At 42.4% G+C, this 72,089-nt stretch overlaps 1 protein-coding gene across 2 annotated transcripts; it reads left to right on the top strand.

The window, feature by feature from the left end:
• The first annotated feature begins 620 nt into the window (after positions 1 to 620).
• Positions 621 to 28,275, top strand: Anxa5 (annexin A5). Of its 2 annotated transcripts, XM_051185802.1 has the most exons (13): positions 621 to 713; positions 829 to 865; positions 11,628 to 11,712; positions 12,832 to 12,926; positions 14,894 to 15,007; positions 16,335 to 16,425; positions 19,115 to 19,194; positions 19,621 to 19,677; positions 23,492 to 23,585; positions 24,669 to 24,764; positions 26,455 to 26,513; positions 26,711 to 26,833; positions 27,732 to 28,275. In XM_051185802.1, exons 2-13 carry the CDS (start codon positions 857 to 859, stop codon positions 27,792 to 27,794), a joined length of 966 nt encoding a protein of 321 aa, XP_051041759.1. In that variant the 5' UTR covers positions 621 to 713; positions 829 to 856; the 3' UTR covers positions 27,795 to 28,275. The 2 variants fall into 2 exon arrangements, with proteins under 2 accessions (XP_051041759.1, XP_051041758.1); XM_051185801.1 differs by lacking the exons at positions 621 to 713; positions 829 to 865 and adding an exon at positions 919 to 1,068.
• Positions 28,276 to 72,089: the final 43,814 nt, after the last annotated feature.

Below are 72,089 nucleotides of genomic sequence, written 5' to 3' on the forward strand. Positions count from 1 at the left end.
GCTTTTCTGGCTTCACTTTACTCACAGTGCTCCTCACAAGTCTCTTGCAAGTTATCGGCAGGGTTTGAAAATGAAACTGTTTCCAGAGACTTTTACATAGCCACGTATACTACACAAAACTACAACTGCAATGCGGCCACCAAGAAACAATCAGAAGCTATTAAACACTTGAAAACAATCTGGGTGGGAAAGGCCCTCACTGCCCGACTCTCAGCGTGCTGTAGAAGACGCTGTGGGCTGCGCTAAGACAGTCCCTGGCTCCCCAGCCCCACCCAGGCCGATGGGTCCAGCACAGCGCGTCTAGCATAGCGGAGAGTGGACGTGGACCAGCCGCGCCCCACGCAGACGCAGGAGCAGAGGCCAGGACGTGGCAGGGCGTGGCCTGATAGAGGGCGTGGCCTGGCCTGAGAGGGATGTGGCCGTGGTGGGGGTGTGGCCTTGTCTGAGGACCCGGTCCCGAAAGGGAAGTATGGTAGCTAGGGGTGTGGCCAGTGCCTGGGTCAAGGTGGAGCTTGCAGTGTAGCATGGCTGGGGCGGAGCCTTGGTGGGTGTGCCTCTTTGGCAGGGGCGTGGCGTGGTGTGGCGGGGCAGGGTCGGGCTGGGCTGGGCTGGCTAGGGCGTTTCCGTTGCACCGAGCCGCTGAGATTGCTGCCCTGTCTCTTGGCGTGCGCGTCTGTCCGGTTTTCGCCCGTAGCGTGCGCTCTACGGTCTCGGTGAGTGGCCGTGGTCCCGGGAGCGGATCTTCCATGAAGGGCGTGGGGTGGTGCGGGGTCTTTTGGGGGAAGGGGACCGGGACTCTTGTGACCATCTTTCTCTCTCCGTTCGCAGCCCCGGCTCGCTTCTGACCAACAGCGTCATGGCCCAGGTAAGTCGTGCGCCCGTGACCAGGGCGATGGTGACATTTTGGTCGCGGCAGAGCTGGGGGCGATGGAGCTGCTTTCGGAGTCTCAGTCTCCGCTTTCCCCGTCCACTTCCAGCTCTATGACCTCTCCGTGTCCTCTTGGTGTCCCCCTCCGTGTCCGCTCTTCTGTTTTCTCCCTGCCCCGGAGTGTCCGGGTGCTTCTCCAGGTATTTGTAAACCGGCCGCTCCAAATCCAGAGTTGCCAAAATTAGAACCCGAGCCGGAACAGCTCTCTTGGTCATGTGAGGAGAACGTCCTTTTGGCTTCCCTTATTTTTTATTTTTCCCGCAGTTTCCTGTGTTTGAATACTGGGTGTGCGCGGGCGGTTTCCATGGTGCTTCAGGGGAGCCTTTTCCAGCATTCAGCGCAGTTTATTTAAAAGGAACCAACTGTTCATAAGACCTGCTACCCCACTCCCTTCTTTCGCTAAAGGCACTGAACCAAAATAATGAACTCGCGAAACGAGTTCAGAATTGAATTTGCCTTGGGAATCAGTCTTTCAGAAATTGATTACCTATAGGCTTTTGTTGTTATTATTATTTTTTAAATCTCTTAATATTTGTCAAGAGTGTACCAAAGAAAAACTAGTAATAGGAATTTGTTTGTTTTGTCGTTTTTCAAGACAGGAATTCTACTTCTTGGGAGGTGGAGGCGGGGAGATCAGGAGTGAAAGGTCATCTTTGGTCATCAAGGACCCTGGCTATAGGAGATTGTCTCAAAAACCAAAAGAACAAAAAATTTCCAAGCCTAAACTAATTCCACACATCTTGCCAAGCTAACTGGCTTGTCAAAGTCCAGTCTTTAGCCTAGTCAAACAATGCGCCTGCTCCCCTTCCATTAGGTTAGTAGTCAGGTTGCTTTAGTACAATCAGATCCGATTTCCTGGCCTTTCCTAGGCAAAGTGGAGGGATAAGATGATTTTGGAACTTTGCTCACTTTCCACAGCGCCACTCTTTTTGCATTTGCACTTAGGTATTCTCTTCATGTTACTTCAAGGGAACCATGAACTTAGGTTCCTCAGCATAAAGTGTGTTTCTGTGGGATTAGCGACACTTCGGAGTCTCTCATATCTTCATATGCTGGTTTGGTGATAGACATGGTGATTAGCCAGCCTCTCAGAGCTAGTTCCCTCTGTCCTTGCCTATTTGGTTTATTCTCCAGTCTCCTGTAAAATTCCCAGGGATGTCTAAAGGGTTTTTGTTTTGACAAGGTCCCCATGTGTAGCCCAGGCTGGACGGGAGCTTGCCTGTACTCTTAGGGTGGGCTTCCTCTTTCTCTGAGTTCACCTTGCCTCACCCTCGTTAGCCTGGAGATGACAAATATGTGCTACCTCAGCCAGCTAGCAGTTTCTCAATCACTTCTTTTCCATTGTATCCACTCTTTATCCAGGATAGTATTGGAAACATGTTGCACTTTCTGTAGCTTTGTCAGGAATCTGTGGACCACAGAAATACAACACTTTGTTAAAACATTTCAGATTAGAATAGTGTTTTGTATCTTACTTTGCACTTGGTGATGAGCAGAATGTACACATTATATAACTGCTACCCTCCTCTCCCTAGTGGTTTTGGGGACCAGGTCTCAAAGAGTTCACTCTGACCTTGAACTTACTGTGTGGCCGAGGATGTCTTTGAACTCCTGATTCCCCAGCCTCTACCTCCCAAGTGCTGGGATTCCCGGTGTGCGCCACTGTGACTGGCTCTAACTGTGCTTTGATGTCTAAATCCTTTGGATTCTCTGTCCTTGGAGGACATCTGGAGCTTCATGGTAGGTTTCTGAGAGTTTCTGTGGAAAGACTTTTGTTGACCTAAGGGGATAGAAACCAGAGATTTCCATTCCATGACAGCTGGAGGGTAATGGTATCAGATTTCTGTCTTAGAGGTATGTGCTTCAGCAATTAAAAATTCATTATTTAAACATTAATGTCTCTTGCCTATTGAGAACTTGAAATGTAGCTTCCCACTACAGTAATTCTTCATATTTATGAATTTGGAATATGTATTTATATTTACATATATTTACAATTTCCTTTTATTTGGTTTGGGACTGCACCATTTATAAAAGTGGAGAATCCAGATCATCTTGCTAAGAATTAACTACAAAGAACTGGTTGATCTCTGGTGGTACCTTGGACTTCCATCCCTCCCCTTCATTCCCATCCCCCTCCCCTCACCCACTCTTTCCTCTTTGTCCCTTATATACATATTGTTGATTTTTCAGCTACCAGCTGTATTTTATTATTAATTAAAATTTTTGACAATTTCATGAATGTAAATGGTGCATTCTGATGACTCTTACCTCTCTTTTATCTCCCTCCCAACCCCTCCGCCTCTCTACAGATTCTTTTCTCACACTCGTGTCTTTTTGTCTTGTTTTGTGACCCAGTGAGTTAAACCAGGGCTGTCTCTGTGGTCACGAGTTTGTAACAACCCGTGGAGCCTGGTGGGCTCACCAGTGTAATTTTCTTTTTCAATTAAATTTTACTTCAATCCTATCAGAATAGGGAATAAAAGTGAGGCAGAAAGTCATACTGAAAACGTGTAATTTGTATTATCATGTCCAGCAGACACACTCAGAAATGGAAGGGTCCATAGGGTAGCACCATGTGATCTCCTCTTCCATTGGTCCTGCTCCTGGTCCCGTAGCATCAATAGATTGGCTGTTTGATAGAGGAAGTAGTTCAATGATGGCTTTCTCAGTCTTCCTCAAAGAAAATGTAGTGGTTATGTACCTATAAACAGTGAGTGACACCAGTTACTTTTTAAAATGTATGCTTGGAAGTATTCATTTGAATGAGTTATATGATTTTAAACCATAACACCTCTGTTATTTTAACATAACAATGCTGCTATGTGAGTCACAAATTTCTACAATTTTTGGATTAGTAGTAACACTTTCTACTATAGTAAATTTGAATGCAAACTAACTCAAATTATTAATTAAGAATTAACAAAGCTGTAACAGTTACCTGAATTATCTCTAATAGTAAAATATATATGAATCATTTTATTTTTTTCTTTCTATATCCAACTTTTTACAAAAAAATGTAATTTTCTTTACATCTTAGTGTTTCTTCAGTTAGACTTACCATATATTGGGTTAGAGTTTAAAGACTGGGTTCCAAAGCTCTTCTTTTTCTGGAATTTTATGCTATGTCTTAGGGTTACTATTACTGTGATGAAACTCCATGGCCAAAAACAACTTGGGGAGGAAAGGGTTTATTTCACTCACAGTTCCATACAACAGTTCATCATTAAAAGCAGTCAGGACAGGAACTCACACAGGGCAGGAGCCTGGAGGCTGGAGCTGATGCAGAGGGCATGGAGCTTGTTCTTCATGCTTGCTCAGCCTGATTTTTTTAAAATAGAACCTAGGACTGTCAGTGCAGGGATGAAACCACCCACATCAATCACTAATTAAGAAAGTTTGCTACAAGCTTGTCTGTAGCTTGATGTTTTGGAGGGCTTTTTTCAATTGAGGTTCCCTCCTCTGCAATGACCCTAGTTTGGGTAAGTTGACATAAAACTAGCCAGCACAGATGCCCCCTTGTCAACTTTACACACAAGCACATCACAGTTAAGGCACACTCTTTCCTTTCTTGTTCATCCCAAAGATCACACACGAATATTAACATTACAATATGAACATTCCAAATTAAAAAAAATCTCAGTCTATAAAAATTCAAATGAATTAATCCTCTTTAAAAATACTCAGTCTTTGTGGGGTGGTGGTGGTGCATGCCTTTAATTCCAGCACTCAGGAGGCAGAGGCAGGTGGATCTCTGTGAGTTTGAGAGTGAGTTCCAGGACAGCCAAGCATACACAGAGAAGCCCTGTCTCAAACCCTCCAAAATGCCACCCCCCCAAAAAAAAGAAACCAACCAACCAACCAACCAGACAAACAAAAAACCCAACTCTGTCTTTTTAAAAAGTCAAAGTCTGTAAAATTGAAAACTCTCTTTAAAAGTTCAAAATATTTGAACTGTGGGATCGTCTAAAAATCAAAAACAAGTTAAATACTGTCATACTTCAAGAATGAAGTACCAGGGAACAGATGATTTGAACAAAGTAAAACCAAACTCCAAAAGTGCAAATAACTCAAGTCCAATGTCTGGGGTCCACTCGGGATCTTCTGGGCTCCTCCAAACACCTCGGGTCTCTTTTGCAGCACACACAGCTTGTCTTCTAGGCTCTGGGTGGCTCCACTCCACTTCCTCTGTTGTTGTCTGTTGGTACTGGCATCTCCAAAAAACGATGGGGTCCCCCCTGCAGCTGGGCTAAACTTTCACCAATAGCCTTTCCTGGGCTCTCTGCACGACTCCAGCCCTGCCACACAGTGTCAAGCCTCAGCTGCTCTCCATGACCCCTTAATGCCTTCAAAACCAGTACCACTCGGGTGACTCTTACACTTCCAAGTTCAGCTGCCAGCTTAAGATACAACCTTGGCCACCTCTGGACCACAGCTTCTGTGTGCTGACCCTTCAGAAACACTTCTAGAACAGTGTGATGCCTGTCTCTTCTCAATCATAGCTGATTCTTCAGCCCCAGCTGACCAGCATCCATTGTCTCTGCAAAGCAAAGATTTTATTTCAGTAGTGTGGCCCCTTGTTAGTTACAGCCAGTTCTTCAGCCCCAGCTGACCAGACCTACACACTCCACTTTCTGCCCAGTAGAGTATTTTTTTCTTTTTTCCCCAGTAGAGTTTTTACTTCCCTCTGAAATGTCACAAGCCAGGCCTCCGTCATCTGCATTGCTCGAAACATTCTTATCTTCCAAGCTCACCAAACTTTGAACATTTATTGGCTTTTCTAGTCCAACAGTCCTTCCACAGTCCTCATCATGTCTGTCACAGCCATACGGCACCATCCTGGTACCAACTTGTCTTAGTTAGGGTACAGCTGCTGCCATGAAACGCCATGACCATAAGCAACTTGGGGAGGAAAGGGTTAATCTTACTCATTGTTCCATGTAACAGCACAGCTAGTATTTCATTTCACTGTCTAGCTACAGCCAAGTTAGTAGGTATTTTAATTTTCTTTAAATACTTAAAAGTTCATGGGCTTGTTTTCTTTAGCTTGGAGAGAGTTGTCAATATTTCATAGACAAATGAACCATTTCATGATTTAATTCCATTTAAGGCTGTCATTTTCACATAACCAAATTTTAAGAATTTAATTTTGGGGCAATATGAACTTAATTATATTAGTTTTTCTCTTCTCAAAGAGTTAATATGTTCACAGCAGCAGGAATGTTGTGAAGACCAAAGTGGCTTGCATAAATGTTTAGTAGAAACTTTAAGATTATCAGTTATCTCAGTGGTATATATTTAAACTATATAAGGTTTGGTTTGAAAATTTGGGGGTTGGTTTAGAATTGTGGGCTCATCACCATAATTTACAAAGGCCCTTTGCAGGGCGGGCAGGATCAGGGTAAACAAGTACCTTTCCCACAAGACTCAGGACATTGGCTTGCACCTCAGGTCAGTTACCTCTAGAGCTGATCTCCAGATCCTGGATCGAGGCTGCTCGTTCCCCATGGCCTCTGCTGCCCTGGCTCAGCGTGTTGCAGTTCCTGATCCTTTTGACTCTGAGATCTGGATTCTGAGAAAGCCACTTGGCTGCTTTGCAAGCCACCGTTCCCTTTATTGGCAGCAGCAAGCCTTGCTTTTCTTATCGCTTTTCTGAGCTCCTTGGAAGACCCGTCCCGGTGCTTAAGTGACTTGGTGACGTATAGTCTGTGATTTTCTTCCTATAATGACATCAGCGTTCCACATCAGAGATCCATTTCTGAAAGACACTCTAGTTGTATAACTGTTCTAAAACTGCACAAATGCTTTAGTGGAATTAGAATTAGTGCTTTTAAGATCTTTGCTTTAAATATGTTTTGGATCCATTCTTTCTGTCTGGTGGTTTATATAGTATGTAAACATATAAGCCTTTAATTAGTTGGAAGGAGCATGTAGGTGGCTTTATTTCTTTGGGCACTTGTCTCTGTGTCTTTCCATTTGTGTGTGCATCCTGGAAGTATGAATATTTGCTTTCCCACTCTGTCCTGGGTCTTGTAAGACATGGCAAATAAAATGGGAGTTGTGGCTAACATTTGTCACTAGAATAGATGCATTGCCAAACCCTTTGCATGCATTATCTAGTATTTGGGATACATTTTGGAAATATGTACTATTTGAGGTTGTTTTGCTGGCATAATTTGTGTGCGATAAATCCTATGTAGCCATTACAAGAACAAATGTGGATGTTTAGGGCATGGCCAAAACTGGCAGGCTGAACCGTGGGTAGTACCATCAGAGTGACTGTGGTAAGGGAGATGAGTGTTTTTCTGACTTGGGAAGGGATCCCAGGTGAATAGGCAGAGCCAGACATAGGTAATAGGAATTGTTTTCTTGATGATGGTGAGCCCTTCAAAGGGTTGTTAAAGGTGAGCATTCCTAGACAAGATTTGTGTTTAAGGGAGAGTATCCTGGTACTGCCATGGTGGCTACATCTCTGGGGCTTGTAGAAGAGGGGTTGCTGTGTTGGAGTTGCGAGGGAAACTGGATCACTTAGGAACCTGCTCCAATAATCCCAGGGAGTGCTCCACCACCACTAAGGGAGTAAACTATCCAGGTTTGCTTTCTAGTACCCACATTGCTTAAAACCATCTGTAACTAACTCCAGTTCTTGGGGATCTAATGCCCTGTCTGGCATCTGTGGGCACTAGGCACTTGTGTGGTGCACACACACACACACACACACACACACACACACACACACACACACACACACACACGGAAGCACTCATTTACATAACTTTAAAAAAAGGTGTGTAGGCTGAATTTCCTATTAAACAGCAAGTCCTCTCACTTCTGTGATTTTTATATTGTTTATCTCTCTCTGTAACTAAGCAGCACTTGAAACTCTTTTCTACCTTAGCATAGTCTAAGTCAGTCATTAGATTTGTACTTATCAAATACAAGAGGAAATGAAGCTTCATTCTGCTGATTCTTCTACAAACCTGATTGCTTTCTGATTGCCTTGCAAATGAATTGGTTGGCTGTTACTGCTTTCCAAGTGTTGTTCACAGAAGCCCTGCTGAATAGTTAGGTGAAACAGCAGATTGTCCCCTGCCTGCCTCAGGAGCTCATGGGAGCTGAAGCTCAGAGGAGGCACCACCCTTAGTGCCTAAGAGTGCTCAGTGTTATTTTCATTACTAATGTTTGCCAATGGAAGACATTCTTCACAGGCAGGGAAATTTAAAAACAAAACACATAACATCAAAGAAATACATACCAAAGGTTTTCCTTTTTAAAAACTGGTACCCGGACAGAACTCAGGGCCTCGCATATACCAGGCAAATGCTTTACTATGGCGCTGTCTCCCAGCCCTCTTTATTTTTATTTTGAGACATAGTCTCATTAATTTGCCTGGGCTGGCCTCGAAGTCGATGTGTTGTTGCCTTAAACTTTTGTTCTTCCCGTCTCAGACTCCTGAGCAGCTGGGGTTATAGGAATGGCCCACAAAGCCTATTCAGCTAGCAGAATTTTAAGTCATGTTTACAAACCCTTATTTTGTCATTGGAACTTTTCTATCATTGTGAAAATAACTTAAATAACTTACTTTACAGTGATACTTTTGTTCCTGGCCATAAGAAAGAGGTCAAAAGTAGCTGACCAACTGAAACGGAGCAAAAAGGAGGAAGGCGTGAGAAAGGGAATGGAAGACTTGAGAGCAGTAAACCAAGTGTGATGCAAGGGACCAGGGCAAGGGTTGGGATCATATGTCTGACCTGGGTATACCCCTTGGTCCTGCTACAAGTTCTGACTTTTTCCTTGAGTTTATTTCATTTTGCAATGCACTATCATGTCAGGCTGACCTTTCCATCGTTTTTTGATCATGCAATTATTCAGTGGTTAAGATTTTTTTCCTTATCATTTGGTTGCAAAGGGAATATTAGGGGCCGTTAGTTTGTTTACCCAATCGGATCTTTCTGCTTCACTGCAAGGGGGTGCAGAACTCTGTCTTCCTGCCTCTACCTTTCCAGGAGATAAAATTATCAAGCTAAAGAATGGATATTTTTAAAGATGAGAGTTAAAATGTGATTCCTATGTTTTGAACAGGTATTGTCTAAGCACGCGGAGTAATTCCTTTTTGGGGAGCTGGTGATGAGAGAGGAAGAGAAATGAGGATAAGTTGAGGGTGAAGTTTACTCTGCTGCTCTATGGGGATTTCTGGAAGTGGGGGCCTCCTGGATGAGTCACTCAGAATCACATTGCATTTTGCGTGGGTAGCAAGGGGTAGGCACAACCCTAACCAGGGCTCTGTCCTCATTACTCATAAGTATGACTCACGTCTGGTCTCCTAGTGCTGCCACGTGGCCTTGCTAGCCCTTTATAGAATATAGCAAAATTGTATCACAGTTTCTAGAAAGCTCTTAAGTATGTGGTGGGACGTTACTTCTTCTAGCTAATAGCTGAAATCTTTAAGGATATTTTTCTTCCTTATACCGCTCAAGAAGTTTCCTTCTGTCCTTAGGGTCAGGTGTGTGTGTGTGTGTGTGTGTGTGTGTGTGTGTGTGTGTGTGTGTATGACTTCTATCTCTTTGTTCAAACAAAGTGACTGTTTATCTCTGTCTCCTTGCAGTTTCTTCATAACTTACAAAGCAGATCAGTATTTCTTCTTTTCAAACTTTGTGAGATGTGGTTTCCCTGAGGCAATCCACCTCACTGTCTTGTAGCATATTTTGTCTACCACAGGGGCACATCTGACACACCTCCTGTCCCCTTCCTCTGGGCAGCCTTTTTTGACTGTCCTCTCCTCTTCTTTGTTCTTGTCTGGTGGATAGTTTTATGTTAACTTGATACAAGCTAAAGTCATCTGAGAGGAGGGGACCACAGTTGAGAAAGTGCCTCCATAGGATGGGGTTGCAGTCAAGCCTGTAGGGCTTTTCTTAATTAGTGATTGGTAGGAGAGGGCCCATCCCATCATGGCCCATGCCATCCCTAAGCTGGTGGTCCTGTAAGAATGCAGCTTGGGAAAGCCTCGAGGAGCAATCCAGTAAACAGCATTCCTCCATGGCCTCTGCTCTGCATCAGCTCCTGCTTCTAGGAGTTGACCTTTTTGCGTTTCTGTCCTGACTTCCTTCAGTAATGAACAGGGTTGTGGAAATGCAAGCCGAATAAATAAATCCTCTCCTCAAGTTGCTTTAATCATGATGTTTCATCACACCCTGACTAGGACATTCTGGGAGCCTCTGTCCCCTCCATCATTTTGCCTTGGGAAGCAGCTCAACATCCCATGATTATGGAACCAAAACCCATGGCTTGAGTCAAGTCCTAACTGCTATGTACTTTTGTGATGGTCCTGAGTGATTGGCTAAGCTGGAGTCATCTTTAGAGTTGAGTCTCACTGAGACTATCTACAGGCTCCCAGCACAACTCCTGGTCATTGTTGCCTTCAGCAGATAGCTGTTGCCACTCTGACCCGAATCTTTCTTTTACCCACGTCTTCCCACCTTGTTATTGTGGTTTGTTGGCTCCCTCCAATAGCTTAGCCACCATCTGTGTGGCTTTGTCACTCACAGCCTGCCCTTTCCCCGTGTGCCTGCTGTGGACAGATGCAAGGTTGGCTGTCCAGGTCTGAATTTCAAACCAACATGGAGACTGGGACTCTGTTCCTGCTCGTTCCCCTTTCCATGTTACTACCAGTTAGTTTGTTCAGTTCCTTCTGACCTCTTGCGTTACGCTCTGGCGGTCTTGGCTGCACTCTTGCATAGTCTATTCCTTTGTCCCCACCGTTGCCACAGTGCTAAGCAGAGCTTTGTTCCTGGCTCCATTGCCAGCGTTGTTCCTTGCTGGCTGCAGGATCAGCTCTGTGCTTTTTGTGTGGCATTTGTAGACCTTTCCCCTGTTGACTCTTCTATACAACCTGATGCCTTTCCCAGTCCGTTGTAGCACTTAACCCTTTACTGGAATGCATGCTGACAGCTAGCCCCTGCAGTTGTCATTTTTAATGGTGTTGGTGACTTTACAGGCAGCCTTTAAGTCTGTCTTGGGTTGTCTCCCCCCCCCCCCCAGCTAAGTTTCTTCTCTTCCCCCTTCTGTGCTTTCTTTCTCAAGTTTGTGCTCATGAGTGACCCTGATCAGCCTCTGCACTGTTTGCTCCGTGCACTTGGGTACTTTGTGCCTGTCACTTCCCTGCTTTAGGAATCGTGAGAGATTAGTAGAAACACTTCATATGGTAATATGAAACAGGGGGCTTATAAAGAAAAGTATCCTGCATGGCACTTGTCTGGCACACAAATTACCAAGGATTATCTCAAGATTCCCAGCTCTACAGGACCGGGACTCAGTGTGAAGGCTATGTAAACCAGGAGCTGTGTTTTCAACTGAGTGTTTAGAGCGGGCATCACATTTTAGTATTTTAGTGCAGGCTCAGTGGGAGAGACTTCACGGGAAGGAAGCGGGCAGGCAGGGCTCTGTGAAGTAGGAGGCCTTGGCCGGGCATGATCACAGTGGTGGAGATGGGGGAGCTGCCCTCCGATGTTACTGTCAGTGGCTCGGGTGTCTCCTGCCCTGGACTGGCCTTGTCACTTACTTCCCCTTTCGAGTGGGTCACAAATCTTACAGATGATAAATTTACTTAGAGGTCAAACCCAACATTGAGCAAAGGGAGATTGTTACTAGCTTTTTGACGTGGGTCACAGTGTCAATAATACTGTCCTTCTGTCTGTCTCAGGTTCTCAGAGGCACCGTGACTGATTTCCCTGGATTTGATAGCAGGGCTGATGCAGAAACTCTTCGGAAGGCCATGAAAGGCTTGGGTAAGATACACCTTTTCATTTTAAAAGACCAAAGACTGGGGTGGGAGGCAGATACAAATGTGTTCAGATAATGAACTGATACCTTAGACCATCCTGAAGATGCATTCTCTAGAATTCAATAGGCAAGTGACATCAGCTCTGTGCTCTGGGGCCACGAGTCCAGCTTACACACAGTGTGAGGCAAACTGGTGTAACTCAGTGGCCCTGCCCATCACATGTCCACTTCTTGCAGTGTCTGTCTAAGCAGTTGCTAACCTCGTGAGGGTTTTTGTGTGTAATTGGCAGATTTGCTCTCAGCCTCCAACAGCAGATCTCTCACTCTCCTTACCTTGAGAGGTTGCCCGTGGCAACCCCAGCCCCTTTCAGACTCATCTCCCATTACTGTTTGATATCTCAGATCCAGCCAGGCCTGGCTGTCTGCTATGCATGCCTGTCCCACATTTTTCTATTCTGTGAGCTTTCCCCTTATCCTAAGCCTGCCCTTATATGACTGCCTTTCAGAACCCTTCATCTTTTAAGACATTGTTTGGTACCTCCTCCCCTCATTCTCCCTTCTACTCTTGTTAGCCAGGAGACCTGCCTTTGCATCTCATGTAACACTTGGGTCTCCCTAAGGTACTTGCCATTCTGCTGTAGCTTTAGTTATCTGTAGGTTTTTAAGTTTTCCATCCTAAATTATCTGTAACTTGAAGCGGACACTATGTTTTCTTTTTTCTCTTTATCTCTTGTGATAACTAACACGTTATGCTTTGTGAATAACTAATACTGGAGTAACTATTTATTTATGCATAAAAGGTGGGCACACCAGGATTTTGTCTATCTTCTTTAAGGCCAATTGAGAATAGGAGTTTATTTATTTATTACTGTGTGATATATATATATATATATATATATGTGTGTGTGTGTGTGTGTGTGTGTGTGTGTGTATGTGTGTGTGTATGTATGTCAATCACACATAATAGTTTAACTATTCTCAATTTTGTATTTTCTTCTGTGTAAGCTGTGTTTTATGTGTTTGTAGAGGGTGTTAAGAGCACAGAGTGACTGGTCAGCTAATTGGAAAGGTTGCTTAGGAAGGGGGTGTGGGAGGCAAGCTTTTATGTTAATCATCAATTCCAGGCACCGATGAGGAGAGCATCCTGACCCTGCTCACATCTCGAAGCAATGCTCAGCGCCAGGAAATTGCTGAGGAGTTTAAGACACTGTTTGGCAAGGTAAGACCACAGCCCAGCCAAGGTGGGAGTGAGGCCAGCTGTGAGTTTTAGAAGAGTTTGAAAAGTAAAACAATCACCCTGTGTTTGTAGGGAATTTTGTCAGGACCTCTCTGCCCCACCTGAGGGATACGAGAACCTTTAGATGCTCACATCCTCAAGAATGGCAAGGTGCTCTCCTGTAACTTGCTGAGCTTCTTCTGATGAGGTCAAACTGTTCCCAGATGGTTAGAAGATCAGTAGACACTAATAGAATATATGCACTGTACCAACAAATTGTCATACCATGTCGCTTAGAAGATAATGAAAAGCAGCCTCACACAATTATTTTTCCTTGCTTGACACTTTTGGGGTGTAAAGGAGTCAGTGACCCCATGTTGGTGACTGCCCTCTTCCTTTCTGCTTCCATTATCTTTTTTTTTTGTATATGCCTGTATTGCAATAATAATAGGTGTATGCCGGCATTAATTTTAATAAATTTTAAAGTAAAAATTGAAATCTTACTGAACAAGAGAATGTGTGAAATACTATAATGTAGACCTGTAATACTGACAATTTACATTTGTCCTTTCACTGAGAAACAAAGGCAGTGCAGAACCAGAAGGTGTCCTTCTGTATTGCTGGGGATGGACCTCAGGACCTCTCCACGGAGCTGTAGTGTAGCCCGTTGTTAGAAGATGTCTAATCCCAATCCTGCTGCCCAGTGTGCTGGGGAAACACTGTGTTGCTCTTCATAACTGATTGCACGCGTTCTCACACTAAAGGTGCCTCTCTCCAGTATATGCCTCTCAAAGCATAACAATGCTCATCAACTCCATATTGGACCGTTAATATTATGTATTATAATTGCATAGTAACAAAAAAGAAAAGATGTTGTTGTTTGGATTTTTAGGCTAAATTTTGCCATTAAAATATATATTTGTGAGTTCTGAGAAAATTTCTTTTGCTTTTTTTTTTTTTTTTCTGTCTTTTTCTTTCTGGTGCTGGAGGTCCAACCCAAAACCCTGTACATATGACACAGTGCTCTGCTACTGAGATATATTCTAGCCCTTTGGGGGAGCTTTTATAAAAACATTTCTCAGAGGACACAGGAAAAATATGTATGCTGAATATATGCTTTACATGGCCCAAGTGCTCTGCCACGGAGTGACATCGATTGTTAAGCTTTTGTGTGGGTTGTGGGTAGGGACAGTGGGACAGGAAGCTTGGAATTTTGAGGAAGAATCTTATTATATAAGTCCAGGTGTAGTGTTGTAGGCCTGTAAATCTAGATACTTCAGAGGTTGAGATGGGACCACAAATTCAAATTCTACCTGTCACCAGGCAGTAGTGGCACACATCTTTAATCCTAGCACTTGGGAAGTGGAGGCAGGTGAATCTCTGTGATTTTGAGGCCAGTCTGGTCTACAGAGTGAGTTCCAGGATGGTCAGGGCTGTTATACAGAGAAACCCTGTCTAAAAAAAAAAAAAAAAAAAAAAAAAAAAAAAAAAAAAAAAAGAAAAGAAAAAGAAAAGAAAAAGAAGAAATAATAATACAATAATAACCCTACAGAGTTACAACCAGTCTATACAGTTGCCTCACAATTTATAAAAGGCTGAGAGTGTAGACTGGCTGTAGGGTGTTTTCTTGGCACAAGGAGACCCTGGGTTTTATTCTAGTATCAAAATCAGAGAAGCACGTTTCCAGGCAGGCTTCCTCCCACAGCTACTACACATACTAGCTCGTTCTATAAAGGTACTCCATATTATTTTAATGCTTGAAGTTAAGGAACACATCTTTAAACACCTTAGCAGGTAAGTACTGTTGAGGTTTGGGTCAAATGTCAAAGGTACACACCTTAGGGCGTTGTTTAGCATGAATATCTTCTGTAATACTTGAAGAAGTATAGGGAATTGACTAGAGCAAAGGGCTGTCCTTTCTATTTGGGAAGACTGTGGCCACCACGTTTGTTTGTGTTTTCTGAGGGTAGGACCTTCTGGATGACCTGAAGTCAGAACTGACTGGAAAGTTTGAGAAGTTAATTGTGGCCCTGATGAAGCCTTCACGGCTCTATGATGCCTACGAACTCAAGCATGCTCTGAAGGTAAAAGGGGGTATGCATAGGGTGTTCCTGCCATGCACAGTGCTGTGTTTTTTTGGTTATTAGCCTGTGTTTTATTTGACTCATTTCAGCAAAGGGTACTCAGAAGACAAAACTGTGGGATTCAATAAGAAGTAAAGGGGAACAAACCTAACACAGGCGTCATTCAGTCTTCTTGTATAGTTAAACTAAAAAAATGCTGTCTAAAATTATAGTGTACTGGGGTTCTGTACTTTCATTTTCTCTTTGGGCTTTGGAAATGTTACACATTAGATATTTTAACCTTTGAAATAGAACACTGGAAGTTTACTGTGTTGAAACACTTGCTTGGACAGTGACAGGAGTGACTTGTCCTTAGTGAGTTCTGAATCATTAGAAAAAACTAGCAGCTCAGGGATTCTGCTTGCACAGAAGAATGGGAACCACCCAGCCAGGATACTGCATTTGCTGAGTGTCTGGGCTACTCTGCAATTACAGCTTTGAAGTAAACGAGACCATAGGACCTTGGGAAGAGAGCTTTTTAACAGAGTACATCACAAGCACAGGTTTTCCCATAGGATGGACTTAGGTGTTTTAGTGTGTGAATTTTTGCAGAGAAGCAGAAATAGAAACTATGCTTTCTTAAACAGACAAACCTAAGTTTAGCCATATTGCTGCTTATATGTTCTGACATAGCAGGGTAGGTATGAGTTTTATAAGTACAGAAAGGGAAATCAGCTAAAATTATTTTTCAGAAACAGAAAGTGAGTGCCAGCATGTGATCCCCACTGTTAGCCATCTTTCCATTCTGCTTACCTGAGATGATCTATTTAATCACTAAGGCTTTATTTTGGCTCATGTCCATAAATAACTGGCCCCAAGGCTTTTGGCCGGTAGCCAGGCAGAAGCCAGAGAAGAGAAGAGACAACTGTGGCCCCATCATCCCCTTTAAAGATATTCCCCCAATGACCTAAAAGCCTCTTAAGAGTTTGGTTAGTAGCCCCTAGTGCCACTCTGGGCACCAACTGTTGAACGTTTAGGCTTTTTAAGAGGACGGCATTAACTATCTCACCTGTAAGGATATAGTTGATGGACATAGAAAAGTAAACTTTAGTTTTCACTGGGCAAAATAAAAAGTAAAATAGAATCACATTGACTCTAGAAAGAAAATTAGTGTAGAATCTTAAGTCTGTAGTAATAGAACACGTATTCAAAGAAATCCACGTTTTGTTGGATATTTTTGTAATCATGTAATTCGGATAACATCCAAAGAAATAGCTTTCCTTTTTTTTTTTTTTTTTTTTAAATCTTACTGACATGTTTTCGTCATTAAAAATAAATCTTCCAACAGGGAGCTGGGACCAATGAAAAAGTACTGACAGAAATTATTGCTTCAAGGACACCTGATGAACTAAAGGCCATAAAGCAAGTTTATGAAGAAGGTAAGCTGTTGGAGTTCATTGCCGTCCCTTTCTCTCACACGGACGTAGTCCTGTGTAGCTATGGGCATCAGGGAGTACATGATTGTTGAGTGAATGAACTGTAAATAAGGCAGGCTATTCTTCTTCCTCAATAAAAAACAGACAGCAAGCAAAATAATAAAGGGCCAAACTTGACAGCACCTGTAAGGTGTTGCAGTTTAGTTTTGCAAAGGCCTTGCAGACACTACAGGAGTAGACTGGCTTTTTCTTCTGTATTAAATTTCTTCAAATAAATTAAATTTTATGCTGGATGTTAAGAGCTATGTAGAAGACATTTTGGGGGATGGGGAGAAAGACTGAAACCTCTTTCCAGACTGGAGTTGAGAAAACATTGATTAAAGGTATGCAGTTCAGTTGCTGGGAGGCTTGGAAAGTGTCCTGTTATTTTGGCTGTTATTTTTAGTGTGACCTAGTGTGTGTGTGTGTGTGTGTGTGTGTGTGTGTGTGTGTGTGTAAACAAAGTCTGTATTTTAGTCTAGTTCAAATTTCAATGCTTTGAATGTATTCAAGCCCATGAAATGAAAGTGAAGGAAGAGAGTTCTGCTCTTGTCCTGCTTTCCTGTGTTTGGACTCAGCCAGTAATGGTGGCTCTCCTGCAGGAATAGCTTATAGAATTTAGATGTGATGTTCTAACTCACCAGGTCAGAACAGTGTGAAATTTAGGGCAACTAAATAATTACCTGAGTCCCTCTTTCCAGCTTCTCTTTGTAGTCGAGATGGTTGCTACCACTGTGGCAAAGGTGTATATCGCAAAGTGGCAGTTTATTTGATGTGATCTTCAGAGCTCTCTGTCTAGGAGCCTGAGCATCCGTGTTGCCGTATATGAGCATGTTGCATCCTGTTCAGCATGTTAGTGGGCATGACTCTGTGTTCATTGCTGCCCTGAGGGACACAGAAGGCATGCACAGTACAGCTCTTCTCGTCAAGAAGGTTATAGTCGGTAGTTAAAGGGTGGTGAAATTTAGAAAGTCATACATGAGAAGTCTAATTCAGAATGCAGGCAGGAGGGAGAGGGCACCATGGCTTAGATGGGACTTTATAATACAAATGGGATAGTTGAGTTTCAAGTGTAGGTGACATACTAAGTGACCACTGAAAAATGTGATGAAGAGACAGGTTGGGCATACATGCATGCACACACAGTTGCATTTTTTAGCCTTAAATGTGGAACTTTTGACATTTGCAATAGTACAGGTCAACATGGAAGGCATTATATAACTTAAGTGAAGTGAGCTGGGTGCAGAAAGACACACACTGCATGACCTCACGGGTAGAATCCAAAAACACGGTGTTTGCCAAGGCTGGACAGGAGAGACAGTGAAGAGAGAAGATGGCATCATCGCACGGCATGGTAGGGTGGACAAGCTGTAGCATGGAGACCATTCATAGCACTATGTTGTACACTTGAACTTTTCTAAGAAACTTGAGCTTAAGCGTTTCACCGTTCACAGAAAACTACATGGTGGTAGCAGTCAAATTGTGGTAACCATTTATTTCACAGTGTATCAAGCATGATGTATACTTTAAATACATAATGTTCTGTTTATTCTTTGCAGCTAAGCAAAGTGGGGAGGGAAGGATAAGATGGGTCTTCAGTACCAAAGGTGGCTTTGGTCATCAGTGACACGGATGCTGCACTGAGGAGCATAGACTGGGAGAGCTGATGGAGGGAAGGGCACATGTGTGTTTGTTAGGCAGTGTAGAAATTTGCATGCTTGGATGATGAACATGACCTTGAGTCAGTGGTATAATGGCTGATGGAATGTTGAAGGACAGAAGGAGATTTGAGTCTAGATGTGTATTGGATAGAGAGTTCTGTAGGGAGGCAATGAGAGAGTTGTGTAGTGATTATGGCACCACTGAGGTTGCTGGGAGGTGGGGGCATGAAGAGTCCAAATCAGAGGAGCAGATGTTTGGGGGATTTGATAACTAGTTACTGGTGTTGGAGTAGAGGAAGGAATTGGTAATTAGCTAGCGTTAGAATAGAGGAGGAATTAGATGCTTATAGGCTTTGTATTTGGGTACCTGATTCTAATACACAAAAAATATTCTGCTTTCAAACAGTGATTAAATATTTTAATGCCTTGTGGCAAGACCATTTTAAAATAGCAGTTTGAGAGTTAGTAAAAGGGTCTGGGACTTAGTAGGTCTCAGCTCTCCCCTCCCTATGACTTTGAGTTGAGGAGTTGGAACCTGAGGTAGGAGGGTTCATACTTTAAAATGTCATTGTTGTCTGTCAGAGGTAACTTAAATGCTGCAAAGGAAAAAATATCTTATTAGTGGCAGATGCTACCATGCAAAGAGAGGAGTTCAGAGGATGGAAACCATCTGACAAATAACAGCTTCCACTTATCATTACCATTAAGCTTACACTGTCATTCTGTGTCTGCACATTACTAACTACATTTGGGGAGAGCATTTCTAAGTGGCTGTTATAATTTAGGCTTGAATGAATGCTTTTGGGGGATGTTAATGTAGCCCATTTTCATCCAGCCACTCACTTACTGAACTTGCCACCTGTGTGTAGAGCACTCCTTAATGGCATAGAGGAGATTTTGTAAATTCCTTTATGTCTTGTTCATTTGATTAATGGGGCAGGGTTTTCTAGTTGAGAGATGCTATGAACAAATGTGAAATCACTGTTTTGCAGAATATGGTTCCAGCCTGGAAGATGACGTGGTGGGAGATACCTCAGGGTACTACCAGAGAATGTTGGTCGTCCTCCTTCAGGTACTGGTAGAGACTTAGCATAGCTGATTAAAGTGTTGGGTTAGAATGACCTGCCTGTATTAAGTCAAGGGCACTTAAAAATCTTTCAGTAATTCTTGCTATGTGCAGATTCCCACTGTGATGGCCTCAAGCTGCCTGTGCTTGGTTGTGCCTCAGAATGTCTGATTCAGACTATAAATAACCAACTCATTCATTTGTTTCAGGCTGTTGTATGCAGCCCATTCATTCATAGAATTTAGAATTAGCAGGGTTTTGCTGGTTTGGATGCTGCTATGTGGTAGTGCAGCATGCTGTAGGGGTAATATGATCTTAGCACAAGCATGGTTTTCTGGGGGAGGGAATGTGCCTTGTGCATGGGCATCAGGTGCCTCTTTCCTTCAGAATGAAGATGCTATGTGGTCCAGTGTGTGATGTCATTTCTTACAGGCAAATAGAGACCCTGATACTGCAATCGATGATGCTCAAGTTGAACTGGATGCTCAGGTGCGTAAGGTGTATTATATGAAAACTTTGTTATGACTTAGAAATAAAAAGAATTCATAATAATGAAAAATCACATGTATTTTAAGAACCTTAAAAATGTATTTAGTAGCTCCCTGTAAAACATGTAGGTACATTTTTCTTAGTCTGATCTGGCCAACAAAATAATTGTATTCAAAGATGAAATAAAATCAAGTAAATTACATTGCAAGTTACACCTAGACATGTTCTTTATTATTATTCACAAAATGAAGGATTTTATTTAAAAAAATCCTTGTGTTACCCTTCCATTGCCCTGATTGAATAAGGTTTTTTTTTTTTTTTTTTTTTTTTTTTTTTTAAGTAGGATATGGAAGAATGAATAAAGTGTTTTTAGTTTATTTGGCATTTTATTACAAGAGAAATGGCATGTTAGTTTATTTCCGCATTATCAAATTCTCTGTTTCCATTGACAGCCCTCTAAATAGGGCGATTGTTCTTTTGACAGCTACTTTTATGAACTCGTAAATGAAAAATTGCACTTTCCAGGACTTATGACTGCTAGTGTAATCTCAGTGTGGTTTATAAAATAGTTACACGTATGGAAGAAGTGTTAGGAAATGTGAACCTTGAGATGTAAAGCCTGGGACTTGGTCCTGGAGTACGAGTGTTCCTGGAATTGCAGCTATAGTGCTGTCTCTGGCCATGCTTCAGTTGAGCTGCCATGGAAAAAGGGAGATCTGGTTGACCACTCTGTGCAGGTGCCCACAATATGTTATCTGTCTTTTCTAAAGAGGGGACAGTTATATTTCGAGTGGTTGATTTCTTAACAGCTTCAATTATTGTGGTCCCAGCCTCACTGGAGAAAAAAGGGAAACGCTGAGGATTCACTCACTGTACAGTATTCCCTCAAGCCCATTCTGCCTTGTAAATACCAACTGCGCCACGCTCCTGTCTAAGCCCTTCAAACTTAGTGCTTCATCGTCCTCAGGATAAGGTCCAGGCCCCTGAATGCTTTTCTCAAGCCTTGTAATCCATGTCTTCGGCCTTTCACCCCATCTTGCGTTCTCTTTGCTTCTTTTCTTGTTCCTACCCCATCTCTTCAAAGGTCAGTCTCACTTTTTAGATGCTTCCTGTGTGACCCTTACTGACCTTCCAGGCATGAGTCAGGTGGCCCTCAGGCAAAATGGTAGCACTCCAGGCTTCCTGTCCCTGTCTTCCTGTCTCAGCCTGCCTTTCTAGGGCACTGTGTCAGGTCAGTTCCAGCCCCAGCTCCTACAATAGGCAACCAGTCAGTAACTGATGTATTAGAGCTGCACTCAGGTTCAGGGGGCCTTTCAACTATGACCAAGGGAACAAGCCCAGGCCCGTGGAGTAACAATAGAGCTCCAGTCTTCAGCCTGACTAGTGACTCCAACACCCTCTCTCTTTCACCAAACAAGCCTCATGTTCTGATTTCTCATACCACATCGAGCATTTATGAATATAGAATAAAAACTCAGGCCCATCTTACCTCCACCTTCTTGTAGAGAAAGAACAGGAACAGACCTCTCAAGTCATTTTCCCCCAGCCAGGGGTGTTGCCCAGTTTCAGATGACCACATTGCTTTCCAGGCATTGATCCCTTTGGGCCTTCCTGAAAGACGGGGTAGTTCTCACATTCCTATTCTCACGACTAGGAGTTCTGGAAGCTTTTCAGTAGTTGCGGGGGGGGGGGGGGGGGGGGGAGCCAGCTGTAGTGTCAAATGATAGCGGTGAAGCCTACGCTAGGGCGCCGCGGGCAGACTTCCCAGCATAGCTGCTGTAGTCAGCACTGTTGTTTGAGGCCTGGGAAAAGCAGTCCCCTTGAACCTCCTCATTGATTCTTTTCTTCTCATCATTGATTGCACAGAACGGTCCCTCACGTTCATGGGCTTATGGATCACCTGCCCATCTTGGGCTTCAGCTCTGGTCCTGCAGGTCTGGGTGGGGCCATGGTTCTTATGCTCCCCAGTCCTTATCTGGGGACTGTGTTGATTACCCAGGCTGTGGACACGTCCCTTACCTGTCATGAAGCAGATGTGACCATTTAGAACATGGGAAGTGAGATTTTGTACCTGTGAATACTGCGTTTTTCGGGGGACTTTAAAATCCCCTGACGGAACCCAGGCTTTCCTCCCTTTGCCATGACTTGGCAACAGAGAGCAGGCCACACTGGCCATGCCCTCTTGGCTGTTCGCATCAGTGATCCAGCCTTGAGCAGTCTCAGGTCTGGGAAGGCGCACACCTTTTGCCGATTGTGGCAAAGGCAGCGAGACTTTCTTAACTAGGAGGGATCGGTGATTTCTGTGGAGAGTAATCTGAGACAGAAAAAGGGCTTTTGTACAAGCCTCTGAGTTTTTCTCTACCGATACTTGGCACTGAGCCAGGCCTGTTATCTCGGGAATCTGATAAGCCACAGTTGAGTCATTCACTTGGGAACTGAACTTGTAGACAGTACTTCACCTTTTTTTAAAAATATAGTTCTAAAAATTTAAATCAATTTCACCTTTTAAAATGTTTTATTTTAAAGGTTTTTTTTTTTTTTTTTTTTTTTTTAATGTACATTGGTGTTTTGCTTGCACATATGCCTGTATGAGGGTGTCAGATCCCCTGGAACTGGAGTTACAGACAGTTGTGAGCTGCCATGTAAGTGCTGGGAATTGAACTGGCTCCTTTGGAAGAATAGGCAGTGCTCTTAACCAATGAGCCATCTCTCCAATTTCATATTTTTTCAAAAAATTATTTATTCTTTTTTTTTTTTTTTTTGGTTTTTCAAGACAGGGTCTCTCTGTGTAGATTTGGACCCTGTCCTGGAACAGGCTCTTATAGACCAGGATGGTCTCGGGCTCAAGAGATTTGCCTGCCTCTGCCTCCCGAGTGCTGGGACTAAAGGTGTGCACCACCACCCAACTCACATTTTTAAACGTTTAAACCGACTTAACATTTTAAGAGTTTTAAAACTGATGTTTATCATTTTCTTGCCCAGTGCTTGGGCAGAGCATTGAACTCTTAGAGGGAAAAGGGAATTGGGTTTATTGAGCACAAAGATATAGGGAGGAATCTTATCTTTTAATATCCTGTTGGTAAAATAAAGAATAGCTCTAGACTACTATATTCCACATGCTTGTACCTCCCAAGATCAGGAGTTGTATACCCACAGCAAGCTGCTGTCATGTCTTATCTTTATCTGGAGTGTCCTTGTGGCAGAAGGCCATATCCAGGCAAATTACATTTCTCTTGGCCCAATATAGATCTATTTATTAAAACAGTATGACATCGTAAAGACTGGTACATCCCAGGTGACCTCAAGTTTCGTAATGTTCATGTATAAGTTTTGTAAGCTTGTGCATGAACTCTGTGAGCATTTATATTTTTCATGTCCAAAGTGAATATGGGCACACAAGTGCTTTCAGGGCTGCTTATAAATGCCCTATAGATGCCAACCACTGTGCCATCCTGCAGTGTGTTCTATGTGTGACTATGTGCTAAGGTGTTCTATAACTAACTTTGCTTACATCACAGATGTAAACAGGAAGTTTACTTTTTGTCATGTACAAAACCCAACTTCTCACTGAGTTACTTCCGGTCTGTAAATCAGTGTTCAACAGTGGGGTGGCAGGAGCTTTCCCAAACCATGGCAGCTCCTGGGGGATGGGATATTCCCATTAACACTTTGGAAACATAAGCTCCCATGTCATCTCTGCTTTGCATGCGACCCATTAACTCTGTGTACAGGTAGGTAGATTTGCTGTTCAGGAAGGGGCAGAGCACTGGAAAACTGGAAGAGTGACTGACTCATGCAGGGTGGTTCGTTGCAGGCATTGTTCCAGGCTGGAGAGCTGAAGTGGGGGACAGATGAAGAAAAGTTTATCACCATCTTTGGGACACGAAGTGTGTCTCATCTGAGAAGAGGCAAGTAAAAAAAAAAAAAAAAAAAAAAAAAAAAAAAAACTGAGATCAATGCTTTGGCAAATCTGGACAGTACATGGCAAGTCTGAGCAGATCCCTGCCCAGAGCAAAACCAGTTCTCACGGTTTGATCTGGAGACATCTCAAAGGTCTTGATTCTGCTCCTGCAGCTTTTACAAAGCTAGCTGTCCCTGCACCCTCAGAGGTGATGAGGGACATCAGGGTCCAGAGAGCCCCAAGTGTCTCACTCTAAGAATTTCTCTGCATGGTGGTCCCTTCATATGCATCTGTTCCGTTCACATGCAAGTGTCAGTTTAGAACTGGTTCCATGGCAAGTGACAAAAAGCCCTCACCTTGACCTTAACAGTTGGTCTTTATTTCTGTGGGTGCAGCGTGTTTGATTTGGTAGGACCTGTATCTGTTTTCTGGTTTCCTGTGGCATTGTCCTCCATGCTAGCATGTCCCTTATTAATTTATTACCTCATCATCATAAGATGGCTGCTGCAACTCAATGCCTCATTTTCACAGCAGGAAGAGGAGAAAAAGTTCATTCAGTCGTATTTGTTTATCACTTTTTAGAAGGAAGGAGAAGCTTTTCAGAATCTTACAGCAGACTTACCTGCTGGTCTCATTAATTACAAACAGCAAAAGGTCAGGAAATCAGCATTTATGAAACAATGTTTGGAAGCCAAGCATGGTGGCTTATGCCTAATAATCTCCATGCTTAAGCCAGATCCTCAGGCAAGCCACTGTTACATATTGTCCTTATTTGGATATTCATCTTGGCTAACGGGGATCTGTCTGTTAACTCAAGACAATAACTAAAAGGGTGCATCAGCAAAAAGTCTGGCCATATCTCAGATGAGCCTGTGGAAAGCAGGGACAGGAGGGTCAGTGTTGAGGCCAGCCCATGGGACATTGCAAAGTCCTGTCACAACAAACAAAACTAAACTCAATTTAAAATTCCTAATGTTGTTACAACATAAGTAAACCATTTGCTTAGGACTTAGCACACGGAGGCCCTGACAGCGAGGAATGCGGGGTTTCTTCATTGATTATGAAGACATGTTCTGTTTTGTTTTTCTAGTGTTTGACAAGTACATGACAATATCAGGATTCCAGATTGAGGAGACCATAGACCGAGAGACTTCAGGGAATTTGGAGCAGTTGCTCCTGGCTGTAGGTAGGTGAATTCATAATGTGTGTAATATTTATTGTGATACAAATTGATTTCATCCAGTTGAGGCCAAATTTGAAGATAATAATGTTTCTTCACGGAAAGTAAGGGAATGACATTGGATGAACCAAACTCCTGAGTTTTCCTTTGGGAAGTCTGGGTTGATGCTGTGGATACACGGTTATCTGGTTATTTGCCCAGTCATGTGGAAGCACTAAGACTCATTTTAAAGTCACATTAAAAATAGTACAGCCAGGCATTGATGGCTCACACCTTTAATCCCAGCACTTGGGAGGCAGAGGCAGCAGATCTCTGTGAGTTTGAGGATAGCCTGGTCTACAGAGTGAGTTCCAGGACAGCCAGGGCTGTTACACAGAGAAATCCTGTTTTGGAAAAAAATATGGCCCTTTGATGCTGTGGACCTTATCACAGAGGCTTGCAACGTGTGGCTTGCCTTTGATACCTGTGGGGTTTTAGAATACTGTCCTCACAGCTTTTCATGCTGACTGAGAAATTATCTGGCTAGAAAAAAAGTGTGTCTTTGATGTGACAGGGGGTGGAATGGTGGTTGTTTTCGGGTTAAATAATTTGGGGTTTTCATTAAGGGCTCAGAATAACTGGGGAAGTGAGTTTGCAGTCGACTGTGGGTTTTTATCCATTTCCCAAATCCTGAGAGCCCAGGTCCTGGTTTCCCATGGTCTGAAGGCAGCCTGCCCTTCCGTCTTCCTGCCTGCCTGTCTATTCTGAGCATTTGCCGTGAGCCCATCGAGCTTTCTGTTTTGTGAAGAATGAGCAAAAGTTATGCAAGAACTTTAAAAAATCACCTTTCATCAGAGTCAGTGAGCTGCAAACTTGGCTTTTTCATGGTGAAGACACACATGAAAGTCACAGTTATTCTGATCACTTAATTAAAACTCCAAATTATTTAACCTGAAAACAACTACCATCCCATCTCCTGTCAAGTCAAGGACTCTTTTTCTAGCCAGCTGATAATTTCCCAGTCTGCCTGAAAAGATGTTTTTCTTAATGTTTGACAAGGAAGAATGAAGAAACCTAGCAGCTGGAGGATTGTCGTCTTTTTATACTACAAAGTTTTTATTCACTAGGTGTCCTTTGCTGAGTGGACTGTGGTCTACACAGCCTCGACTATGTCAGCTGTGTGTGATGGGAGGCAGAGGGACAGCTTCTCTGTCAGCCTGGTCCAGCGTCTGGACTGCAGTGGATACACGTAGGCTCTTATGTGAATTGTGAGTTTTAGTCTGGAGGATTAGGTGAGAACATGGCAAGTCAGTCCAAGTGCTTCCAGAGATTATAGTGTGTTCTTATATCATTTGATTGAACATCTTGGAACAGAAACTTCCAAGCTACTTATATAACATATCGGTGATGAAGACTGTGGCATGATAACAACTCAGGTGCCAGCCAAAACCGCAGAGAATAAAGGGGCACAGAGAAGACTCAAGCCTCTGGCCCAGGGTCTTTCTGTGCCTGCATTGACCTTAGGGGAGAATTAGGCTAGTGTTTAAGAAAATAGTTGGTGAGGGAACCCTAGTAGCTTGCAGATGAGCCCCTCTGCAGCGCACCTCACTTTTATACTTAACGAAAAGAGCTGGGAACATAAGCCAGTGTTTCCATTGTGACTACATGATTCTTGTGTCAGAATAGCATCTGACAGTTGTATTATGTGTTTTCCTAGTGAAGTCTATTCGGAGCATACCTGCCTACCTTGCAGAGACCCTCTACTATGCTATGAAGGTGAGTGGACACTGCGAACCTTCTGCCTAATGAATGCCCTTCTCTGTCTGATTCTGTTTTAGACAGCAACCTGGGCATTTTACATCTTCAAACGAGTAGCCTGTTTCTACTAAACTGCTAGACGAAAGTGACTCAAACCAGAGTGTTTGACGTTGTATGTGGAGACTTTTAACCCCTGTGTTCTTTCTCCGTTAAAGGGTGCCGGGACCGACGATCACACCCTCATCAGAGTTGTGGTGTCGAGGAGCGAGATTGATCTGTTTAACATCAGGAAGGAGTTTCGAAAGAACTTCGCCACCTCTCTGTATTCTATGATCAAGGTAGAAGTTCGTCTTACATTAGAAATCCAGAGTCAGTGGACAGCATGCAGGAAATGGATGAAGGAACCCTCCAGTTCCTGTGCTACTGGATTAGCGCCAGGGGTTCTGAGGCATACAAAGGGAGAGTTGGGTTGCAGGTCAAGACCCAACAGATGCAAGGCTTTGCCCACGCTTAGAATATGTTCTTCTGTGCCCATCGGCATCAACTGTCTTCTTAATGCCTCTCTTTCATCACTTTTTCTCTGGTGTCAGGGCATATCTGCAGCAAGGGGCCAGGGCAACAGTTCTTCACTGTAAAAGGGAAGCGTCCTATGACTTTGAAATTTGGCCACAGGTCTTTTGACCTGTCTTTCTTGTGGGGCAAGTTACCATGGACCATGTGTAGAGCAGAGTTTCAGTTGAGTAAAACTTTGGGTTTAGTGTGTGTGGTCTGTGTGCTTGGGCTGAAAGATGCTAAAGAGTTGGCACATTTAAGACACTAGTATTCCACACATACTGGCATGTGAGGCAAGCTTGAGAAATGCATCTTCTGTGCTTGTGTCTGAGGCAAAGCCGCAGCACCCAGGCGGGGCTGCACCTTTGCTAGCCTGAGAGAAACTGAGAGTCTGTGTAGACACCTTGCTGATTTTAACATCCTTGCTCTCCCTGTTTCTAGATGGAAGAACACACTCCACTGCCATTAAGAGAACAGCCCTTGAGGGGTAAAATTAGAAAGTTAAACTAAGCAAAGTTGGTAGGAACTTCCCTGTTTAGCATTCCTGTTGTGAGAGTCATGCAGAGAAGTTACCCAGTTGGGAGAAAAGTCCCAGGAACACAATTCAGGCTCACATAGTTCCTGATCTTCTATTTCCTGTGGCTTTTGTGAATCATCGCTTGCTTAATTGTGTTTGGGTTCCAGGGCGACACATCTGGAGACTATAAGAAAACCCTGCTGCTGCTCTGCGGAGGAGAGGATGACTGAGGGGCTGGCTGCCAGGAGTGCTCTGTACTTGTGGCCTCCATCAGCTTCCTTCAGCATGTGCAGCCATGCTTGTGTTCTCGTGCAGCCTCGATGCCTTACTCGCACTAGTATGCTAATGACCAAATGTGTTGCCTTACATTCACTAGTATGCTAATGACTGACCGTGTCATAGATGACAGAGGGTGGCATGCCCTGCTGATCTCCCTGTTGACATTAGTACTGACCTTCACTTTCTCTAAGTCTGATGTCTGAGTTACCAATATTGTCAATAAAGAGGTCAGTTTGCTTTTTATAACCTTTTTTAAAGCTTCATTTATATTAAGTTAATAACCATATTACCTTGATTGGACGGAACCTTAGCCATGAAATTGTGAACTCTTGGAAATGCTGTCAATCAAGCTTACTGCTCTATCAGACTTACAAAATTGTGATAGTTGTATCAAAAAGATGAATGACAAATAAACATTCCCTTCCCTCTGGATCCTGTATGTGTTTTTAGAAAGTTTATCTAACAATGATATCCTTTGGAAACCAGGCATTTGACAGTGGTATTAGTAAAAGCTAAAATTATAGTTGGTCTTGGGGTACTAAGTATGCAGTGTTGCAAGCCAAATTTCTTAATGAAGGGATAGGGTTGTGGAAGTGCCCTGGCCAGGTGTGGGGTGGAGTGGCACTTGAGAGATTGTGTGTGCCCACTTTTCATGTGTGTGTGTGTGTGTGTGTGTGTGTGTGTGTGTGTGTGTGTGTGTGTGTGGAAGGTGGGTGTTTCTTGGCGAGAAAGGGTTAAGAGGTTTAGGCAATAGCATGTGTTTCTTGCTAGCAGGGAAAGTAATTTTTGGCCCCAGAGAAGCTAGGTAACAAAGAGGACCCTAAGAGAAACATACATGGATCTGCCCAGGAAAGGGAAATAGACAAGACCTCCTGAGTAAATTGGGAGCATGGGAGAGAGTGGGGCGGGTGGTAGAAGAGGGGAGGAAGGAAGGGAAGTGGGGAGGAGAATGGGGGAAGGGGAAGGTCAAGTTGGGGGGAGAGAGGCAGAGCAGGAAGGAATATTTTGATAGAGGGAACCATTTTGGGATTGTCAAGAAACCTGGCATGGTGGACATTCCCAAGAATACACAAGGATGACCTCAGATAAAACTCTAAGCAATAGTGAAGAGGGGGACTGAACTGCCTCCCCCCGCCATAATCAGATTGAGGACTACTGTAATTGTCAGCATAGAACCTTCATCTGGTAACTGATGGAAGCAGATGCAGAGATCCACAACTAACCACTAGCCCCTGGAGTTCAGTTGAGGAGAGGGAGGAGCAATAATATAAACCAAGGGGTCAAGACCATAATGGGGAAACCCACAGAAACAACTGACCTGAGCTAGTGAGAGCTCACTGACTTCAGACTGACAGCTGTGGAACCTGCATAGGACTGAACTAAACCCCATGAATGCAGGTGACAGTGGGTAGATTGGGCAGTTTGTGAGGCCACTAGCAGTAGTGTGAGGCCACTAGTACATGAACTGGAGTTTTGGAGCCCATTTCCAATTGCAGGGATACCTTGCTCATCCTGGACACAAGAGGGAGGGCCTTGGTCAGGCCTCATTGTGGTGATGCAACAGACTTCTTGACTCCCCATGAGAGGCTATATCTATGGTGATATATTATTTATGATTTATTAAAGCTTGCCTGGGGATTCAGAAAGCAAAGTCAGCCTCAAGCTTTATAGAGATCAGGCAGTAGTGACACACACCTTTAATCCAGGACTCGTGAGACAAAGGCAGCTAAGTCTCTCTGAGTTCAAGGCCACCCAGGGCTACATGAGATTGAATCAGTCTAAAAGAGTAACAGAGCACACGCCTTTAATCCCAGCACTAAGGAGGTATATAAGGCAGGAATAGGGTCTTCAGTAGTCAGTCTCAGGATTCTCCAGCCATGTTGAGGAGAGCATAGTAGTCTGGGGTTTGGTGGAGTCTAAGGTAGAAGTAAGAGCTAGTGGCTGGCTGCTTTGCTTTTCTGATCTTCAGCTTGAAGCTTGAACCCCAATATCAGTCTCTAGGTCTTTTATTTTTCATGCTACACATACCCTCTCTGAGGAGCAAATGGGGGTGGGGTGAGGGGAAGGTTGGGAGAACAGGGTGAGGGAAGGGAGGAGGGACTGGGATTGATATATAAAATTAAAAAAATAAAATAAATACGTTTAAAAGAAAAAAAAGGACTTTTGCACAACCTAGACTTTCAGAGTGCTGGCTTTCTCTTTCATTCTTCACCTTTGCAGTTTCTCCCCTTTGAGGTAATGGCATATGCATTTTTAGAAGTTTCTTCGGCTCTCCTAGTGCTTGTCTTTCAGTTTCTTGTGTTCAGGATGCCTTTTCAGGGGAGTCATTTTGCTATTTGTACTTAACGCTGCATACTCAGGGATACTTTTTTTTTTCTAAGTAAAATGTTAATCTCCCTTCAAAATATTTAAATAATAACAGCAACCTCTTCACAGCCCCCAGTGCTCTTCAGAATCACTAAGGGAACTATAAAAGCTGTGTGAGATAAGGTAAAGTTGGATTTTCCCCAAGCTCCATAGATGCAGAGCCAAATTCCATTACATAAACTGGGCAACAAAGGCTGGCTTACTCACGGGCTCTGAGCTGGGTCTGGTGGCTCACACCTGTAACCCAGCACATCAAAGGCAGAGGCAAGAGGACTGCTGGGCGTTCCAGGCTAGCCTGGGCTACAGTTTGAAGAAGAAAAATATCCCACTTGGCTTTAAATAAAGATGGAAATGTGTATTGTATTTATCCCGTTTGTAATCCCTGCCAGATTTTTCCATGAACTAGATCGTGTTCAATGACTCATTAGTTTATCTAATAAGAGAAATTCTCTCCTCTCTCCCTCCCTTATTCCCCCTCCCTCCCTTACTCCCCCCTCTCTCTGTCCTTCCCCCTCCTCTCTCTCTCTCTCTCTCTCTCTCTCTCTCTCTCTCTCTCTCTCTCTCTCTCTCTCTCTCTCTCGTACTGGAGACTGACTCAGGCAAGTCTTGAGCAAGCATTCTACCACTGAGCCACACCACTGAGCTACAACTCTGCAGAATTGGCACATGAACAGACTGATGAATAAAAAAGCAAGCCCCGATATTAAAACAAATATGGATGGACACTTAGGTTCTTTCCAATCTTTTGTTTAAAATGGTATCACAACAAGAACTTTGTGCTCCATGAATTACTACAGATAGGGAAAGTGCCTGGGGTAAGTAGGCCTTAATTTACTGTACAACAATGTAGTCCCTTTTAAGAATAACTCGTGTGGAGATACCCGGGCAGTCATTGAGGAAAAAAAAAAAAAAAAAAAAAAAAAAGATAAGATTAATTTTGAACTTCCTTTGTTAGGTGGGACATCATAACTGAGACCTTTCCTGAGTTGCCTGCTGGAGTTTCTGGAAGTGCTGGGGTGGAGTTAGGGATGCAGGAGGGCACAGACAGGCCAGCTACTTCTACATGTAGGAGGTAGATCTGGTTAGGTATCAGACTCCTCTGTGGCCCCCCCCCACTAGTACCTGCTAATGTGACATGAAGCTTGGGGCACATTCCCCAGGAGAGAGGCCCATGGCAGAAGTTCTAGGCCTGTTTGTTCCTCCTGCCTAGTTACTGACTGGGTGTCTGGGGTAGGGAGCAGCACAACCTGAAAGCTGAGGATGGTGAAGGAGCCATTAGGATTTGTCAGCAGCCTTCTCAAAGTACGGTCTTCAGTTGCCTTGGTCATGGTATCTCTTCACAACAATAGGAAAGTAAGATGGGGAGAAGGAGGGAGGTTACCAAAGATGATGGAAAGGGAAAACACCATCATGAGTACAAGCACATGTGAAAGATGAGAAAAAAGAGAAATACTTAGTTTATATAACAAAGAACTTAGTACACAAATAACACCTAGAACATAAAAGCAAAGCCAGGCATTGTAAGGAGTAAGGTTTTTCTCCCTCCGCCAGTCTTGTCCCGCCCCCGCGCCAGCTCCAAATAATGCACAGAGACTCTGTATTTGATATAATTCTGTTGGCCTGGGTACTTGTTTCTTATCGGCTAGCTCTGTCTTAAGTATTAACCCATTTCTATGTATTTCCACGTGGTCTTACCGGGGAAAGGGGCCAGCATCTCGTCTCCCCAGTCTCTCCATCTTGGCTCCTCCTTACTACTTCCTATTTCCTCCTTGTCTCCTAGTCCCACCTATCTTGCTTTCCTATTGGCCAACAGTGCTTTATTCATTAACCAGTATGAGAAACATATACAAAATGACATCTCCCATCAAGGCATGGCAGCAAACACTTGTAATCTTAGCTCTTGGGATGCTGACAAAGGATTGCTGTCAATGTGAAGGACAGTCTGGACTACATAGCAGGGCCCTGTATCAGAAAAAGCCACCACTGTAATTAAAAACTAAAAAGAAAGGGTTTCCAGAATAAGAAATATAAAAGGGCCTTTAGCACATTAAAGCTCCTAATAGGGGAGGCAGATCCAAGTTACCTCAAGATTTCAGATTGTCAGGAATTCAAAAGCTGTATGATACAGCGTGTCTGCACACTGGTGAGGGAGGAACCCCCACATGACAGAAATGGGGAGTTAGCCAATAAACACCAGCAGTGGTTATCGAAGCCATAAAAGCATTTATGGCACTCAGGGACTTGTCCACTGCCCATTTATGAATGATACGTGCAAAGGTTCTTACTGTGATAATGTCTGTTTTAGCAAAAGGTTGGGAATTACCTATATTTTCATTCATAGAAGATTGCTCAAATGAACTAGTGCATGGGGCTCATAGTAGTTTTCTATGTATGTGATGGCAGAGTCTCCACGACCCTTAGTGAGGAAGCAGGGCTCAGGGTCAGAAGAGTGTCTGAAACTTTTCCTAACATGTTTGAAAGGTAGAGATAAGGGAGGGACTGAAAACATATATTAGCTTATATCTGTATGAAGAGATGCTGAAAGATACTCGAGGCATGACTAAATGGTCTGGGTATAGGCAAAGGAGAGCACCGATCCGGTGATGGAGTCTGTTCGTGCCCCATCGGTGCTGTTTTGTGAGCCCTATGTGAGTGTCTGTGGAGGAGGTGGAATCAGCAGGACGGTGACACAAGTCTCAATGTGCCCAATTATTAAACTGATGTGTGAATAAAACTTGCACCAATAGGCAAGCTTAAAAGAAAATCACCTGTAAACTACTTACAACTCAAGAACATAATTTCCTTTATATATATGTTTAATATGTATCAAGGCATATATTATATTTTTACATATGCATGCATATGCACACACACATATAAACAAGACAGTTCCTTTTAAAAATAACTTGTGTAAAGATAACTGGACAGTCACTGACTGCCCCGCAGACATTAACTGCTTGTATGTAATTCCTTCATATTGAAAGCAAAATGACCATGACTCATAGCAAGTGAAGACCGAGGGCGTGAAAAAAGTTATTTTGAAACACGTGGAATGATGGATAAAATCATTCATGGTAGTCATGCAAAATAAAATTATAATGAGGTATAATTTTTTCACTTAATTTAGCAAAAATCAAACAGATGTGATAAAGACCTGTGCAGCTCCAGGGTTGGGCCTGACAGGTGGTGAGGGAAAGAAGAAAAGACAAACACACAGATACACAGGAAAGCTGGGGTCGGGGGTCCTGGGCTCTTCATGGAGAAACTGCAGCCTCTAGACGCTTAGAGTGTTTATCTTATACAGGTGAGCAGACAGGTGTGTTTATCATGCACAGATAAACTAGGAGGGTCTACGACGTACAGCTGGATCAAAGGGACAGGTCTGGCTAGTCCCCATCTCTATAGGGAGCTGTCTTCAGACCATAAATATCCCAGAGGAGAAAGCCATGGTGGACGTTTCCTGCATATACTATCAACCCCTGCACATGGGCAGAGGAAGGCTATGCCTTACTGTGACAGTACCTAAGACAGCCAGTTTTTAGAGATGTTGGGTTTATTCAGAGCTCCCATTCCCATGAAACCCAGAACATTACAGGGAGAGTGAGTGACAGAGAAGGTGGTTCACCTTAATTGTCACCAGGAAGTAAGAACAGAGAAGGGAAGGGCCAGACTCCCATGTCTGCTTCTCTTTTCATCAGCTACTAGATGAGGGCTATATGATGTCAGATAAGTTAGTTATCAATCTCATTATAAGAGAAGAGAATTTATTATATAAAATAAATAAATAAATAAATTTTTTTAAAAAAAAGGGAAGGGAATTTAATGTAGCCTTTCCACTGTTGCTCAAACTGTTAGTTGGGGTCATCCTTGTAGGTCTCTGAACATTTCTCTATAGTCAGTTTTCTCTTCAAACTTATAATGGCTCCCTTTCTAATCAACAAATATTATTTAGAAACTGTATGCTAGATTAAATAGAATGTTTTATACATTAGTACATGTGGAAACACTATTGCTTCCTACAGTTGGGTCTGCAATACCCCCTAAAGGCCCATGTGCTAGAAGCTTGAACCCAAGAGTGGTGTTACTGGTAGATGAGGGAGCCCCTAGGAAGTGGGACCTAATGGAAGCTAGGTCACTGGGGTGTGCTCTCTATGGGTTTCTGTAGCCTGGTCTTGTCCTCCCTCTCTGAATCTGGATTCCAGTTTGGCTCAGTGTTTAGTTGTGAGTGCCTGTTTCTGTTTCCATCAGCTACTAGATGAGGGCTCCATGATGAGGGATAAGTTAGTCATTGATCTCATTATCAGGGAAGGGCATTTATGGTAGCCTTTCCACTGTTGCTCAAATTGTTAGTTGGGGTCAGTCTTGTAGGTCTCTGGGCATTTCTCTAGGTTCAGTTTTCTCTTCAAACCTATAATGGTTCCCTCTTTTATGGTCTCTCTCTCTCTCTCTCTCTCTCTCTCTCTCTCTCTCTCTCTCTGTCTCTCTCTTCTCATCTATTCCTCCTCTGACTCAATATTCCTAGTCCTATGTGCTTTCCTCTCCTCTCCTTCTCTTTCTCCTAGTTCCCTCTCCACTCATTGCCCCCCACTCCCCATATGCTCAGGAGATCTTGTCCCTTTCCCTTCTGTGAGGGACCTTATATGAATCTCTTAGAATCCTCCTTGTATACTAGTTTTTCTGGCGGTGTGAATTATAGACTGGTGATCCTTTGCTCTATGTCTAAAATTCATATATGAGTGAGTACATACCATGTTCCTCTTTTTGTGACTGGGTTCATTCAGGATGGTTTCTTCAAGTTCCATCCACTTGCCTGTGAATTTCAAGATTCCATTGTTTTTTACTTCATGACTTTTAAAAACGATCCATTGAGTTGGGTTAGAGTTGGCTTGTGTGAGCATGGGAGGTGTCATTTACTGGAACACGAACAACTTAGCAGTAAGCATACAACTAAAGAAAAATGACACCCCCCAGCAGCCATTAACTTCCAAGAGCTCCCCAGCTGGGATTGAGCCTCTGTTCTTGTGCAGCAAATGCATTCATTAATATTTTTCCTTTTGTTTTACTTAGGGACCATACCATGATCTTTATTTTGAATTTTGGTATTTTCATTCAACAAGATCCCTCTGTTTTCCTTATTTCCTCAGTTTTTCCTAAAATAGTAGAATCTTTTTACTCTCTATAGCAATGTGTATATATATATTTACCACCAATATGGCAATGTAAAATCACACAAAAGACTCTCTTGCACTTTTGCAGGTCAAAAGCCCAGAATACAGCCCTTCCTCTGGTCTTACATTCTAGTGCTGACAGGGCTGTACACATCACAGATGGCTAGGGTATCCAGTTTCTCCAGCTCTTGCCTCTCATCCCCTGTTCACTTTAAAAGCTTCCAGTCATGCCATTGACTCTGCTTTCTATTATTAGCCTCTCCAGTTCTGATCCTCCTGCCTCCGCTATCCTCTTTAAAGACCCTTTATGATTACATTTGCCCTCACTTGATAATAATTCATGAGCACTCTCCATCTCAGACCACATTGCAGAAGTCTTATTGTTACCTGAAGCTCCAGTCCACAGACTTCAGGAATGAAGGTGAGGGCTGCTCACCCCAGGGGAGGCAGATCCTGGACCAGCTCAGCACAGACTTTTGCATCCCAGGTGGGAGTGAATCCAAATCACATGGCTTTAATTATTGATTTAGCTTATACAAGCAGGAGGATTGTTTTGCTGTTATTTGAAATGATACTTAATTGTAATTTCCAAAAGCCCTCCCCCCAATCTCTGTTTCTGTTTTCCTAACATCTGGACAGTCCACTGTGTGACCAGCAGGTGGTGGTGTTGGCATGAATTGACTTCTACTACCTTCAAACAACTCAATTACTTGGACTTCATGGAACTTTGGAAACTTCAATACCATTGTAGAGTTTTGTTTGTTTGTTTGTTTGGTTGGTTTTTTTTTTGGTTTTTTCTTCTTTATTGAATCTTTGGTGGTTTTCACATTTTGCACCCCGATTATGTTCACATCCTGGTCCCCCTATATTCTTTCTTATCCCTGTTGCTTTCCCTCCATGAAAGAAAACAAAACAAAGTAAACAAACAAAAGCAAGAACAACAACAACAAACTAATAAACCAAAACAGAACAAAAACCAAGTCAGAAACAAACAAACAAAAAAATCTCTGTTGATTATCTTCTGTCTCTCTATCATCTACTCATCCATCCTGATGGCATTGGAGGCTTCTGTGTGTCATATAGTACACCCCTGTCTCCCATTAGCTTGACTAGCAATTGTACATTACAATGATTCATTGCTCTGGTTCAAGGCCTCTGGTTTTTTGTATACCATCCTTACTGGACCATCACTGGAGCTCTTCTAGGGTATCTTGTGTCTTGGGGATCTTGCGGGTATCATTTAGCATGACCAGTCCCTTCACGAACTCCAGCAGGACCTGGATGAGGTAGATGCTAGGGTGGGTCAACTCAAGGCCCAGTTGTGGGCCTGGTTGTTAGCTCATCAGGTCAGATCGAGCCACTGGGACTGCCGGCCTTGGGTGCTGAGGCAGAGTCAGCTCTCCTTCACGCACATCCTCAGGGTAGGTTCATCTTCCCTTGTGGTGAGGGTTCGGACCTTGGAGTACAGGGGCCAGCTCTTTTGCTGCTGTGGGCAGAGACAGATAGGGCCAGCTTTCCCAGGGCAGTGAAGGGCAGGAGTGGCTCAGTATAGCCCTCTGATCTTCATCTCGAATGATTCCCATGGGCTCCTGAGGTACCACTGGCCACAGATATCATCATAGACCCCAGCTGTGACTGGACCATGGCCCCATACATGGCTCTTGGCAGAAGCTTAGACCCAGGGTGGAAGGAATGGCCACTCAGGTGGGAATGGTCGCAGGACACCACCAAGGCCTCCGGTTGCAGCCTCAATCCTGGACCTCCATGTGACCATTGGTGACAGGGCCATTGCAGGGTGCTCTTATAAAAGCTTTGTGCCCTAACAGGCAGAACCCAATTTAAACTTATCATCCTGACATAGTCATTGTGGTGTTAGAGGTGAGCTATTTTCCAGTTGGGATATTCTGTTTTTGTCCAAGTGCTAGCTGCCCAGTTCTCCCCCTATTCTTAGAACCAACTGCTGCATTTGGGTCACAGAGATTGCTTTTCATTTGTTTATGTTTTTGAGACAGAGTCTCTTTGTGTTCTAAGCTGGCCTTGAAGTCTTCTACTTCCACTTCTTGAGTGGTGGAATTATAGGCATGTACCCACTATACTAATCTTATGACTCTCTGTGTCTCTGTCTCTGTCCCCCTTTCTCTCTGTGTTAGTGGCTTACCTGTCTTTTAGGGAGTTGGCCTGGCCTCTGATGGGGTAGAAGGCTTCTGCCAGAGGTGTGGGCTGGGATATTGTGACAAAGAGAGGGGCTGTGTGGCTTATTGTGGGCTGTAGGGGTCGTAGTGTACTGTAGGGTTATGCTGGCCGGCCTGTAGGGGTTATGGTGCACTGTAGGGGTATGGGTGGAGTAAGGGGTGGTCTTACCTGGGGTTTGGGCTCTGGCCTGGCCCTGGTTGGGTAGGAAGCTTCTGCCAGAAGTATGGGGTGGGATGTGATACTGTTTCTTAAGTATCTGTAATAGTCAAGCCCAATAGGAAGTCTGTGGCTCCTTCTGTATGGTTTTCATGCTTTTATTGGATTGATTTATCACTCAGCATGCTGTACACCTATCCTGCTTGGGCCTCTAGCTGCCAGCATTAGCTGGTTACACTCCCTGTAGGAGCCCTGGGTCTCCAGAGATGGATGAGTCTTTTAGATTAGGAACCTTTCCCGACTTAGTTCTTCTCTCGTATCCCTCCTTATCCCTTTTCTTTTATTCCTTATTTCTTCTGGCCAGGGTTAGGGTGCAATTAGCAGAAGGGATGTTCTGAGCTCCTGAGTCAGTTCCATGCGCTCACAGTGTAGTATCCAGGCTTTAAATGGCTTCTTCTGTCTCAGTATCCTCAGTCCTGTGTCTAAAGTGTTCCCATTCTGAAAGTGAGCCCTGTCTTTCTGTGTGTTCTACCCATACCATACAGTCAATGGGGGTTCATGATTCCATGGTCTTCATCATCTTCTGGATCTTTCCTCAGGCAGAATGTAAGCATTGTGGTTATTTCTGAGCCACACACTCTTCTCTTCCCAGGACAGTCTGTGCACCGGGAAACTGGTTTAATTATTCTCAGTTTTGATGAGCACCAAGGCTAAAACTATGTAGAAGAGAGAGACATGTCATCATTCTGGTTATAATTTGTCATCAAACAGACATAGAACTTTGAGGACAGAAAACAAATTCCCATTATTTTTGTTAAAAAAAAAAAGTCATTGAAGGCTGGAGAAGATTATTTAATCACCAAAGCGCTTGCCTTGGAAGCATGAAGAACCTGTCTATGTTAAAAAAGAGAAATCCTGGTGAGGAGGTGCACACTTGCAATCATAGTGCTGGAGCATGGAGTCATGCTGATTCCCAGGGCTCCCTGCACTAGCCAACATATACTAGGTGAGCCTTAGGCCAGCGAAAGACCCTGTCTCAAAAACCAAGGTGGATGGCACCTGAGCATGTCTGTGGTTGTCCATTGCCTTCCACATGCTTGTACAAATGCATTCACATGTAACCCCACACAAATATATATATATATATATACACACACACACACACACACCTATGTACACATGAACATATACGTGCATGTTCCAAGAGTGGACTGGGATCATAAGGACTTCAAAAAGTTTCAGATAGTAGTTGGCAATGAGGCTCTTTTTAGTGAGAGAAGTAATCTTGGTTTAGGAGGACTTTCTGTCTACTGGAGTACCTCTCCCCCGGCAGTACACCTGCCCCATCTTTGGGGCTGCACTGGGTTGCCCATGAGCATGAAGCAGGGTGTCAGAGGGGAAAGGGGAAATGCAGAAGATGAAAAGGGAGTGTTGATTTAATGTCACTCAACAATTGTAGTGGTTTTTATAAGTCTATCTTTGTATCATTAAAAAAAAATTGACTTTTTCAACACACATTGGATATGGATGCCCATGAAATGTTTTCATTATGTTGGGTATTAACTGTCTTTATCTCAGATCAGTGGTAGAGTCCTTGACTGGCATGCAGATGATCCCAAATTCAGTCTTTATTAAAACAGCCTAAAACCCCACCACCATCACCTGCCAAATCAGAGCAATCATGACAGACACCCTGCAATGAAACCAAAAAGAGTCCATACAGCCCTTCATTGTTCTTGCTGCATTTTCATAAATACATTATCAGGCCAAGGATAAAGCTTTTGTTCCAATAAACTGGTGCCACAGTAACTGTCCTTCTCTCACCTGCAAATGAAGGTGAGGTTCTTGGTTGGACTCTAGATGTGTCTACTTTAGATGAGCTCATGGAAAAGGAAACTCCTAGCAGCAGGAGCTGCTATGACTGACAATCAATTTGCTGCTGTGGAAACCATGAAAAGAGATACACAGCACACATCAATAGAGTTGAGTAAGAACACGTCTCTGGAGCCAGACCTCCCCATGACACCCTCCTGTACCAGTCAGCAATTACAAAACTGAGCCACTCGATTTCTCTGTTTCTTTAGTTGCAAAGTGAAAAGGGTGTGAACACTTGGTGCGGATTACAGGCTAATTATCGAGCTGATACACTTGAAATGCTCAGCCATGTCCCTGGGCTCCAGCTGTAACTGACAGGTGCAGGATACAGCAGGCATCTGATGAGCAACAACTGTGGCTGATCCTGAGAGTTCGTTCTCGAGGAGTTAGTGGAAGAATCACAGTGTCTTGTCTTATTAAAATACAATCAAGTAAATTGTTCATTTTAACTTGTCAGGCTCTATTGCTGGCTTCTATTTTTGTGTATAGAATTGTTGACTACTTTCTTGCTTTTACTGGTTGCTGCTATTGCTGCTGTTGCCGCCACTGGCTCATTGGGAAGGAACGCTGACATTATTTCCCCATTTCCATGCAGAAAGAAGCTGGCTTTGTGTTCCTCCAAGATCAAGCTGAGGAGAGCACCCCTGAGTTTGGGATGGTAGAGATAGGAATGAATTGTATGGGGTCTACCCTGTGGGAAGACAGGCTGGGCATGAAGAAGAGGAGGCAGGTACTAGCAGAGAGAGGACTGATTTCACCTGAGTGGTACTGGAAGGTGTCAGGGCCTTTGCTGAGCAGATGACGTGAGGCAGGAGGATGTTCTTGAGTACTCCTTCAAAGGACCATCCGTCTGTCCTGGAGTGGTACTAAATGCCTGTAATCCTGGCATTCTGTAGGCAGAGGCAGAAGAATAACCAGTCTAGTCTACATAGTGAGTTCCAGGCCCGCCATAGCTAAATGAGACCCTGTCTCAAAAACAAAAGCAAAAAGAACAAAAATATCTAAACCAATCATCAAACTAACATCTTCAGAGAGAAGAGTTCATCATAGAAACCTAAGTCCCCCCACCAAAAAATTTTTCTCCTGTGGTTTCAAAGGTGGAGGAGTGACTCACAGAGCGCTTAAAAGCCTGGTATCCTTATTAATATGAAAAAAACAAGTTAAAATTCAGATTCCTATGTGACCCGGGAAAAGGTTGTGTGGTGTGGAAGTTTTGCAGTTGACTGTTCTGCATTCCCCAGGATTTGATTCATCTGTGGAAAACAGGAAGGCACCGGAAGCATGGGTCCCTGGGGTGGTTTGTGTCACCTGTTAGAGGGATCTTTGAGGGTGATTCATTTGAAGGGATGTTCCAGAACATTCTCCAGAACCCCATGCCTTGTGTCCCCTGCTGCATCAAAGACCTAGTCACATTTCAGGGGCCTCAGGGGAACCGGGTATGCTGCCTCTTTATGCAACAGGTCTTTTAAAAAAACACCTTTTGACCAAGTAAAGGTCAAGTTTCACAACAAAATTATGAGAGAGAGAGAGAGAGAGAGACTAGAGTGAAGCAAAATAATCTTATTTATTCACAAGAAAAGAATACATGGCCAAAGAACGAGGTCTCAGCTGGAGAGCGCCAGTTTCCAGTGAGATCCCACTACCCTGCAAAACCTTCTCAAGTTCCAGCCCAGCCCTCGTCCTCTTCTGCCGGCTATTGGCCAGAGAAAATGAAAAGATGTGGATTCCTTCCAGACTAATGTGGTTTGATCACACCAGACCGCCTGAAACAGAGTACAAGCTGATCCTACATTCCAAACAGCTGGACAAAACAGCCCTACAGACTACAGCTAGGATATCTGAATCTTCTTCGAATCCCCCAAGACAGCGCCCCTTACCAGCAGGAAGTAGTTTGGAAAGAACGACGCCCAAATTCCCAAATATTGTGTATAAATGTTTGTTTTCATTTAATTGGACTTTGTTATATAAAATTAAATAAAAAATACTCTATATGCATAAAAAAAAAGTAGCCATCTTATCAAAAGCAAAAAAAAAAAAAAAAAAAAAAAAAAAAAAGCTTTCACTCCAAAAACAAAAAAAAGAAAGAAAAGAATACATTACCTTAGTACCATTTTTTTTTCTGTACAGAATTTGATTTAAAATATTTATAAAATTTCCGGGTGGTGGTGGCACATGCCTTTAATCCCAGCACTCAGGAGGCAGAGGCAGGCAGATCTCTGTGAGTTCGAGGCCAGCCTGGTCTATAGAGCTAGTTCCAGGACAGGCTCCAAAGCAATACAGAGAAAACCTGTCTTGAAAAATTTTATATATATATATATATATATATATATATATATAATTTGACATGATAATTCTATTTTCTTAGAAATAACCTGAGGAAATACTTTGAAATACAGATAAAATTCCATCCTATAAAATGTTTATTATCATTTTATTTATAGTAGTTGGAATGAATCTGAACAGAACCATTTGAGGCATTTGAGGGTGGATAGATGATGCTATGTATGTATAATGAAAGTCATGTAGTAATTAGATGAAATATATTGAAATAATTTTTTATAACATGAAAAACAAACTAAAATGTTAAGTGGTCAAGAAGATATAAAATGTTAGAGAGACTGTAATTCTATACAGAAAGCAAATGGCAAAGAAAAATAGTCGACCCAGCTCATATGCCTATCTAGAATTAGGTTAATACGTGTCTTTCTTATAGTAGACAGCAATGAAAATAAATTCTTGTTCCATTAAATATTGTGAATTGTTCTTTTTCAAAATTTATTCTTCCCTTATATAATTCTTTCCTTCCCCTTCCTCCTCTCCTTTAAGTCCTTTTCCTCTCTCTCCTATCCACAAGATCCACATCTCCTCTACTTTCCTCCACAAAAGAGCAGGCCCCAGGGATATGAACCAAACACGGCATAACAAGAAACAATAAGATGATGGGGGATGTCCTTCTGTATCTATGTTTCTGTTATTGGTTGATGAATAAGGCACTGTTTGGCCAATAGAGGCAGGAAGATGGGCGGGACTAGGAAGGAGATGAGGAGAATTCCAGGAGAGGTAGGCAGCCACCAAAGGAATGACAGGTCCCGGCATTCTCGGGTAAGCCAAGACTACGTGGAAACACATAGATTAATAGAAATGGGTTAATAATTAAGACAGAGCTGGCCAGTGAGAAGCCCTAGCCATTCGGCCAACAGTTTATTTGGGGCTGAAGCAGCAGTAGGACTTGACAGGATAAGAAACTGCAGCAACAATAAGAGTAGACACAAACCCTCATGCCACGACTGGACAAGGCAACCCAGTAGGAGGAAAAGAGTCCCAAGAGCAGGCAAAAAAGTCAGAGATACTCCCACTCTTGCTGTTAGGTGTCCCACAAACCCTCAAAGCTGAGCAATCATAAGGCATATGCATAAGGACCTAGCTGAGATGCATGCAGGCTCCATGACTGCTGCTTCAGTCTCTGTGACCTCTATGGAACCTGCTTAGTTGATTCTGTGGACCGTGATCTCCTAGAGTCCCCCACCCCTCTGGCTCCTACAATTAATTAATCTTTCATAGTGAAAGAATAAAGATGTAAAATTCATACAAATTTATTTATATGGACTTTAAGAAATAGACTATTGAAATCCTATTTTTAGTAATACATACCTTGGTAATAAAATTATAATGACAATTTGGGATGACAACTGACAGTTATACAAATGCATATAACTATTATATGCATTTATAAATGATATTTACAACAAAATATGGAAAGACAGCAGAAAGAAAATAAAATATCTTGTAAAAGAAATGATGGTAAAATTATAGTTGACTTTTGTTCTTTTTAATGTTTTGATCTATTTTCAAAATTTCTTTAACACATCTTCTTTTAACCATCAGATAAATAAATAAATAAATAGATATTTGTCAAAATAAAGCCTATTAAAATTGCCATTGTGAATCTATCATCTATTATCATCATCTATCACATGTCAATCATCTGTCTTATCAATATTTATCATTATGAGGACTTTTGTTCCTTCTGATACCACAATGATTCAGTTGTCTAATGATACATTCTCAGAAACCATGGTCTCCTATGACGGTTCTGATTTATTTGAAAGCTCAAGAAAAAGCTTATTTTAAAGACAGGATTTTATCAGCCTTGACATCAAAGCTTCAACAAATGCTAAGTAAACAGCTTAGTCAAGTGTTTGTGTTGGAAAATTGAATCATAGAGGTGGATCAATTGTCAAGAATACATTTCAGCAAAAGGTTGCTTCTGAAGAGAGGTTAAGAAGGGATCCAAAGCCATCTGACTTTGGCTTGAAGGCTTTAAAACCTGCATCATTTTCAAATATCCATGAGTACTGGGAAAGAGGTAAAATTGTGTTTTGCATGGATATATTAAATGTGTTTGTTCTTATTTGTTAATGATATTTTACAATTTATATTCATCCATATGAAGCAACTATAGCCCTAAATTATTATTTCATCAGATTTTCAATGTGATTCAGAAGAATCACAATATTTTGCCCCATTTTTTCCTTGGTATTAGCCCTGAACTGATTTTACTGATTATGTACAAGGTTCTTTCAAGGTTTCCAGCATACAGTGATTGTCTAATGCTTTCTCTAACTTTGAAGACAATAAGTATATATATATATATATATATATATATATATATATATATATATGCAATTTTTTATTTTACATATTGATCCCAGTTCCCTCTCCCTCCCTCCTTCCCTCTCTCCCTGCCTCCCGACCCCCCTCCTATCCCAGTCCCCCCACTCCACAGGGAGAGTGATGCCTTCCAGGAGGGATCAACAAAATCTGTCATTTGGAGTAGGGACTAGGCCCTCCTTCCTGCCTCTAGGCTAAGGGAGTATCCCTCCATGGGGAATGTGCTCCCAAAGTCCTTTTGTGCAACAGGAATACATCCTGGTTTCACTGTCAGAGGTCCCTTAGACTGCCCAGGCCTTCTAACTGAGACCCACGATCAGGGGCTCTGAGTTGGTCCAATGCTGGTTTCCCAGCTATCACTCTGGGGTCCATGAGCTCCCCTTGTTCAGGTCAGCTGTCTCTGTGGGTTTCTATAGCCTGGTCTTGACACCTTTCATTATCACTACTCCCTCTCTGCAACTGGATTCCAGGAGTTTGGGTCAGTGTTTAGCTGTGGGTGTCTGCTTCTCTTTCCATCAACTACTAAATGAGGGCTCTATGATGGCATATAAATTAGTTACCAATCTCATTATCAGGGAAGGGCATTTAAGGTAGTCTTTCCACTGTTGCTCAGATTGTTAGTTGGAGACATCCTTGTAGGTCTCTGGACATTTCTCTAGAGTCAGTTTTCTCTTCAAACCTATAATGGCTCCCTCTATTATGGTATCTTTCTCTCTCTCTCTCTCTCTCTCTCTCTCTCTCTCTTTTGGTTTTTGTTTTTGCTCTCATCTATTTGTCCTCCAATTCAATCTTCCTGGTCCCACATGTTCTCCTCTCCCCCCTTCTCTTTCTCCTAACTCCCTCTCCACTCATTGCCTCCCCCCACCCCGCAACTCCCAATATGCTCAGGAGATCTTGTTCCTTTCCCCTTCTGTGAGGGACCTTGTATGAATCTCTTAGGTTCCTCCTTATATCCTAGTTTCTCTGGCAGTGTGAATTATAGGCTGGTGATCCTTTGCTCTATGTCTAAAATCCATATATGAGTGAGTACATACCATGTTCCTCTTTTTGTGACAAGGTTACCTCACTCAGGTTGGTTTCTTCAAGTTCCAAGGACTTTTGAGGATAACATTTTCATTTAATTATTATAGAAATAATATTCTCTCCTCTCCAAGGCAGAATCTCTCTATGTAGCCCTGATCATTATGGAACTCTGCCTCCTGAGTGCTGGCATTAAAGCTGTGTGCCATCATGACCAGTCTCAATATTCTGAAAGTATAAAAACAATAGTTTTGGGGCTGGAGTATAGCAAAAGTAATAAAACCCAGAGGCAGATATTGGGGTTCAACTGAAGTTCAGAGAAGCAAAGTAGCCAGCTACCAGAGAGCTCTCACCTCTACCAAAAGAGGAGATCCACCAAACCTCAGATTGCATCTCCAGACTGCACTGCTTCTCACCAAATCTCAGACTGCTGCCTAAGACTACACTAAGCTCCTTATATTCTCCCTAGTCCTGAGATTAAAAGTGTGACCTCTGTTTTTCTTTTAGACTGATTTACTTCCATGTAGCCCAGGGTGGCCTCAAACTCCATCTGCCTCTGTCTCTTGAGTTCTGGGATTAAAGGTGTGTGCCACCACTGCCCAGCTTCTACAGTTGTGGCTAGCTTAACATTCTGATCTTCAAGCAAGCTTTATGAAATCATAAACAATATATCACCACACTGGGGGACTAGACTAGTTGATAAAGTATTTGATATTTGTGTTGGTTTAAGTAAGAAATGTCTTGTACAGACTTATGTATGTGCACACTTGATCCCCTGTTTCTATTGCTGTTCTGGGAGGATTTCAGAACTCTTATGAGGTGGAGCCTTGCTGATGGAAGTCCATCACTGTGGGTGGCCTTTGAGAGTGCATAGCCTTGTCCCTACTTCTTATTGAAGATGAAATCTCTTAGCTTTCTGCTCCATTCCAGTTGCCTGATGCCATGTCATCCTTGCAATCTGGAGGAAATAGTTACAATAGTGAACAAATAAAAATAAAAAGTAAGGCAGAAGATATATAAAAATTGTTCTTATTGCTGGGATGGGATCTTGACCTGCCATGTGCCACCAGTTGAATAAGACTGACTGACCCTTAGTATACACAAGACACTAGGCAGAATGGGCCTCACCTTGAAAGAAAACATGAGTGCTCGAAAGCCAAGACTATCCCAAGGGTGGCCTGAGCCAAGTATGCCTATTTATTCTTTCCAAAAAGCAATCAGTTACCTGACTTCCTGTCTTGAGGATCAGTAGGGAGGAAAGGGAAGAAGGGAAACTGAGTGGGGACCTTAGAGAAAAATCCTCTTAGTGGCAAAAGAAAGTGGACAGTTCTCTTTTTGTATTTAAAACAATATTGGAATATAGTATTTTAAAAGTCATATAAAGAGAACAAAGCAAAAGTTGTAATGGAGTGTGGTTCCTGAGGCATCAAAATACTACACAGCAGTGTTAGTGTGGTTGGGCTGAGACTACCACCCATAGAAGGCTCTGCTGGCTGTGTGGTACTTGCTGGCATCCGGGAACATGGGTTTTGCTTCCACAATGGACAGAGCTGATGAAGGGGCTTGCGGTGTCTAAACTGTGCTCACAGTCTTCACTTTACTTCTTGCAGTCTAGATTTTTCTGCACAAACCATTGCCAGGTGAAAACTCTGGGGAGTGAGGTAAGTGAGCTAGCTTCCTTTAGTTCATCCCTACTTACATACCATGCCCCAAGGTTCCCTCCTGGGAGCACTTCCACAGTGACTGCAAGGCCTCCTTTGCTCTTTGCTCACAGGAGATGGCTCTGCTGATTTTGTGTGTCACTTTTGTCGTGATAATTCCTAGTTGTGGCTGCTGAGATCACAGAATCTCCCTAAAGAATCATTGAGCTAAAAGTGGTCTAGTGGACTCTTACCCCTGGGTAGCTTTGTGTGGTAGCTGCTTGTATGCTGCCCATAGCTCCTACTTCATTTTCCTCTCATGTCCACCTCTGCACCCGATGCCCATTCTTTCCTAGATGAAGGACACGGTGTCTTCTGTAGCAGCTATTTCAAAGGTGGAGACTTGAAAATAGAACATAAGGTAGGCTCCCACTCATCTTGACTGAATTTAAGCTCAGCCTCCCAAGTACTGGGAGAGGCACTCCATCATGGACTCTGAACACCCTTGTATTCTTGCTTAGTTTTGCTAAGAATGTTTCTCAGGGCTGTTGGTAGCAGTATCCTAGGGGGTGACATAATACCTCCCAGAAAGACAAAGAAAAAGTTTGCTTACCATTTACTATGGAAGTAGAGCATTTGTCAGCTAGATGCAACTCAATATATATGCATCAGCCATCTGGGACACTCTGCATAGCATCAAAGGGGCTTGAGGTTCAAGAGACCAGTGATAAAAATGGTGACCTTACTGTTTGCTCTTCTGTGAGCAAGTTAAGTATTTTATCTCTGACCAGGAGTTTTGTGTTGTCTGCCAACACCTGAGACAGCAGGAGGCTGACTTGTTAGTCTGTAAGTGTGCTCAAATCCTAGCCCCACAATATGGTGGGTCCACTTCCCTGCATTTTCTGTTTTGTGTCCATCATAACCTCCTACATGCCCTCTTGTGTATTTCAAACCTAACAACCAATGTCTGCATATCATTTATTCAGAGTCTAGATTTGCATTAGGCCAAATCCTCAAAGAAAATGTGTTTTTGGACATTTCATAATGGATCTGTTTCTTGATCAAACCTTGACTTCAATGGTTTGCCTCACAACCAACTTAATCAGTCTTCTAGAGTTACTTACACATTTCTGTGGGGGCCTGTTGTTATTGACTCTGTTCTATCTTGACTTAAGGTTCAAATCTATTCTTGCTCCTCAGGGTTAAATGGCAGGCTGCTTGGCCTAAAGTGTGGCTTCCGGATGTCTTGACCATCAAGACCAAATTACAGGATGTTTGACTTAGGGTATGGTCACCAGGTGTTTTGGGTATTAGGGAGGTAATTATATTTGTTCCTTGTATCATGGTAAGGAAGCCTTATGCCCCCCCTTTTGCTTGGGGTATGTAGGGGCCATAAGTAACAAACTTGGAGTGTCTACAGTATTCATTGAGGGCTCTCCCAACTCTATCTTCTGTCTCTTGTCTCTTCCTTTTCTCAGTCCTCACTCCACCTTTCAGGAACATTTGAACAGTTTGCCTGGTCCTTACACATTTATTCAAGTTCTAGCTAAATGATGGCAACAGAATATTTCACATTGTGTATAATATATGTAACATGTGCCTGAAATTTGGAATAAAAACATTTGGGTGGTCACTCCAATTGATCACATGAGAAAAAGAATTTGTGAAGTTGAATGAAACTTTGAAAACAACTTTCTATTCCTGCAGCATGCCTTTCATGTAAGTGTTGGAACATTAGGCTGTATTCTATTCTGATGTTTCCGTTTCATTTATTTGTGTCTTAACTACCTGCAATTCAAGTTTAGGTAAGAGAGAGAAAGAGAAAAATAAAGCAAAACACTCCCATCAAAATATAGCCAAAGAATGCCAGGCCAGGGGAGAATATTGAAGTGAGGAAGGTCTTTTGTAACTTCCAGGAATGGGCTGTGTCAGTTACTCTAAGGGTTACTTTCAAGGTGTAATCAACACAGGAGCAGCTCAAGTCTTGGATGTAAAGGAATATGAAAATGGGCTTGATTTCTTCCAGTTATGAAATCCAAATGATTCTGTTTGTCAGATTTAGTCTTCAAAGTGGTTGGTTATTTTCTGAGTCTTGTGCATAATGATAATGGCTAGGATAATGCACTGCACAATTCTGCATTTGTAGAGAAGCAGCAGAAGGTCCAAGTGATAATTGTGTCTGCACGGTGTCATAATGTGAAGAAAGCAAAGACCTGTGTCTGGTCTGTGCTGCACAGTGGGTGTCCTGTCTACAAACAGGTCAACATCAGCCTTACCATGCTGGAGGGCAGTGATACCCACTACTATTGTAATCAAATATCATATATGAAAAGAGATACTCACAGGAGGCATCACCATCCCCAACTTCAAGCTCTACTATAAAGCTATAGTCCTGATAACAGCTTGGTATTGGCACAAATATAGACAGGTAGACCAATGGAATAGAATTGAAAATCCTGATATTAGCCCACACATCTACGAACACCTGATTTTTGAGAAAACGGCTAAAAGTATACAATGGGAGGAGGAAAGCATCTTCAACAAATGGTGCTGGCACAATTGGATGATGATGTGTAGAAGACTGCAGATAGATCCATGTCCATCACCATGCACAAAACTTAAGTCCAAATGGATCAAAGACTTCAACATAAATCCAGCCACAATGAACCTCTTGGAAGAGAAAGTGGGAGGTACCTTGAACAAATTGGTACAGGACTGGTTCCTGAACATAACTCCAGGGGCACAGACACTGAGATTGACAATTAATAAATGGGACCTCCTGGAAAACAAAGGGCACAGATGACAAGACCAAATAGCAGCCCACAGATTGGGAAAAGATCTACACCAACCCTACATCTGACAAAGGGCTGATCTCCAAAATATACAAAGAACTCAAGAAACTAGTCACCAAAACACCAAATAATCCTATTAAAAAATGGGTTACAGAACTGAAGAGAGAATTCTCAATAGAGAAAATCAAAAAGGCTGAAAGTTTTCAACATCCTTAGCTATCAGGGAAATGCCAATCAAAACAACTCTGAGATACCATCTTACTCCTGCCAGAATGGCTAAAATTAGAAACACCAAGGACAACTTATGCTGGAGAGGATGTGGAGAAAGGGGAACACTCCTCCACTGCTGGTGAGAGTGCAAATTTGCATAGTCATTTTGGCGATCAGTATGGCAGTTCCTCAGGGAAATGAGAATCAGTCTACCACAGGACCCAGCAATCCCACTCTTAGGCATATACCCAAATGATCCACATCCATGCAACAAAGACATCTATCTGTTCAACTATGTTTGTAGCGGCATTATTTGTAATAGCAAGAACCTGCAAGCAACCTAGATGCCCCTCAACTGAAGAATGGAAAAAGAAGATGCAGAGAAAGAGTAGTATGCATATAAAAAAGAAAAAGAAAAAGAAAATGCAGTACATTTATACAATGGAATACTACTCTGCAGGGGGCAGGGGGCAGGGGGCAGGGGGCAGGGAGCAGGGGGCAGGGGACATGAAATATTAAAATTTGCAGGCAAATGGATGAAACTTGAAGAAACCATCCTGAATGAGGTAACCCATTCACAAAAAAGAGGAACATGGTATGCACTCACTCATATATGAATTTTAGACATAGATCAAAGGATCACCAGCCTATAATTCACACCACCAGAGGAACTAGGATACAAGGAGGATTCTAAGAGATTCATACAAGGTCCCTCACAGAAGGGGAAAGGAACAAGGTCTCCTGAACATATTGGGAGTGTCAGGGGCAGTGAGTGGAGAGGGAGCTAGGAGAAAGAGAAGGGGAAGAGAGAAAAGCATGTGGGACTAGGAAGATTGAGTCAGGAGAGGAATAGGTGAAGAGAGAGAGAGAGAGAGAGAGAGAGAGAGAGAGAGAGAGAGAGAGAGAGAGAATAAAAGAGGGACCATAAAAGGGAGCCATTATAGGTTTGAAGAGAAAACTAATTATAGAGAAATGTCCAGAGACTTACAAGGATGACCCACAACTAACAATCTGAGCAACAGTGGAAAGGCTACATTATATGCCCTTCTCAGATAACAAGATAGATGACTAACTTAACTACCATCATAGAGCCCTCATCTAGTAGCTGATGGATAGGGAAGCAGACAACCACAGCTAAACATTGAGCCGAACTCCTGGAATCCAGTTGCAGAGAGGGAGGAATGATAAGAAAATGGGGGCAAGACTAGGCTACAGAAACCCATACAGACAGCTGACCTGAACAGGGAGGAGCTAATGGGCCCCTAGACTGATAGCTAGGAAACCAGCATTGTACCGACTCAGACCCCCTGAACATGGGTCTCAGTTAGAAGGCCTGGGCAGTCTAAGGGACCTCTGACAGTGGAACCAGGATGCATCCTTGGTACACAAACAGACTTTGCAAGCATGTTCCCCATGGAGGGATACTCCGTTGACCTAGAGACAAAAACCCTCTTCCTGTTGTGAGGAGGCGGTCAGGTCCCTTTCATATTCATCCATTGGGTAATGCAGTCGTACTAAGATAGGAAGGTGTTTGGAGTTTTGGTAGATACAGAATATTTTTAGGGTGGCTATTGTCATTGCCAATTGCATCAGAGGTGTAGATGTTTGTTTTTGTTTGTAAGTTGACCATTGTTAGTTTAAAAAAATGTTTTAAATTTAGAGACAAGCCCAGCAAGGAAAAATCAGGGACCAACCAAACAGCCTGGAAGGAGCAGAAGCCAGCCAAGGTGCCTGGAAGAGGCTCAGACCAGCCGAGTGGTTGGAAAGGATGGTCTCCAGCCTGCTGAGCTGCCTGCAGACTGTGTGAGCTGTCACCTGTGCCAGGGTGGGCTTTGGTGATGCAGCTGTCTTTGAGTCATTTCTGCTCCTGTAAGTGACCCCTCACCTACATTCTTGAAACAACCCTAATAAAACTCATTGGACTTTGATGATATCTGTACTTTCAATATGTTCCCCTTTAAAAGGGCCCTGTCAACCTCCCCTTTTCTCTCCCTCTGTCTGTCTGTTCACCCCCCCCCCACTTTCTGTGCCTCTCTTTCCTGCTGCTCCTGTCCCTGGAGGCCAGTCTCTCCCTTCATCTTTTCCCTTTCTACAGTCCTTTCCCCTTAGTAAATAATCCCTCCACTTGAACTCTGTTGCAAGGCATCTTTCTCCCTGGAGTTGCTCTTTAAAATCGCAACAATAACCACAGGTGATCATAACAAGGTATTCATAGGTGGTTAAAATAACCTTTTGAAACAAAGGCAGGATTACAAGATGATTATTACACCTTTTAAATAAAGACATGGTTGCCGTTTCCTGGAACAGGCAAACAGAACCATTTGTAGTTAAGGTTACAGGTGGAACAAAGCTCTATCCTTGAGAAACAGAGGTTTTTATCATAAACAGGAAAGAGACTGGTTTGTCTTTACTATAAGATGGCTTTATATGATAGCGACTATTACTGTGATAAAACACAATGACCAAAAGCAAGATGGGGAGGAAAGGATTTGTTTTGTTTACTCTACTATATGACAGTCCATCATTAAAGGCAGTCAGGGCAGATGCCAGGAGGCAGGAATTGATGGAAGAAGCTATGGGGGAATGGGGCTTACTGGTTTGTTCAATGTTTGCCCAGCTTCTATTTTTATAGAACCCAGTACCATCAGCCCAGGGTTGCCCCACCCATCATGGACTGGACCCTCTTTTGTCAATCACTACTATTCAGAAAATGCCCTACAGGGTTGCCTGCCCTATCTTATGGAAGCATTTCTTAATGAATGTCCTTCCCCTCAAATGACTCTTGCTTGTGTGAAGTTGACATATGAACTTGTCAGGACAACTGTATACCATTGACCAGCAAGCTTGATGCTAAGTGGATTTTTGTTGGGGGCAATGCAGAAGTGTTTAGGACACTGTTACTGAATAGTAGGCCACCAGCAAGACAGCAGGAAAAATCTCTACCCTAGTAATGCTTCCTTTCCACTCATGCTTTATGGATGTGGAGGTTTAAAAGAAGATGGACCCCAAAGGGAGTGACACTATTTGGAAGTTGTTGGAGGAAGTGTGTCACTGTGGGGGCGGGCTTTGAGGTCTTTTCTTGCTCAAGCTTCCCTCAGTGTGACAGCCAATCAATTTCCTGTTGCTGCAAGACATAACCCTCACACTTCCATGCTCCCTGTCATGATGATAGTGAACTGAATCTCTGAAACTGTAAATGAGCCAACCCCATTAAATATTTTCTTTACAAGAGTTGCCATGTTCCTGGGTGACTCTTCACAGCAATAGAAAACCCAAACTAAGACAGACGTTGATACCCAGGACTGGAGTATTGCTGTGACAGGCTGGACCACGTGTTTGTTTGGAGGAATTTGGACTTTGGTACTCTGGGTTATGAAAGCAGTGGAATGCCTTAAGCTAGGATAGATGGGTTATACTAGTAGAAACATGGAAGACAGAGGTGCTGAGAGTTATTTGAACTCTTGGGGGTTAGCTAACACAAGAGGTTTCAGAGTAGAGTTTTAGTATGTTGCCTAGAGATCATGCTTGTGATATTTTGGTAAAGAAAGTGGCTGCCTTTTCTCCTTGTCTGAAGAGTCTGCCTGAGGATAAAGTAAAGAACTTTGGATTAATTTCATTGGCAATATTACAGACTATGGGGACTTTTGAAGTTGGACTGAATTCATTTTTTTTTTTTTTGCTATAAACCTTTGGGGGCCAGGAAATGGAATGTAATTGTTTGAAAGAAAATGACCCCACCCCAAAGGGTGTGGCACTATTAGGAAGTGTGCCTGTCACTGTGGGGGACTTTGGGGTCTCTTTTGCTCAAGCTTCCCTCAGTGTGACAGCCAGTTGCCTGCAAGATGTAGTAGTTTAGGTCCAGCACCACATCTGCCTGCACACCTCCATGCTCCCAGTCTTGATAATAATGTCACCTCTGAAACTGTAAGTAAGCCACCCCAATTAGCTCTTGTTTTTTTTTATAAGAGTTGCCTGGCCATAGTGTCTCTTCTCAGCAATAGAACCCCTAAGACAATGGAACAGCTTGTCTAAAAGTATTTGAAAAATTCATGGGAAACAGGAACATGGAACCTTAGCAAGTATCAACAGCAGAATTATAGAGCAAACATCTAGACCTCAATAGAGGCCCAGAACTACTGGACATCAAATGACAAGGTGACATGAGGTTTACATCATAAATGAAATGTTTCTATGGAGCCATAAGCTTGGACATACACCATAGCAGCATTTGTTTAGGAACAAACCATAACAAAGGGTTTTCAAATAGAAATGAAAGGGAGGAATTGGGTTTGCACTCTTCCAGGAGGTATATACACCCTTAGACTCCAACACCTTCTGGTATTTACACCTTAGACTCCAACTCTATCTCCTGACATTGCCTTTTGCTTCATCCTATGCCTGTGATTTCCCAGACAGTCCCTTGTTCATTCATGACTGTTAAATAGTATATAGTGGAGCTTTAATGAGAGAGGACAGGAGAGACAAATGGTTTGGTAGCACCGAGGTGGGTTGCATGTGGAAGAATGGGGTATCATTCACATGTACACTTACACAGAGGAACACTCCTACTCTCTGTGAGCTGGCAGGAAGGTGTTCATGGTAGAGTCTCCCAGGGAACAAAGAGACTTAACTTTATAACAAGGGCTGGGTGCTAATGTAGCCATAAGGTACATGCTTTAAGGGTTTTAGAAAACTGACTATAATTCAGTCAAGGGCCGCAGGGATGTGGAAAAAGTTTGTTCATCTTCTGTCATTCTTGTTGTCTACTGAGGAATCTGAACATCAGGGGCGTGGCTATGTCTCTTTTGCCTTACATTTGCATTTTCTACCTAGACCTACCTGCCTACAAGTTCATTCTTTCCAGCAGAGGTCCTGATTCTAGCTATGACCTCTGAGTTTAAAGTGACAGGCTCGTAATTTAACAGTGACAGAATACACAAACTTCAGGCCTAGTTTAAAGATGGTTGCATGATTTACTGGCGCAGACAGAAGTGTCTGGAGCATGAAAGCGCAGTCAGTGTTCTGCACTTCTGACGTCAGAGAACATTCTCCAGGCGGGCAATGCTCACATTGCATTGGTGTGTGCGCTCTGTGTGGGCAGAACCAAAGCTCTGCAGTTCCCTCTGGGTGGTTCCCAATGGCTTAGCACACCGGATGACTGATGACAAGAAGACACAGGGAAGAGGTTTGTTTTCTAGTCTTCCAGAATAGACATCTAGTTGGAGATATTTGTGCCTCGTGAATTCCATCCAGGAAAGGTCTGTAGAGAGGCTTTTCATAATTGAGCAAAATGATATCCCCTGAGGGTGTCTGCCCACCTCCACCCCGTGCCAACCTCAAGATTGTGCAAAGTAACTATGGGGCCAGGGATGGAGGGTCGAATTTTACCTTCCTGAGTTACTGTTACGGTTAGGATTCCACCCTGTAGAGCGTAGAGGGCCACATGGAACTGTGACCCAGCGCCACTCTCAGGTGGATTTAGCCTTTCGCCAGCAGTCCCATCCGCCACAGACAGAGAACACGTGACTTCACTAGAGTGCATATGCTTTTTGAGATGGATTGCCTTCTTCGCCCTAATGTAGTCAAAAGGATTCTTTAAAAACCTGTGCTGTTGCTAAACCATCTGCCCAACTTCTTCTGGTTAGGTAAACAACCTTACAGAAAAAACACCTCTGATAATAGGCTCACACCCATGACACTCACAGGTCTGCATTCTATCATCCAGATCGTTGGACAAACACAGTGCTGTGTTTGATGAGTGAATCAAGATACATGAAGCCAAACGTATCGTAGTCCCCACACCTGGGATACAGTACTGTATAAGAAAAATTTAAAGTATCCTCTTCTCGTAATGTATTAACATTCCTCAAATATGCTAGGAATATCTCACTGGGTGACTAGCATGGTGAGGCTGGTCCCTGTCACCAGCTTTCCTCTTGTCCCCCCTTAACTGTGACGTGGACATATTCAAACACAGCAGTGAACTCTCTTATATCTGTGTACTTGTTTAAGTATTTTGTGACCCCAAGAAAAGCATCTCCCCAGAGGGAGCCCCTCTCACTTCCTGCTTGGCTGAGTATATTACTCAGGAGTGTTGATCAATCACAATGACTCCCTGTATGTTGAGCTGTATATCCCATTAATTTCCATAGCAGTGCTGGAGTGAGTCTTAGAGACTCCTCAAGTGTTGGAAGGCCTTGCTGGCAGGTCAAGACTACTGCTCTCATGGCCTGGTAGCTTTTGCCAAATACTTGGCAACATGGAAACATCTTCCCGCCCCAGTGAAACTTATGCCTCTCTTTGTCCTTATCTGGAGAATGTCCCTAGGCCTGGAGGACTGACCTTATCTGAAAGCTGTCTTTAAGCCAGATGGCTGATTTATATTTAGCTTGACAGACTTGTGCTAAGAGCTCTGCTATAGAACCCTACTGCCTCCTTGAAGCCTTGGGATAGGAGTGTGCAACTTAATGCAAATCATGGCTTGTCCCCAGCCTCCCCAATCCTATATATTGAGCTGATTCACCAAAGTCTGCCTCCCGGAAGGCTGTCTCTGTTGTAACTGCAGGCATCCCAGCCCTGTTCCTGGTTTCTGTTCCCTCCACTCTTATGGACCAACTCGGAGATTTGTAGGTTTGGTAGACTAGGTTCTCAAGACAGTTACAGCCAGGACCCGATTAAACTGAATAATGACACCACCATTTTGAATAATGCCATTGAACCAAGGAATTGTGCCATATTTTCTGTGTTGTTCAATAAGTACAGAGCAAGGCATGACTCATAGGCTTTAGGCACTGACACACAACAGACAGTTTACAGATAGGTCACAAACTACAGACAGATGGAAGGCAAACGGGCAGGGGAGAGGAGAATTCAAATTTGAGCTTGTTCTTAGTCAAATTAATCCAAGAGGAAGTTATTTTATTTTCTTCTTTAATGCAATATCTACATACCATTTGAGGTTAGCTTTTATGAGTTAACTGACACATTGATGGTGTCATTGGCTTTAAGGTCAGGCTTAAAATCTTAACCTTTAGCTGAGCAGTCTTTGTGAAGCTATACTACCCCATTAAACATCTAGTATGTGAACTTAGGTCTTCCCACTGTTAGCCTGTTGGAAAAAAAAATCTATCAGACCTGAAAAAAAGTTTTTTTTTTTTTTTTTTTTTTTTTTCTTGAGACAGGGTTTCTCAGAATAACAGTCCTGGCACTTTGTAGATCAGGCTGGCCTTGAACTCACAGAGATCTGCCTGCCTCTGCCTCCCAAGTGCTGGAACTAAAACACTGGAATTTTTTTTTTATTCCAAGGTGGATCATTAAAAAATGAATCAAATTCTACTCAGGATCCTGGGGACTTAGAACATGAAACACACTACATCTCCTGTAGACTGGACTCTTCATTTTGTGATTAGAACAAATTGAATAGAACTCAGCAGCCCCTGAGAAGGTAGGGCTTTTTGATATATAATAATGTTTAATGTTGATGAACCTTCCATTTGTCTAACTGCTGTGTTTGGAATATAGTTTCAATGTAGCTCACAAGAGTTTAAGTACCCATGGGTGTTTTGTCCCTAGTATGCTGGTGTGGGAGGAGAGGGTGTGAGGCAGAGCTGAGTGCAAAGTGATTTAGTCAGTAGGAGCATTTCTTACTGGCCAAGAAGTTTATGTGCTCTGGGAAAACTGTTATAGAAGACAAACTGAGTCCTCACTGGCTTCCTGTCTTGCTGTGTATTTTCTTTCCTGTGGGATTGTAGCTATTGTTGAGGGCTATCATTAAGCCAGAGAGAGATGCCAGATCTTGACTTTCAACCTATAGACTTAGAAAAATCCTCTCCCCCCCCACACCTTTAAACAAAGGACCTTGTTGCTTCTGGTATTTTGTTGCAGCCACACAAACTGGTAAAGACACTAGATTTCTTTATTTGCATATTTGATGTTTATGGGCCTGTTTGAAGATAGATTGGCTATCTCTGAAGCTCAGCATCACTCAGACCCTACCTTCAACTACACAAGTAGGTTTGTAAATACTGACTTTTTTTGTTATAAAATACTGTGGTAAACTTGGTTATACAGTTAGGGGAAGAGGAATCACTCTAGCTGCTCAGCTGGGTTCTTTCAACTCCTCAATAGAAAGTGTGTGCTCCACGAGGCTCTAGTATATGTAAGACCTTGAGGTCAGTGCGTAGCTACCCATATGCACACATACAAGGAGAATAGACATTTGGCGGGTAATAATCTTCTTGCTCTTTGAATAGAGTCTGGCATTTCAAATCTCATGAGTGCTTGATTAGACTTTGTCCATTTATATTGCAAAGGATGTCTGCCTTTCTCTTTACCATCAAATTGTCTCTTTTCAAAATCAGTGTTTATAATGCCATGCACAGTGCACATTGTTTTCGTATCAATTATTTTTCTTTTTCCAAATGGAAATGAGTTGCTCTTTCTGCTTTCTCTGAGCCAGTTCTGCAGTCTGTGGGAGCATCAGCCAGATGCAGATGACAGAGTCCCCAAAGCACTGGAGTGGTGTACCAAAGAGTTAGGTCAGTGAGAAAGCACTCTAGCTCACTCGAAAAGAATAATGGATTTCAAAACCAGAAGTGCCTATGTTTTCATGAGTATTTTTTAGAGAACTGCATTCTTTATTTGATCAAGTTTTGCAGAGATTTGAATAAAGACATTTAAAAGTTCTTATTTCCATTCTTCCATGACTCTCCTCAATGTCTACATGAACTGTGCAATAAGGACATTGTCATGCTGACAAAGAAGATTCTGATCTGGAGCAGTAATCACATAGGGAAGACTTGATCTCAGGATCAAACACATCCCTTTGTATTAAACCTGGTGGCTTGCCCTTCAGGTCCTGAACAAACACATTGCTGTTGGACTCCTAATGAAAGTTCTTGAGAATGATTTCTGTGGTGATACTTGCTTGTACAAATAAAGCCTGTCTGAAGGATAGAGAATGGAGCTTGTCATTAGCTAACCAGACAGGAAGTGAGGTAGCTGGACTGAAACAGTCTATAAACAGGGAGAAACAGGAAATCACTCTCTCGTCTCCTGAGATGCTAAGGAGGTAAGGTGTGGTGGTGGCTTCTTCCTTCTCTCTGATGTCTCAACATATTCCTCCATATCTGACTCTGGGTTTTTATTACTCAGGCCAATTAAGAACTCTGTTTACAGGTTTCTGTGTTCCATCCTCACCTATGGTTTTATTGTCTGATCTTAAATTCTGTCATTGTTACCTTGGAAGTGTGACATGTACTTCTAGCTTTCTTTTTAGTTTTCTTAGTTTTGTCTTTGGCAAGGTGACCTTGAACTTGATTTTTATATGAACTGTGTCACTTCTTTGCAGTATATTTAAATACTATGCATTCATATCAAGAGCTTCTTTTTCAGAACCATTTCTAGGCTGGAGTTCTATGTGAATCTGACATTTCACTCTTGTTCATAAGACTGTTCACAAGACACATGAGCTGTTAGTTTGTTTTCCTTTTAGTACTTTCTATAGGGTTGGATTTGTGTGTAGGTATTGTTTAAATTTAACTTTATTATGGAATATTTTGTTTTCTCCATCTATGGTGATGGACAGTTTTGCTGGTTATAGTAGATTTGGCTGATATCTATATTCTCTGAGAGTCTGTAGGACATCTGTTTAGGCCCTTGTGGCTTTTAGAGTCTCCATTGAGAAGTCAGGTGTAATTCTAACAGGCCTGATTTTATATGTTACTTGGCCTTTTCTCTTTGCAGCTTTTCATATTCTTCCTTGTTTCTGTGGGTTTAGTGAAGGGACACCAGCCCACTTGAGCATGTGGCTCTGGCAGACCTTGCTCTTCTCCCATTCCCTTTGTCTTGCTAAAATAAACCATTAGACTACATTCCCAAAGCTAGCCACCAAGGTCTATTCCCTTATTTGGCCACATACTCCTCTTGAAGCTGACTACCCAAGTCCAGAAATCAGAAGCCCCCTTTTACTCACCTAATTAACGTGCCCAATTGATGGGAGATGTCATTCTGTAAATATGTTTCTCATATTGGTTAATGAATAAAGCACTGTTGGCCAATAGGAAAGCAAGACAGGCGGGACTAGGAGACAAGGAGGAAAGAGGAAGTAGGAAGGAGGGGTCAACATGGAGAGAAGGGAGAGAACAGAACCGCTGGCCCCCGCTCTCCAGGAAGACCACGTGGAAATACATAGATTAACAGAAATGGGTTAATAATTAAGACAGAGCTAGCCGATAAGAAACTAGTACCTGGCCAACAGCATTATATCAAATACAGAGTCTTGGTGTATTAATTGGGGCTGGTGCGGTGGCGGGACAAGACCAGTTGTGGGAGGAAAAACCTTACTCCTTACATATGGCACCCACGTGGCTACCGAGAACTTCCACTTAAAATTTAACAAAAGCTTCAAAAAGGGTTTTAAAAACAAAGGAACAGAGACAAGCAAGGTTTCTTGGTAGCAGCATTTTTCTCGGTTGAACTCTGCTTTGCGAGAGACAAGCAGATATTCCCGCGGCTCCTTTAAGGGAAGATTCCTGACTCAGCATAAGTGGCAAAACCCCCGCACGGCTTTAACAAAACTCTGCTAATAATTTATTGGTGTGTATCAGAGCTGGCAGTGGCAGTGACCACATCTCCAAGCCGGCAGCGTGCTGCTGGATGGCAGCATAGACCAAGGCAGTGAACACAGCTCTCCGTGCTGGCGGTAAAATAGCCGCCACCATCTTTGATATACCGCGGCAGAAACAACTATGACTTTCATTTTAGCAATGTTGTTGTTTACCAGATAAAGACTCGTGGCCAGAAAATGATAAAGATGTACAGTAAAGATAGATTCATATTAAGAAAGAGCGCTAAGGGTTTACAGTGTGTTTTAAAATATACATAGGCTAGGGAGAGAAAGAGAAAAGGGATAAAATGGTTTAAAAATAAAAAGACAGAACAGCTGGGTGTGGTGGCACACGCCTTTAATCCTAGCACTTGGGAGACTGAGACAAGCAGATCTCTGTTTTTGCAAAGTAAACCTGGTATGCAGAGTGAATTCCAGGACAGATAAAAGTTACACAGAGAAACCCTGTCTCAAAAAATAAAAAATACAACTAACAGAAATAAAGTAATATAAAAGCCACATAAAAATGAACAAAATCTGGATACTGTATGGTATATTGTCTTTGTATCATTTGACTGCTGAGGAAACAACTGTTAAAGAAAATACTGCTGCATTAATTCAATTTATATATTTTAAAAATGCTTTGACTCAAAAATTTAAGTCTAAGGACAAGTTACTGGGGAAAAGGATTTCTATTTTTGTTTCCACAGAAAATAAAAAGCTGTGAATTCCTTCCAGATTAATGTGGTTTGAGCAAGCCAGACCTCCTGAAACAGAGTACCATGTGATCCTACATTCAAAACAGCTGAACAAAGCAGCTTTACAGACTACAGCCAGGATTTCTGCATCATCTTAGAATACCCCATGACAGCACCCTTTACCAGCAGGAAGTACTTTGGAAAGAATGACGCCAAAATTCCCAAATATTGTTATAAATGTTTGTTTTCATTTAAATGGACTTGGTTATAAATGGTTAATGATCACAACAAATATATTTTTAAAGGTAAAAAGGGAATTATGGTATAGATATGAATACTTTGTTTTGGAATGGACTTTCATTTATTGATATAATTTAAGGTCAATTTGTGATGTATATATTTCTCATTTTGTTTAGGTATTGTGTTTATATAGCTCATTTAGAAATGTAATGTATAATGTAGTACAGATTATATATAATTACCTATGATAGTCAAAGCTTAGAGTTAAGTTAGTTAGGTTTTCAAGATACACAGAGATGTATTTGAGACAGATAGGCATTCTTCAAACCTTTCAAAGACCTACAGAATATGGCATTTAAAATGGTTTAGGGTTTTTCATGCCAGTGAGACATAAATGCTCCTGAAAACACCACCTGAGTCAGAAAGGAAGATGGACATCGAAGAAACACGTTGTGAAGTTTACTTCCAATATGGCAAGACTAGCCATTTGGATAAGATACTGCTCTTGTCTAGACTGTTTGCTTTATGCTGTATAAACTGGACATGCAGGGCCCACAGAAAAGTGACTGCTGATTCAAGATGGACATTGCTACAGAGTTCCTGCTTCATGGAAGAGTCTGCCAGACAGTCTGCAGGACACAGAGAAAAGTGACTGACAAACTGCCAATACAAGAAGACAGTTTAAATTTTCCTGCTTTGCAGAAGAGTCTGCCAGACACACTATGGCCTATTGGCTGAAGATGGAAGATGGAAGAGCTTAAGGTGACTGACAAGGCAAGTTGTCTCTGTCATTTCTAGAGTTTATATATTATCCTTCTGTGGTCTTTGAAGGAGTTGAAGACAGATAGTTATGGTTATAGTTTTCCTTAGTTAAGCTTAAAGATAAGTTACATACAGGACTTTAGACTCACAAATATAGAATAGATGATGGAATATTTTCTTTAAATCTTGCTAAATGTTATTGGACTAAATATTGTTAATTTTGATTCTTACTTGGTAACTGTTGTGTTATATATTTTGCTATACTAAGGTTAAATCCCTTCTTTTTATTTTTAGACAGAAAAGATAAGATGATGGAATATGTCATTCTGTAAATATGTTCCTCATACTGGTTAATGAATAAAGCACTGTTGGCCAATAGAAAAGCAAGACAGGCTGGACTAGGAGACAAGGAGGAAAGAGGAAGTAGTAAGGAGGAGTCAAGATGAAGAGACTGGGGAGACAAGAAGCATGCTGTATTCCCTGGTAAGATAAGACCACGTGGAAATACATAGAAATGGGTTAATAATTAAGACAGAGCTAGCCTATAAGAAACTAGTACCTGGCCAACAGCATTATATCAAATACAGAGTCTCGGTGTATTAATTGGGGCTGGCGTGACAGTGGGACAAGACCGGCGGCGGGCAGAAAAACCTTACTCGTTATATACCTCATCCTAACATGGGATTTCCCCTTTACCTTTATATACTGCTATTTGCCTATGTGCTATGTCTGTCTCCTTTCTATACGGAGACAGTCCTTTGTCCCCCCCCCAGAACAAATACCCCTTTTCCCTTATTTCCATTCCCTTCTCCCTTCTCCCTTATCTCCTTTACCCTAGCCCATTCTAACCCATTCTAACACAGACCTCACATTTTTCTCTTGTTAAGAATGACACCCGCAAGGTGACTTGCTGCTGTTTTTCTTCCTGAGTCAGGAAGCAGTCATTTTAACTTTTCTTTCCCACTTAATAAAGGATCTCTCTGTGAAAAGAGGTGTGTGAGTGTGGTTTGTGCCCAATCCTGGTTCTGGAAGGGAGCCCCCATTGTGCAAAAGTCCCCCTTCATTTAGTGTTTTGATTATGATATGATAAAAATATCTCCAGTGCAAGGAGGTTAACTACACCCACAAAACACAAGCAATAAATAATCTCTCACCAGCAAAACCCTAAGAGAAACACACACACACACACACACACACACACACACACACACACACACACCACCACCACCACCACCACCACCACCATCACCATCACCACAACAAAATAAAAGGAATTAACAATTACTGGTCATTGATATCTCTCAATATCAATGGATGTAACAGCCTAATTAAAAAAAAAAAAACCTGACTAACAGAATAGATGTGAAAACAAGATCCATCCTTCTGCTGCATCCAAGAAATGTATCTTAATATCAAACATAGACATTCTTCAAAGTTAAAAATTTGAGAAAGATCTTCCAAGCAAATGGACCTAAGAAGCAAGCTGGTGAAGCTATTCTAATATCTAACAAAAATAGACTTCAAACCAAAGTTAATCAAAAGATATGGAGAAGGACACTTCATACTCATAAAAGGAAAAATCAACCAAGATGATTTGATTAATTCTTAACAACTATGCCCCAAACACAAGACTGTTCACATTTGTAAATGAAATACAACTAAAGTTTAAATCACACATTGACCCTGATACATTTATAGTGGGAGACTTCAATACCCTACTCTCACCAATGGACAGCTCATCCATACAAAAACCTAAACAGAGAAGTGCTGGAGGTAACAGAGGTTATAAACCAAATGGATCTACAGAACATTTCACCCAAACAAAAAAGAATACGCTGTCTTCTCAGAACCAAACAGAACATTCTTCAAAATTGACCACATACTTTGTAACAAGGCAAGTCTCAACAGATACAAAGAACAAGCAGGCTGAGAAAAAATCAGGGAAATAACACTTTTAACAATAGTCACAAATAATATAAAATATCTTGGTGTAATTCTAACCAAGCAAGTGAAAGACCTGTAGGACAAGAACTTCAAGTCTTTGAAGAAAGAAATTGGAGAAGATACCAGAAGATGGAAAGATGAATGATAGAATTAACATGCTCATGGATTGATAGGATTAACATAGTAAAAAAATGGCTACCTTGCCAAAAGCAATCTACAGATTCAAGAAATCCCTATCAAAATTCTGTAGCAATTATTTACTCATCTTGAAAGAACAATGCTCAACTTCATATGGAAAAACCCAGGACAGCTAAAACAATTAAGAACTTCTGGATGTATCACCATCCCTGTTTTCAAACTGTACTACAGAGCTATAGTATTAAAAACTACATGGTATTGGCATAAGAACAGACTGGTTGATCAATGGAATTGAATTGAAAACCCAGACATGAATCCACACACCTATGGACGTCTGATTTTTAACAAAGAAGTCAAAATTATACAATGGGCAAAAGAAAGCATCTTCAACAAATGGTGCCGTCATTACTGGATGTTGGCATGTAGAAGAATGCAAATAAATCCATATATGTCACCCTGAACAAACCAAGTGGATCAAAGACTTCAACACAAAACCAGAGACACTGAACTTGATAGAACTAAAAATGAGGAATAGCTTTGAATGTATTGGCACAGGAGACAGCTTCCTGGAGAGAAGACCAATAGCATAGGCACTAAGATCTAAAATTAATAAATGGGACCTCAAGAAACTGAAAAAAACATCCGTAAGGTAAAGGACACTGTAAATAGAACAAAACAGCAGACTATAGAATGGGAAAAGATCTTCATCAAACCCACATCTGACAGAAGGCTGATCTCCAAAATACACAAAGAACTTAAGAAGTCAGATATCAACAAACCAAATAATCAAGTTAAAAATGAGGTATAGATCCAAATAGAAAACTCTCAACAGAGGAATATCAAATGGCCAAGAAATAAGTCTTTACTCACTAGGGAAATGCAAATCAAAATGACTCTGAGATTCTTACACCTGTCAGATGGCTAAAGATAAAAAACACAAGCTACTGCTTCAGCATGAAAGGATGTGGATCAAGAGGAACACTCCTCCTGTGCTGGTGGGAGTGCAAACTTGTATGGTCACTCTGGAAATCAATATAGTAGATCTCAGAAAACTGGTAATCATTTTATTTCATTTTATTTAATGAAACCCTACTATGTTGCACAGGTTGCCTGATTAGAAGCACTACCTGGGTAAGAGGCACAATCAATTCCTAACTCCAAGGGCCCTTTTAAGACTTTCCTTACAACTCATGGAAATGAATGATTTGTGTATCAAGGAGCTCCGACAATGCATCTTCTGCGGTGATGCAGAAACTGGGTTGTTGGCAAGTTCTAGGTAGATACTTTGGCTCAGCACTGACCTGCCTCAGACCTGACCACAGGGGAGTGGTGCCTGGTGCTGGACTGGATCTGCCTCAGCACTTGCGCTTGGAGGAGCTCTCTCTCTGATGTATTCATGTAGAAGCAACCTTTCATGTTGGGCCAGGAGGTTGCCCAAATTCTGGCCGATCCATATGCATCACTGTCACTTGGCCTCTGTACCAAGATCTCTATTACTTTAAATGAATTAATGATCAAATACTCAACAGTGTGAAGAGACAGAAAGGAGGAGAAAATACATGCAACATAAACATCTGACAAGAGATTGACATCTAGAATATAAGGAACTCCAAAAACCCATTAATAATAAGAACAATTAAACCTCCACCAAAAGTAAGCAGTAGACTTAGGAATACATTTTTCAAAGAAGACATTGAAATGTGTAGCATGAATTCTAATTGGTCTTAATAAAAACTGAGAGTGAGCTATCAGGGGGTGAAAGCTGAAAGATCAGAGAAGCAAAGCATCCAGCCACTAGAGAGTTCTTACCTCTACCAAAGTGGTGATCTGTTAAAAGCAGTTTTCTGGCAGCCTGGTCCCAGAGCCTAGCCAACCCCAAATAACAGAGACGCTGTATTAGATATAAAGCTGTTGGCCTGTTACTAGTTTCTTATTGGCTAGCTCTGTCTTAAATATTAACCCATTTCTATCAATCTAAGTATTTCCACATGGTCTCATCTTACCGGAGAGAGGGCCCAGAGTTCTCCCCTGTTGGTCCTACATCTTGAAACTCCTCCCTACTACTTCCTCTCTCCTCCTCTCCTAATTCTGCCTATCTTGCTTTCCTGTTGGCCAACAGTGCTTTATTCATTAACCAATATGAGAAACATATTTACAGAATGACATCTCCCATCAGTGATCCTGTCCTCAAACTGCATCCTCAGACTGCACTGCTCCTCAGAATGCCTGCTTCAAACTGTCACAAGCTCCTGTCTCCTTCTGATTTATATTCCTCTCTCTGCCCAGCCATATCCTCTTTTTTAGTGCTGAGATTAAAGGAGTGTCATTCCAAGTACTGATATCACCTTTGTGTGAGCTCTGTTTCTCTTTCAGACTGGTGGTCTTGAACTAACAGAGATCCACCTGCCTCTTTCTCCTGAGTGCTGGGATTAAAGGTGTGTATCACCATTGCCTGACCTCCATGGCTAACTAGTGTGGCTAATTTTGCACTCTGATCTTCAGGCAGGATTTACTTGTTAGGTCATAAGCAAAATATCACCATAGAAATGGACATTGATGTATGAGATGATTGATATCACTTATCATGAGACCACAGTGAGGTATCACCTCCCCACAGTAAAACTGGCTCATATGAAAGGTGTGCAGATAGCAAGGCTGAAGGTGTGGAGGAACACAAGCCCTGACACACTGTTGGTGGGAATGTAAATCCATTATGTAACACTTGTGAATCCTCAGAAATGAAAAGTTAAGCCTATGTTAATGAGGTGCCTAGTACCTTATTACTGGGCTTCAATTCACAGGAAGTGGAATCAGTATGCTGAGGAGATATGATCACTCACATGTTTATTTCCTTACTGTTTACCATAGGGCTGGAAACAACCTTGAGCCATGAATGATGGGGGTAAAGAAACCATGGATTGGGGCTGGAGAGATGGCTCATGGTTAAGAGCACTGGGTGCTCTTACACAGGACCCATGTTCAGTTCTCAGTACCCACATGGCAGCTTGTGGCTGTCTGTGACTCCTGTTCCAGGAGATCTGACACCTTCACACCAATACACATAAAATAAAAGTTAAATAAATTTAAAAATATAAATCATGGACCATATACACAAGGAAATGCTATTTGACCATTAAGCAGGATGATGTCCTGTTCCTCCTTCTAGGAGTGTAATGAAACTGGCGATCATTGTATTAAGTGAAGTAAACCAAGGGCAGAACGTCAGGTACTGTGCACACATGGAACTCAGCTGACAGCTCAGAGCACAGCTGTGGGTGCCAGAGGCTAGAGAAAGGAACAGAAGCAAAAGGGAGGTCAGTGAACAGGAACTGAGTCAGGAGAGGGAGTATACAGTAAGGTGACTACAGGCGACAAGAATGTTCTACATATTGCCTTTGTACCACGAAGGAACAGTGTGTTTAAGGAGAGAGGTGTTCGATTTAATGAAATGTATATATGTATGGAACATTAAAGTATCACCAACATGAATATGTAGGTTCCTTATGATTTTGTCCATCAGTTAAACTGAAAGTTAGTAAAAATATTTTTAAAAGCTCATGATCTACCACTGGCCTCCATCTGCCATGGCCCTTTTTACATGTGAAATTGTTTTGTGATATATTGATAGTTCAATCTTATTTCTTCCAAAAGTCATGTGGTGAGTGTAGGATGCTAATATACTCAGAATGAATGCTTATATGAGAGAGAGAGAAAGAGAGAGAGGTAGAGATGAGAGAGATGGGGAAAGCGTGGGTTATTGAAAGATTTTATAGTAATTCAAGGAGACAATCATTTGTTGGCTAAAAATACAATACTCTAGAAAATGTGTAAAAAAGCACCCATCCTACTGATTAGGAATTCTACTGTTAACAATAGCTTTGCCATCATTGTATCCACTTTATTTTATTGAAGATATTTTTTTCATATAGCATATTCTGATCATGATTTCCCCTTCCTAACCTACTCCCAGATCCCCTTCTCTCCATTTATACAACTTCTTTCTCTCCTTAAAAATAGACAAACAAAAAACAAAGTATACCATAAGAAACAAATATACATGCAGACATACACACAACCTATAAAAACACAAAATCAGAAGCCATAATTTATAAGTTAAAGACCAGTAAGTTTTTTTAAAAACACAAACAAAGCATTATGAGGCAAAAAAATTATCTCCAAAGATACCTTAGAGTTCATTATTTGTTAGCCATCTACTGCTGGGCACGGGGCCAGCCCTTAAGTGTGGATTGTATTCCCAGTGAGACTCCATTGCAGAAAACTAATTTTCCTTTGTGGAGCAGTTATCAACTGGAGATAGCTTCTGGATTAGGGATGGAGGCTTGGGTTCACTTCTTCCTCATTACTGGGATCCCACTTGGCTTACACCCAGGCAGGCCCGGTGCCTGCTGCCACAGCCTCTGAGTTCATATGTGAATACTGCTCTGTCTAGAAGGACTTGTTTTCTTGGTGTCTTCCATCTCCTCTGGCTCCTACAATATTTCCACATCTGGCTCTTCCACATAGCTCTTTGAGCTGTGAGGGATGGGGTTTGATCCCATTTGGACGGAGCATTCCAAAGTCTCTTACTCTGCACATGGTCTAGCCGTGGGCTTGTATTAGTTTCCTTCCACTGCAGGAGAAAGCTTCTTTGATGATGTGTGAGTGATACACTGATGATCTGATTCCTAGCCAGGTGTGGCCACTGGGTCCACTATGTTCAATTTACAACTGCAACAGTTTGAGGATTCTCTTACCTTGTTTAGAAGTGCCAGCCAGTCCTAGAAGTCTCCAGAATATAGCTGAGTATGGAGATTGCAGTGCCTTGAAATGACTGCTGAACAATGCTCTGGACAGTTTGAGAATGCTCTGGAAGGTCTGAGAACACGGCCTCCCTGACTTTGTGAATTCTTTTATTGTTTCATCATCTGGCTTTTCTGTCTGCACTGATTTTCAATTCATCTGCTTCCATCCTTCCCTTCAAGTTTTTATAATACTTATTTCTACTCTAAATGGAAAAATTTTTTCCCCTGAACATAATGTGTTCTAGTTAAAAAGTAATATTCACATAAGAGCAAAGCTCTGAAAAAATAAGAAGAGTGTGTGATGTTCTTTCTCTTCATATTGTAGGAAGCTTAACTCAAGTCCTATCATTACAGGCATACCATCATTTCCTCACTGTCACATTAAAGAAGAACAGAGACCTTAAACGTCACACTTTAATGACATGAAAAATAAAGGCCTTAAAAGGGGAAATGCAAATGTCAGCACATTGCACAAGTGTCTATAAGACAGGCTTGGTATCTGAGACAGGGAAGAAAGAACAGCCACTGATAGCAAAATGATAGGATGGACAGCTGAGTGATGAATGAAGATCAGGCCTACATTTAGAGAAAAATGTAATTCCTTATGTTGGAATGAAGATCAATTTGAGGCAATTATGTAATGCTGTAAAACTAGTAAGTGTCTCAGAGAAGTGGACAGGGCCTTTGAAAACAAACACATGAGTGACCCTGATGACTAGTTTTGTGGTTCAAGCTGGCTAGACCACGGTGCCCCTCATTAAGCAAATACCAACCCAAATGTTATCGTGGAGGTGGTTTTTAGAGGTGGCTAACATTTAATTAACATTAAATCGGTAAACGTGTGTGAAACACCTTGTTAGCCTGTGTCATGTGGGTGAGCATGGATGGAATGGAGGCTGACAGTTCCCCTATAAGAATTCTCAGGAGTGAAAGGCAGAAATCCTGGCTGAGTGTCCACCCTAGGGTACTGTGAAATTTACACTCAGTTCTTACCTAACCCTGAAGCCCACCTGCCTACCTACATGATCCAGACTCCCCAGATATACTTATTCCTTACAGTAAACCTCTCTCCATACAGCTATGACTGTATCTGCCACATTTTGAGTGTTTATTCTTTCTTCTTTTTATTTTACATATCGATCCCAGTTCCCTCTCCCTCCCTCCCTCTTTCCTTCTCTCCCACCCTCTCATGTTCCCCAACCACCCTTCCCTCCTATCCCCCCCCCACTCCACATGTAGGGTGATACCCCCCAGGAGAGGCCATCTAAATCTGTCAAGTCATTTGAAGTAGGGACTAGGACTTCTCTCCTGCCTCTAGGTAAAGGGAGTATCCCTCCATGGGGGATATGCTCCCAAAGTCCTTTTGTGCACCAGGAATACATCCTGGTTCCACTGTCTGAGGTCCCTTAGACTGCCCAGGGCTTCTAGCTGAGACCCATGTTCAGGGGTTCTGAGTCAGTCCCATGCTGGATTCCCAGCTATCAGTCTGGGGGGCCAGTTAGCTCCTCTTTGTTCAGGTCAGCTGTTTCCATGTGTTTCTGCAGCATGGCCTTGTCCTCCCTCTCTGCATCTTGATTCCAATTCGGCTCAGTGTTTAGTTGTGGGTGGTTGCTTCTGTTTCCATCAGCTACTAGATGAGGGATCCAAGATGGTGAATAAGTTAGTTATCAATCTCATTATCAGGGAAGGGCATTTATGGTAACCTTTCCACTGTTGTTCAAGTTGTTAGTTGGGGTCAGTCTTGTAGGTCTCTGGACATTTCTCTAGGTTTCATCCATTATGACCAAGTAGGATTCATCCCTGGGTTGGTTTAACATACAAAAATCTATCAATGTGATCCACCATATAAACAAACTGAAAAAGAAAAGCCACATATAATCTACACCTATCTACTGGTAGTTTCTCAAGAACACGCTAATAACCACAACTTTTGGTAATTCACTGTTCAAAGATGTCTTGAAAAGGAACAACTTGAGCCAACTTGAAACTGACTAAAAGGCCTTCACTTCCCGTCTATGCATCCAAATTAGGGTTTCAGCATTCTGTGTTCAAATGCTGCTGCTCCTCACGCACACAGCAACCCAGGGTATGCCTGAATGGCCATTTGTGGTTTGGATGCTATGCTTTCAGATGGATTTTTCTTACAGTTTTTCAGTTTTCATATGCAATGTTTTAGTCAGTTCAAATCCAAGAAAACAAAAATATCATAGACTCGACGGCTTTGTCAGTAGCAGTGAGAACAGGAGCCCCAGACACAGGCTGAGTTCTTATCAGGGACCTATGTTCAGGTGATGCCAGGATTCCTGACTGTACTGCAGAAAGAAATTGCAAGATGATTCAGTAATAACCAAAACTGGAGGTAATAGGTCTTTCTATGTAGCCCTGGCAGGACTTGAACTCACAGAGCTCTGCATTCTCTGCCCCACAAGAGCTGGGATTAAAGGCATGCATCACAACATCTGGCCCAAGGAAAGTTTTTCTAAAAAGGTTTATTTACTTTATGTAAGTGAATATTTTGCCTGCATACATATGTGTATACCATGTGTATGCCTGTTTGGATCACCAAGAACTGAGGTTACAGATGGTTGTGAACTACGATGTTCTGGGAATTAAACCTGGATCCTTTGCAAGAGAAACAAGTGTTATTAATCATTGAGCCATCTCTCTAGTCTCCCAAAGAGATTTAAATTTTTTATTATGTACATTCAATCATTTTTATTTATTTTCGTGTATGTGTGTGTGTGTATCCATACCACACCTGTAGAGAGTTAAGAGGAGAACTTGAAGGAATCAATTCTTTCCTTACCGTGGGGGTTCTAGGGGTTGAACTCAGGTCACCTGGCTTGGCAGTAAGAACCTTTACCTGCTGAGCCATCCCATCAGCCTGTGAAAAGATCTAATGTGGCTTTAGATAGGCATCAATATAAACAGGTGCTTAAGGAAAGGACAGTATGCACCCACGTT

The sequence above is a fragment of the Phodopus roborovskii genome, unplaced genomic scaffold (genome assembly GCF_943737965.1).
Source record: "Phodopus roborovskii unplaced genomic scaffold, PHOROB, whole genome shotgun sequence".
Lineage (NCBI taxonomy): Eukaryota > Metazoa > Chordata > Mammalia > Rodentia > Cricetidae > Phodopus > Phodopus roborovskii.

Coding starts and splice junctions, on each gene's coding strand:
- Anxa5 (XM_051185801.1), top strand. CDS start 928: ATGGAGCTGCTTTCGGAGTCTCAGTCTCCGCTTTCCCCGTCCACTTCC. Junction 19,678..23,491: donor AAGTTGAACTGGATGCTCAG/GTGCGTAAGGTG, acceptor GGTTCGTTGCAG/GCATTGTTCCAGGCTGGAGA. Junction 26,834..27,731: donor CTCTGTATTCTATGATCAAG/GTAGAAGTTCGT, acceptor TTTGGGTTCCAG/GGCGACACATCTGGAGACTA.